The sequence below is a fragment of the Lipophrys pholis genome (genome assembly GCF_963383615.2).
Source record: "Lipophrys pholis genome assembly, chromosome: 7".
NCBI classification, from domain to species: domain Eukaryota; kingdom Metazoa; phylum Chordata; class Actinopteri; order Blenniiformes; family Blenniidae; genus Lipophrys; species Lipophrys pholis.
Window position 1 is genome coordinate 960,685 of NC_137638.1, and position 60,948 is coordinate 1,021,632.

General features: G+C 47.0%; 5 protein-coding genes across 39 annotated transcripts in view; all 5 read right to left on the bottom strand.

Annotated features, from left to right (window-relative positions):
- ypel1 (yippee-like 1) overlaps positions 1 to 1,987 on the bottom strand; it is a gene marked incomplete at both ends in the record, with an annotated part of 8,867 nt that extends 6,880 nt beyond the window's left edge. Inside the window, one exon of the mRNA XM_080467602.1 lies at positions 1,871 to 1,987. Coding sequence (XP_080323728.1) covers positions 1,871 to 1,987 — 117 coding nt within the window. The remainder of the gene's footprint in view (positions 1 to 1,870) is intronic.
- Positions 1,988 to 17,188: 15,201 nt separating this feature from the next.
- Positions 17,189 to 25,336, bottom strand: stambpb (STAM binding protein b). Of its 29 annotated transcripts, none has more exons than XM_080468192.1 (12): positions 25,175 to 25,336; positions 24,106 to 24,178; positions 23,802 to 23,997; positions 21,788 to 22,012; positions 21,600 to 21,675; positions 21,422 to 21,517; positions 20,484 to 20,856; positions 20,216 to 20,340; positions 19,403 to 19,540; positions 18,365 to 18,477; positions 18,195 to 18,294; positions 17,189 to 17,422 (listed from the first exon to the last, which is right to left on the bottom strand). In XM_080468192.1, the coding sequence occupies exons 4-12, from the start codon at positions 21,988 to 21,990 to the stop codon at positions 17,366 to 17,368; spliced, it is 1,281 nt and encodes a 426-aa protein (XP_080324318.1). In that variant the 5' UTR covers positions 21,991 to 22,012; positions 23,802 to 23,997; positions 24,106 to 24,178; positions 25,175 to 25,336; the 3' UTR covers positions 17,189 to 17,365. The 29 variants fall into 29 exon arrangements, with proteins under 29 accessions (XP_080324318.1, XP_080324322.1, XP_080324316.1 ...); XM_080468196.1 differs by having other exon boundaries at positions 23,833 to 23,966; positions 24,106 to 24,327; positions 25,175 to 25,319; XM_080468190.1 differs by having other exon boundaries at positions 23,802 to 23,952; positions 25,175 to 25,316.
- A 928-nt stretch (positions 25,337 to 26,264) lies between these two features.
- On the bottom strand, positions 26,265 to 38,646 carry vamp5 (vesicle-associated membrane protein 5). 3 transcript variants are annotated; one of them, XR_013935496.1, is made up of 4 exons: positions 37,010 to 37,210; positions 33,752 to 33,895; positions 26,971 to 27,278; positions 26,265 to 26,878 (listed from the first exon to the last, which is right to left on the bottom strand). XR_013935496.1 is itself a non-coding variant. In XM_080468209.1 (4 exons), exons 2-4 carry the CDS (start codon positions 37,010 to 37,012, stop codon positions 27,132 to 27,134), a joined length of 294 nt encoding a protein of 97 aa, XP_080324335.1. In that variant the 5' UTR covers positions 37,013 to 37,924; positions 38,144 to 38,639; the 3' UTR covers positions 26,265 to 27,131. The 3 variants fall into 3 exon arrangements, 2 of the variants coding, with proteins under 2 accessions (XP_080324335.1, XP_080324334.1); XM_080468209.1 differs by adding an exon at positions 38,144 to 38,639 and having other exon boundaries at positions 26,265 to 27,278; positions 37,010 to 37,924; XM_080468208.1 differs by having other exon boundaries at positions 26,265 to 27,278; positions 37,010 to 38,646.
- A 4,656-nt stretch (positions 38,647 to 43,302) lies between these two features.
- ckap2l (cytoskeleton associated protein 2-like) lies at positions 43,303 to 55,401 on the bottom strand. 2 transcript variants are annotated; one of them, XM_080467963.1, is made up of 9 exons: positions 55,237 to 55,401; positions 54,600 to 54,666; positions 54,469 to 54,523; positions 52,650 to 53,998; positions 51,872 to 52,067; positions 51,633 to 51,791; positions 51,309 to 51,369; positions 49,997 to 50,135; positions 43,303 to 43,765 (listed from the first exon to the last, which is right to left on the bottom strand). In XM_080467963.1, the coding sequence occupies exons 1-9, from the start codon at positions 55,277 to 55,279 to the stop codon at positions 43,462 to 43,464; spliced, it is 2,373 nt and encodes a 790-aa protein (XP_080324089.1). In that variant the 5' UTR covers positions 55,280 to 55,401; the 3' UTR covers positions 43,303 to 43,461. The 2 variants fall into 2 exon arrangements, with proteins under 2 accessions (XP_080324089.1, XP_080324090.1); XM_080467964.1 differs by having other exon boundaries at positions 43,321 to 43,765; positions 49,997 to 50,132; positions 55,237 to 55,366.
- Positions 55,402 to 56,096: 695 nt separating this feature from the next.
- il1b (interleukin 1, beta) lies at positions 56,097 to 60,007 on the bottom strand. Of its 4 annotated transcripts, none has more exons than XM_080468422.1 (5): positions 59,956 to 60,007; positions 59,332 to 59,555; positions 58,556 to 58,720; positions 56,674 to 56,810; positions 56,097 to 56,592 (listed from the first exon to the last, which is right to left on the bottom strand). In XM_080468422.1, the coding sequence occupies exons 2-5, from the start codon at positions 59,543 to 59,545 to the stop codon at positions 56,371 to 56,373; spliced, it is 738 nt and encodes a 245-aa protein (XP_080324548.1). In that variant the 5' UTR covers positions 59,546 to 59,555; positions 59,956 to 60,007; the 3' UTR covers positions 56,097 to 56,370. The 4 variants fall into 4 exon arrangements, with proteins under 4 accessions (XP_080324548.1, XP_080324545.1, XP_080324547.1 ...); XM_080468419.1 differs by having other exon boundaries at positions 59,332 to 59,617; positions 59,956 to 60,003; XM_080468421.1 differs by having other exon boundaries at positions 59,332 to 59,611; positions 59,956 to 60,001.
- Positions 60,008 to 60,948: the final 941 nt, after the last annotated feature.

Here is a 60,948-nt window from a genome sequence, read left to right on the forward strand (position 1 = left end):
CCAGCATTCCTGCACCTTGGTAAACAATGTGGCGCCGCGCCAAAAAACAAACACAAACATCTGTAGGATTTGCAGCTGGAAGATGCTTTTCTGCTCATTCGTTCTGACTTGAGCTGTGAAACACGTCCAGCAGCCAAACGTTGTCATGAGTTTCAGCCTCTGTGTAGGAAGACCTGAAAGAAGGGCTGCACCGATACCGATACCGATACCAGGATACCTATAGGGTGATACTGCACAGAGTACTTATGAAAGCTCCCCAACACAACCTGGCGAGTTTGAAGTGACGTCATGCGTCAACAAGGTCAGACGCAGGAAGACGAGAGGACGAGTGATTATATGATATTATATAATCATATCAATGAGAACCACAAACTGTAAATTATGTCAAAATATCAAGAGGAGAAAGAAGATAGTTCGTACAACAAATGGTAAATGGACCATTTAGCTAACAGCCGCCCCAAAGCGCTTTACATGGTTCATCTCACACACACACACACACACACACACACACACGAGAGGCTGCTGTTTGGGGTTCAGTGTCTTGCTCAAGGACACTTTGGCATGTAGGCAAGCAGAGATGGCACAGATGGGAATTGAACCTGAAACCTTCCGATTGGGAGACGACCGCTCTACCAACCGAGCTATGCCGCTATGCTATATTAATAAAACAATGGCAACTTCATCACCAACAGCGTGAGCCTGATGGGGCTTAGCAGCTTAAGAGTTTCGGCTCACACACCAGTGATGCTACATGCTACATGCTAAACATGATTAACATGATTGGAGCCGTGGTTCTAGAGCTGCAGAGCTCCTCCTGTCAGTCAGCTGGTGGATCTAGAACCTAGAACCAGTTCTTTTCAGGCTTTTCATGATGACATCATTGTGACTAACTTCCCCTCCAGGTCTTGTTTGGCGTTCTGACCGCAGGCTGAGGTCTGAGCAGCAGGGGGCGCTCCGCTATGAGACGCTCTACAGAACTTCTTTCTAATGAAGCCAGACTTCTGGTTCCTCAGGAACTACTAAACAAACTACAAACTACTGGAAATGAAAGTTGGAGTTTTTAGAGCTAAAATGAGCCTTTTAATGTCTTCATGTGAAAGAGAACTTTAATCAGAGTGTTTACCTAGGTTACCATGGAAACGGCTGGAGAGCAGCGTTCTATCATTCTACACATTATTATTATTGTTATTGTCTCTATGTCCACTCCGGGTCTCTGGACTAAAACAAGACGGAGGTGAACAAACAGCACCAGAGCGACGAGGAGACTCTTCATGAGGTTCAGGTCAGACTAGATGGAGCGACCCGGAACCAAACCACTGGTACAGTCCGTCTCCTGGTTCCTGGATCCTGCCGGCGCTTCGTTGGTGGAACCAGGGAACCAGGGAGAACCAGGTCATCACGTCACTGACAATGGAAACACACCCGCTACTTTGGATCTGCTCATTAAGAACTCAGCCTGGTTCTGTTTGCTGGAAAAGCTCTGCTGTTTGACTGAAGTGAAGTCAAACTGAAGCTTAAGTCAACCAACCCCACCTCAACATTAATATCAGAGACCACAACCACCGAGTATTCAGATATTCTGGTCCAGCCGGAGGATTCTGGCCGTTTTAGTGTCGCTCAGCTTGAGCTTTGCCAGGAAGAAGTGTTCTGTTGTCTGCGTCCGTCAGGTCGTCTCTCATTAAGGTGGGTTAGCAGTTAAATCCTCTCAGGGGTTCTACTGTATTTACTACGGCCGTGTGGCCACTAGGTGTCACTGCACCACAACAGAAAGCTGCTACAGCCACAGAAAAGGTGCTAAAAGGAGACGCGACTAGAAAATGTCCGTGGAACAGAAGGAGGAAGAGGAGGAAGAGGAGGAAGAGGAGGAAACCTTTGAGATGAGCTCGTCGTGGTTGGCCAGATGCGCCCGGCAGTGGATGCAGCTGTAGGTGCGGTGGCAGGACGGCAGGTAGGCCTGGAAGGTCTTGGACTTGGTCATCTTCACCATGTCAGAGGGGCGGGGCTCCTCGCTGGCGTCAGGGCTGGCACTGGAAGAGTTGCAGCTCTGCTGGACTTGCTGACAGAAGAAACACTGGAAGATGCAGGCAAAAGCCGTCGTTGTAGTGGAGGGGGTGTGTGGCACGCTCCACACAGACGCCACGGGAGAAAATCAGGCCTGGGGGGCGGAGAAACAGACGCCACGGGTTAGAACGGCGGTCTGGAGAACGTCTTCCAGCCAAAGAGACGTTTTCACAAAGTTCCCATCAGATTCGTCTGGAGCCACAAAACATGGAAATTCAACGAAGTGATCAGAGTAATCAGAGTAAAAAGAGTAAACAGAGTAACCAGAGTAAAAAGAGTAAACAGAGTAAAAAGAGTAATCAGAGTAATCAGAGTAACCAGAGTAATCAGAGTAAAAAGAGTAACCAGAGTAAAAAGAGTAATCAGAGTAAACAGAGTAAAAAGAGTAATCAGAGTAATCAGAGTAAACAGAGTAACCAGAGTAACCAGAGTAAAAAGAGTAAACAGAGTAACCAGAGTAAAAAGAGTAATCAGAGTAATCAGAGTAAAAAGAGTAACCAGAGTAATCAGAGTAAAAAGAGTAACCAGAGTAAAAAGAGTAATCAGAGTAAACAGAGTAAAAAGAGTAATCAGAGTAAACAGAGTAAAAAGAGTAAACAGAGTAACCAGAGTAACCAGAGTAAAAAGAGTAAACAGAGTAACCAGAGTAACCAGAGTAAAAAGAGTAAACAGAGTAACCAGAGTAAAAAGAGTAATCAGAGTAAAAAGAGTAACCAGAGTAATCAGAGTAAAAAGAGTAATCAGAGTAACCAGAGTAACCAGAGTAAAAAGAGTAATCAGAGTAAAAAGAGTAACCAGAGTAATCAGAGTAAAAAGAGTAATCAGAGTAACCAGAGTAAAAAGAGTAAAAAGAGTACCAGAGTAACCAGAGTAAACAGAGTGAAAAGAGTAAACAGAGTAACCAGAGTAACCAGAGTAACCAGAGTAAAAGAGTAACAGAGTAAACAGAGTAAACAGAGTAAAAAGAGTAAACAGAGTAACCAGAGTAAAAAGAGTAACAGAGTAAAAAGAGTAACAGAGTAAACAGAGTAACCAGAGTAAAAAGAGTACCAGAGTAAACAGAGTGAAAAGAGTAAAAAGAGTAAAAAGAGTAACAGAGTAACCAGAGTAAAAAGAGTAACAGAGTAAAAAGAGTAACAGAGTAACAGAGTAACCAGAGTAACAGAGTAACCAGAGTAACAGAGTAACCAGAGCGCTGCTTTACAACCAGGAGACGAGGCTCATTAACTAAAGTTAAAACGTGGCGGCCGGCGGGCTCTTTAGCAGTTAGCCGCCGCGGCTCGTTTCAGTGACGGGAGTTTAAACTGAAGGAGGCAAACAACAGGCAGGTGGAGGTTACTGACCACAGGGTGGCGCTGTGGTTATTCAGGTGGAGGTTACTGACCACAGGGTGGCGCTGTGGTTATTCAGGTGGGGGTTACTGACCACAGGGTGGCGCTGTGGTTATTCAGGTGGAGGTTACTGACCACAGGGTGGCGCTGTGGTTATTCAGGTGGAGGTTACTGACCACAGGGTGGCGCTGTGGTTATTCAGGTGGAGGTTACTGACCACAGGGTAGCGCTGTGGTTATTCAGGTGGGGGTTACTGACCACAGGGTGGCGCTGTGGTTATTCAGGTGGAGGTTACTGACCACAGGGTGGCGCTGTGGTTATTCAGGTGGAGGTTACTGACACAGGGTGGCGCTGTGGTTATTCAGGTGGAGGTTACTGACCACAGGGTGGCGCTGTGGTTATTCAGGTGGAGGTTACTGACCACAGGGTGGCGCTGTGGTTATTCAGGTGGAGGTTACTGACCACAGGGTGGCGCTGTGGTTATTCAGGTGGGGGTTACTGACCACAGGGTGGCGCTGTGGTTATTCAGGTTTCCTGTCCTGGGGAGAGAAGTTGTTAATGATTGTCGGGCTCGGTGATTCAGACCAAAACACTTTATTGTGTTTTATCTCAACGCTTTGCTGCTGTGATCGTCCTCGGAGTTAAAATCCAGATTAATAATCCCAAAATAAAAAGTAAACGAGGATCAATCATTAAATTAATTCAGGCTTTAACCAATTTTAAGCTAAAGTGCAACAGCAACTATGGAAAACCCACAAGGACCGGTAGAACGGAACGAGAAAAACAAACAAACTAGAATTTACTAAATAAAAAGTTTGGCCCGAACCAGAACCAGAACCAGAACCAGAACCCGAACCCGAACACCCTTTTAGCTACAAATTTTGATAAATTGATGAAATGGATGTTTTGCCCTGAATGCTTGACTCACTGGAACAACCAGCCTCGGTATTTTAACTGTGGACATAAAGCGTGAGAAGTAATAATCTGTGTTTATAATGCAAGAAGTTTTATTCTGAAATATTCTAAAGTGCCTGTTTAAGCTGCAAAGTCATCATGATGGAAATCAGACATTTATGATCAATATTTGCGTAATTGTGAGTTTAATTGAGTTTAATTGAGTTTAATTGAGTTTAATTGAGCCTGATCATGAGAAAAGTCCAGTCTGTGGGCTCATTTTGGCGGCCATCTTGGATTTTTGTCGGATCTAATTTAAGACCATGTCCCAAAGAACAACGGTGCCGAGTTCGATGCTCGTGTCACCAAACGCACCTTTTTCCATCTTTTCCATCTTCCTCTCTTTTTTCTTCTTTTCCCTCAAACTCAAAATTCTACCATTTTTAAAAAGTCCGTATTGAAAGCAGATAAAATAAAAATGAAAGGTGGAGGAACTCAGCAAACGGTCCCCGAGCACCGAGGGTTAGCGTTAGCATTTAGCTTTAGGAGGCTACCATAAGAGTCTGTAACCTTTACGACCGAAAGAGACAATTTCTGCTCCTTTTTCACTGATTTAAAATCTTTTAAACTTTAAAAAACACAAAGCGGCACTGACGACACTTTTATAAGTATAAGAGGACAAATGTTTAGCGACTTGTTGATATCGAGTCCGCGGCTTTTGCGAATGATGTGCGAATGCTCCGTGTCGACGCTACGTCGCCTCCACTCGCCTCACAGGCTACATTAGCATAGCATAGCATCTCTCCGCTCTGCGCTATGCTAATGTGGCCTGTAGACCGAGCTGCTGGGAATGAGAGGATCACTTTATTCATGTTTAGCATGTAGCATCGCTGCGGTGTGAGCCTGAAGGTCTTTAGCATGTAGCATGTAGCATGTAGCACGGCTCGGAGTCACGTCCTGAGCGGTTAAACTACTGAGCAACGTCAGGCTAACTGCTGGTCCAAATGTCTGCTGAGGTTGCTGGTGATGAAGTTGCTGGTGATGAAGTTGCCGGTGATAAAGTTGCTGGTGATAAAGTTGCTGGTGATAAAGTTGCCGGTGATGAAGTTGCCGGTGATGAAGTTGCCGGTGATTCATGAACTATCGGTACTCGGTATCAACACGTAGCTAAAGGTTGGTACTCGTACTATAAAAAGTGGCACGTTACTGATTCTCATCAAGTTGTCAGCTAAAGCGTCTGTTCCTTTATTTTCAGGCTCACTGAACACGTCTGCATGGAAAACACCTCGTCTGGTGTGACAAAGGTTCTGTTGGTAAACAAAAAAGACAACAACAACAACGACAACGACAAAGCCGGTTGAGAGTTTAGAAAACAGAACCAGGTTCTGCAGCCAGACGAGTTTCCAGTTGCTCAACAGGAAGAGCAGCCAGACGAGAAAACAAAGGAGCTTCCGCCACACACACACACACACACACACACACACACACACACACACACACACACACACACACACACACACACACACACACACACACACACACACACACACACACACACACACACACACACACACACACACAATAATCTGCACAGGTGCCTCACTCATAATCCCTCCATGCAAAAGACCAAATCCCCTTCCTGAATTAGCCTCGTTCAACCCGGCGGCACCAGGGAAAGGTAAACACACACACACACACACACACACACACACACACACACACACACACACACACACACACACACACACACACACACACACAGAGTATATAGTACTTTAATAGTTTATAAAAGTTTGGCTTAGAATTAAAAACTGGCCATTTGATTAAACTCTTAACTATTTAGCGACTTGACAATATTAGCAACATTAGCTCTCGTAGCGACTTTAGATGTTTCACCAGTTATTAGCAACATTAGCAACATTAGCAACATTAGCTATTGGATCTAAATAACAACTTCTTAAAATTTAGAACATTTTTGATGTTTGAACCTTTGTTTTAGTCGATTATTAAAACGTTTCAGTGGCTATTAAAAGTGTTTCCTTTATGTTAAAATCTTTTAGCGGCTTTAGGTTCTGTCATTTTAGGCATCTAGTCCGTTCTCCGCGGGTTCGGGGTTCTAGAGCGTCTCTTCCCCGGTTCCCCACCACGTCTCATCAGTTGGAGACCAACCGGAAGTAGGGACCAGCTGATCTCCACAATGGAAACAAAGACAATGTGCGTCCCCGCAGCAGCGACCAGGAAGAAAAGAACAATAAGTGACGAACCCGCAGCTTCTCACGCACAGTCCCGCAGCTCGCAGGAGAACCTGGTTCCACCACCACGTGCTGCAGGAAAACAGAATTCCGACTTTTCCCTGTTAGTTTGTTTTTCCGGGCTGAAAGAAGCACGACGCGGCTCGACTCGACTTGTTTCGGCTCGACTCGGATCAGCTGCGCCGCCTGGCTCGGTTCGGCTCGGTTCGGTTCGGTTTGAATCCGCCGTTTGTGAGAAAAGAGTCTTTATTGGTGTCAGTTTGGTCCTGAACTCACCGCCGGACGAGACGAGCTGCTTTGGTGGCGCCTCGGAGGTAAAGTGGTTGTTGTTGTTGTTGTTTGTTGTTGTTTTTGGAGTTAAATCAGTGATTGTCGTCGAGCCCGGCTCGGGTCCATGTGTGCTGCCGCCAGACGGGGACTAGTTTCGGGCTCGTGCGGCCGCTGACGGCGCTCATTTCTCCCCGCACGGGCTTTGTTGTGCCTTTTGTGTGCGTGATGGACTGGCTGCTTACTTTGCCACGAGACGTCACAACGTGGGAGGGAGCGCGCGCTGTGACGGACAGCTCGGCCGGCCAATCAGAGGCCGCGGTGCCTTCACGGTCCCGTAGGAAAACTTACATTTCACTCGAATCCATTTAACAAACAAGAACCTAACGTAAGGCTTTTTTTTTTTTAAGTATTTCTAATCTCTGGAAATAACATGAATCTAATGTTTTATTCTACAAACAACTACTAATGAAGGATCACTGCATTTGCTTTTAATTTGTATTGATTTGTTTCTTAACATATATTAAACATAAAACTACTTTTTGTTTCTTTTAGTATTGTGAGACGCTGTTTAAGTGTATGTGTGTACTTCTTTCTATGTCGTCATTGTAAATAAGAACTGGTTCTCAATTCACCCAGATGACAGAAATGATCCTCCCTTTGATGCAATTGTTTCTTTTTTTCCATCTTAATGTTGAAAACTTTACCCACAATATAGTAAAACTCCAAATCTCTTCTCTTACTTACATCTATAGATCAATAAAGCATATCTTTATAGACATGAGGTTTCCAAAACAAGTCTCAGTCTTTAGTTAGTCAAGCAAATTCTCTTCTTTGGAGTTTAAAAAAGTCCTCAGAACATATTTGAAATAAATCACACGGAGTCAAAATGACCCAAACACACAATCAGGAACCTGAATTTCTAAACCAAGAGTCTGAAACCTTTGTGACCAAATTCAGTTTAACTGGAGCCGCAAAACCCGTTTAACATTTTAAGACGAGGCGGACCGCTTCTAAAGGTTTTATCTCCTTTTAATACCGAAACTGTTTCTTATGTTACATCCAGGAAGTTTAAATTACAATTCTAGATGGAGAACATTTCATTACATTTCACCTGTTTTTGTACCTGAATTTATAAAATTCACTTTTACAGTATTTTTATTTTTTTTTGTAGACATTTTGTACATTTTAGCTGTTAAACGTTAAGAGTCTTTATGAAAATCACCCTGGTGTGTAAATGTGATTCCAAAAAAATAAGTTAAATGATTATTATGTATAATTTGGAGTAAAGCTTCATGCAGCTCTGGAGCCACAATGTGGCTCCAGAGCTGCAGGTTGCAGACCTCTGTGTCTAAACTATGATCAAACCCAGAAACACTTCTTTCCAAACACAAACACTGAAGCCAAGAGAACAAAGGAGCAAAAAAAAAGAAAAAAAGTGTTATTGCTTCCTGCGTATATTTCCCAGGCGACGTGAACGCCTCACAGAAGGGAGGAGGGAGCGCGCAGGTACCCGGATGTGTAAATAAATACAAGATGAGAATATGAATTGCACCTTTATATCACCAATCGTCGGTATTTGCATCTTCAAATATCAACAGATGATCAATACGTTTTTTTCTAATAATCCGATCGTGACAAATAATCTGGAATTTAAAATCTGCAGATTCTGATGTGTTTTGGTCAAACAGTCCAACCTCACCTCGGACTTATCTCACGACAGGAAGGCCAGAAAGGTCGATTTAAAGTCACCAACATGAAGCCACTTTGTGTTTGACAAACTGCTGCGTTGGATGTTTTATTTTATTTTTATCTTTATTTATTTATTTATTTTTTTTGCCACAAACAAACGCAAAATGTGCAAATATTTGCGTCAATGTTTTTTTCTTCTAATTGATTTCGTTGTTGACAAATGAAAACAAATCAAAATATGAAACATGGTGCACATGCACGCGCGTACACACGCGCGCACACACACATCAGGTCCTGCAGCTGTTTATGGATCAACACTGCATCATCACCATCACCATCATCACCATCATCACCATCACCATCATCATCATCATCATCATCATCATCACACTTCTGCAATACAGACGCATGACAACAGTCACTCGGAGGGGGGTGGGGGGGGGGGGGGGGGTACTTACCCCAGACCCTGAGGCGCGCGGCTGCCCTCGTCTTACCCTTGCTGTCCTGACGTCGAGGACGCGCCTGGTTACCGCTGCCGCAGTAACTCATGGACTCTCCCGCTGCACAACATAGTTCATCGCCGTCAGAATGTGGAACAAAGTGACGCTGGAGTCCCGCCGCGCTGCGCCGCGTTACGCACCAAGGTGTAAACACAACATCGCGCACTGACCGCAGCTTCCTCCATCCATCCGGCCCAGGCTGCACGCGCGCGCGCCTCCGCGTTATGAAATCCGTCCTCTCCTCTCGCTGTGTTTTTGTCGCCTGTTCACGTGGCGTCAAAAGCCACCCCCACCGGCGGCACCGACACCGCCACCGACGCCGTCCGTCGTCCAGACGCCGACCGAGATCCGCGCGCAAGCGGAGCGCGAGAAGAGGAGCGGGACACGCGCTTTGGTTGGAACTTGAAGGGAACTCGGCTGGAACCCTAAAGCCTGGATGTTGTCATCTTATGATTAAAGAGCTGTGGGCGTCTCAGTACATAAATACATAGAAAATACACAACTCATTTACTTCCAGGCTTTTGTTGTGAGGATTGTGTCGATGTTTTGAAGTAACCATGAATAAAGGGATAAAAAGAGAAACCACAAATCCTCTGGTTCAGCTGAAACAAACACAGCAGGCTGCAGGAGACGGGCGATGTACGAAAGTCTGCAGACTCCTTCAGGATCTTCACACCTGATACCGATACCTGGTGCTGGTATCATGCCGATACCAGCACCAGGTATCGGTATGATACTGCACATTATTTGTAGGTGGAATAAGGTCCCAGATGACTTCGCATATAGTTTGAGTCTGGAGTATAAATGAGACTTTATGGCATTTAATAAGTACTTATTTCAGTACTCGGTATCAGCAGGTCCATCCTGCAGCAGGTCACTAGTCCGCACCCGCCCAGAGACACACTCCTGTCTGTAGGAGCGTCTGTAGGAGCGTCTGTAGTAGTGTCTGTAGGAGCGTCTGTAGTAGTGTCTGTAGGAGCATCTGTAGTAGCGTCTGTAGTAGTGTCTGTAGTAGTGTCTGTAGGAGCGTCTGTAGTAGTGTCTGTAGTAGCGTCTGTAGTAGCATCTGTAGTAGTGTCTGTAGGAGCATCTGTAGTAGTGTCTGTAGGAGCGTCTGTAGTAGTGTCTGTAGTAGCGTCTGTAGGAGTGTCTGTAGGAGTGTCTGTAGGAGCGTCTGTAGTAGTGTCTGTAGGAGTGTCTGTAGGAGCGTCTGTAGCAATGTCTGTAGGAGCGTCTGTAGTAGTGTCTGTGGTAGTGTCTGTAGGAGTGTCTGTAGGAGCGTCTGTAGGAGCGTCTGTAGGAGCGTCTGTAGTAGTCTGTAGTAGTGTCTGTAGTAGTGTCTGTAGGAGCGTCTGTAGTAGTGTCTGTAGTAGTGTCTGTAGTAGTGTCTGTAGGAGCGTCTGTAGGAGCGTCTGTAGTAGTGTCTGTAGGAGTGTCTGTAGTAGTGTCTGTAGGAGCGTCTGTAGTAGTGTCTGTAGTAGTGTCTGTAGGAGTGTCTGTAGGAGCGTCTGTAGTAGTGTCTGTAGGAGCGTCTGTAGTAGTGTCTGTAGGAGTGTCTGTAGTAGTGTCTGTGGTAGTGTCTGTAGGAGCGTCTGTAGCAGTGTCTGTAGGAGCGTCTGTAGTAGTGTCTGTAGTAGTGTCTGTGGTAGTGTCTGTAGGAGTGTCTGTAGGAGCGTCTGTAGGAGCGTCTGTAGGAGCGTCTGTAGGAGCGTCTGTGGTAGTGTCTGTAGGAGCGTCTGTAGTAGTGTCTGTAGGAGCGTCTGTGGTAGCGTCTGTAGTAGCGTCTGTAGGAGCGTCTGTAGCAGTGTCTGTAGGAGCGTCTGTGGTAGCGTCTGTAGTAGTGTCTGTAGTAGTGTCTGTAGTAGTGTCTGTAGGAGCGTCTGTAGGAGCGTCTGTAGTAGTGTCTGTAGGAGTGTCTGTAGTAGTGTCTGTAGGAGCGTCTGTAGTAGTGTCTGTAGTAGTGTCTGTAGGAGTGTCTGTAGGAGCGTCTGTAGTAGTGTCTGTAGGAGTGTCTGTAGTAGTGTCTGTGGTAGTGTCTGTAGGAGCGTCTGTAGCAGTGTCTGTAGGAGCGTCTGTAGTAGTGTCTGTAGTAGTGTCTGTGGTAGTGTCTGTAGGAGTGTCTGTAGTAGTGTCTGTAGGAGCGTCTGTAGGAGCGTCTGTAGGAGCGTCTGTAGGAGCGTCTGTGGTAGTGTCTGTAGGAGCGTCTGTAGTAGTGTCTGTAGTAGCGTCTGTAGGAGTGTCTGTAGGAGTGTCTGTAGGAGCGTCTGTAGTAGTGTCTGTAGGAGTGTCTGTAGGAGCGTCTGTAGCAATGTCTGTAGGAGCGTCTGTAGTAGTGTCTGTGGTAGTGTCTGTAGGAGTGTCTGTAGGAGCGTCTGTAGGAGCGTCTGTAGGAGCGTCTGTAGTAGTGTCTGTAGTAGTGTCTGTGGTAGTGTCTGTAGGAGTGTCTGTAGTAGTGTCTGTAGGAGCGTCTGTAGGAGCGTCTGTAGGAGCGTCTGTAGGAGCGTCTGTGGTAGTGTCTGTAGGAGCGTCTGTAGTAGTGTCTGTAGGAGCGTCTGTGGTAGCGTCTGTAGTAGCGTCTGTAGGAGCGTCTGTAGCAGTGTCTGTAGGAGCGTCTGTGGTAGCGTCTGTAGTAGTGTCTGTAGGAGCGTCTGTAGTAGTGTCTGTAGGAGCGTCTGTGGTAGCGTCTGTAGGAGCGTCTGTAGGAGTGTCTGTAGGAGCGTCTGTGGGAGTGTCTGTAGTAGTGTCTGTAGTAGTGTCTGTAGGAGTGTCTGTAGTAGTGTCTGTAGGAGTGTCTGTAGTAGCGTCTGTAGTAGTGTCTGTAGGAGCGTCTGTAGGAGCGTCTGTAGTAGTGTCTGTAGGAGCGTCTGTAGGAGCGTCTGTGGGAGTGTCTGTAGTAGTGTCTGTAGTAGTGTCTGTGGTAGTGTCTGTAGGAGCGTCTGTGGTAGCGTCTGTAGGAGTGTCTGTAGTAGTGTCTGTAGTAGTGTCTGTAGGAGTGTCTGTAGGAGCGTCTGTGGTAGCGTCTGTAGGAGCGTCTGTAGTAGTGTCTGTAGTAGTGTCTGTAGGAGCGTCTGTGGTAGTGTCTGTAGTAGTGTCTGTAGGAGCGTCTGTGGTAGTGTCTGTAGTAGTGTCTGTAGTAGTGTCTGTAGTAGTGTCTGTAGGAGCGTCTGTAGTAGTGTCTGTAGGAGCGTCTGTGGTAGCGTCTGTAGGAGCGTCTGTAGGAGTGTCTGTAGTAGCGTCTGTAGGAGTGTCTGTAGTAGTGTCTGTAGTAGTGTCTGTAGGAGCGTCTGTGGTAGCGTCTGTAGGAGCGTCTGTAGGAGTGTCTGTAGTAGCGTCTGTAGTAGTGTCTGTAGTAGTGTCTGTAGTAGTGTCTGTAGGAGCGTCTGTAGTAGTGTCTGTAGTAGTGTCTGTAGGAGCGTCTGTGGTAGCGTCTGTAGTAGTGTCTGTAGTAGTGTCTGTAGGAGCGTCTGTAGGAGTGTCTGTAGTAGTGTCTGTAGGAGCGTCTGTAGGAGCGTCTCCAGAGGCACTGTGAGCTTCTGGAGCAGCAGAACTTGAGGGGAAAGAGCGACGCTCCATGTTGCGGTGCTGCGTTCAGGTCCTGCGGGTCCAGATGTGTAAACCTCCAAAACACTGAGAACCGCAGAGGAAGAAACACGTCCCAACACGCCTGCAGCGCTTCTGATCATCTGATCTTCTGATCATCTGATCTTCTGATCTTCTGATCTTCTGATCATCTGATCATCTGATCATCTGATCTTCTGATCATCTGATCATCTGATCATCTGATCTTCTGATCATCTGATCATCTGATCATTGTTTACAGTGGAAACACGTCGTTTTGGGTTTCTGCTTCAGAAATGCTCAAAAGTCCTTTGTTTTAAAAAACATGTGCACCTTAAGTTCAACGATCTCATAATGTTCAAATCTGCTTCATCTTTGGTTTTTCCTTTAAATATTAGAGCCGAGAACTCTCACAGGTTCATATGGGAAAAGCAAATCAAATAAACACGGACGATTAAAAGACAATCTAAAGCTTTAAAAACATGAATGGACCGTTTGTCATCTTAGGTTGATTTAAAAAGAATCTTTTCACCTTCTTAATTCCATCTACTTGATGAATGTGACTTCTAAAATAGTTCCAAACTATAATGTGATAAATGAAGATGTGATTGAAATAAACCATCTATTTCCAGAAAACACTGGTGTCTGTTAAAGCAACAAAATCAGCCTAATATCACTTTAAAAACACATTAATGCAGTTTGTTTAAGATGGGAGTGGTCAAATTACCTTTTTTTCAGTTGATAACCAATTTAAACTTAACAGTATTGCAGTATTATTTTTAGGTCCTTAAAGCATTGACTGTCTGTGAACTTTAAACTTTAAACAATCTGCCACGTGCTGCTCTTTTCAATTCTGTGAAATCAGAGCAACAATAACAATCGTCTTTGATCCGACGGTCTGGGAGAGTCCGTGAACGCAGCAGCAGCATAGCTACACAACCTGTTCTACAAATAGCGTCCAATCAGCGCGCAGACAGGATTCTGTGTCACCATTCAGCGTCCCGGGTGGGCGGGGACAAGCGGCCACAGGCCAATCAGCTGGACGCCAGTCTGTTGACAAGCGCGGCCGCGTGGCCGACGCTTGTTTTTGGCTGCGCGCGCCCCCGGCGAAGCACTGCTGACCTCGTGTGCGCATGCGCGGCTGCATTGCGAACACGTGCTCAGGCATAGCAGGTAAACAAACGGTCCTAAATCCTCAGCTGTGGTTTTATCTCCTTTATTTACGTTTCAAATCAATTTCACCGGTAGATTTGCCTGAATACAAACTTTTGTTTTCAGTTTTTTTCTTTTTGATGTATAATATTTTATTTTGTAGGAACGCCATTAAATCCGGTAAATGCAGCATAACGGTTTCAGATGAACACATTAAAAATCAGTAAATTAAATTATGTATTATTCAGAATAAGGACAGAGAATTTCCCAAAACTGAAATTACTCATACATGATGTTGAAAATCAAGTTTTTTTTTGTGTTATAGTTGATGAGAGAAAACCTCATCTATTGATTTATCAGAAGAGAATCTGATTCGGTGGTACGAGTGAAACAGAAAATGAAGTGTTTGTGAGCAGCTCCTCCTCTGAAACAAGAAGTCCTCCCATCAGAGGCGCCAGTTGATCTCTTGACCTTTGGATTTTCTCTTGTGTTGCTTCCAGTTGTTCTTCCCTCCTTGTTGATTCTTCTTCTCGAGTGTCTCAGCTGCACAGAGAGCAGAGGAACGCTGAGGAGAACCTGCACAGGAAGGTTCTGTGGTGGGATTCAGGTTTTGAGGTCCAACGTCATGGTCCAGGTTGACGTCACTCTGCTGTGTGGCTCGTCCAATGAGGGAGTTTGTCCTCCAGACAACCACACCTTCACTTCAGACCGCTGATTCATCCTGTCATTTTAAATCCACCATCATGAGCTGCTTCAGCTTCTTTACATGATCCCGTTCTGGACTTTGAACAGTTTTTAATTAACATTAACAAGCCTTTTTTCCTTTTCATATTCCTTAACAACAGCGCCATCTTGTGGCGGACCGAAGGACTTCGGTCCAATATTGGTTCATCTTTCCTGAAATTAGATTTGATCAAACTGTTTTTTGTTAACTTTGTTTTTTAATCTCTTCAGATGAAATGGTTAAAACTGTTGAAAACATGTAGGTTCAATATGCTGAAATAGTTAATCTGCAATCAGAAGAAAAAAAAGGAAAATAAAATTTGTAAAATGGCTCGAAACTATAACTAGAATCTTTTCTGAGATTTTTCCTTTTTCTCATGTGTTTGAATGAGAGGAGGGAGGCGGGGGGAGGTGGGGGGGGCGGGGGAGGCGGCGGGGGAGGCGGGGGGAGGCGGGGGGAGGCGGCGGGATTGGGCCTTCGGAACTTTGCCGTTTAATAAAATGACTTTTTGACTCGACGAGTCAAAAAGTTGAACTGAATCGTCGAGCAGGAGCGACTCTGTCGTTTGATAGTGTGTTGGAGCCGATACCATGTCCTCCCTCAGAGCAGATCGCTTTGTGTGAAGGCCTTCTGTGGGAGAAAACCTTTTTCTTTGAAAGGCCAATTGCAGACTTCCTGTTGGATTTAGGTCGGAGGTGTCGGCACGAGAGTTTTAGGTTTTGATGAGACGAACAATTGAGTTTTGGTTTCGTCTCTCTGCGACGTTCCTACGGGCCCTGGTGGCCGTTTTAGGGTTCCTAGGTGGCGCTAGAGAGCACATTTTGGCACTCTGGGGGTTAATTTTTATATTGCCTTATATTTTACACCAGTCTTGATGAGCGTGCCAAATTTGGTGAGCATGTGAGCGTGTGTAGGGGGTCACATGGAGGCTCGATGAGGCGGAGGAATAATAAGAGGAAACAGGGCAGACGGAGCAGGGTCCTGCCCTCCAGGCCAGCTGACGGAGGCTCACTTCATAAACTACACCTGTTTTCTTACAACCTCCACCCAGAACACCGTCGTATTCCCAAACATCAACGCTCTATGAAACTTCGGATTCTAAAATGAGGAAGAATCACTTGATGTCTTCCCTCTGAGGCCGTTTGTAGTTTATAGAACTGCTTCCCTGTTTCTTCCTTCTTCTTCACCTTTATATTATTATAGGAACGTTTATTGACGGTGACTTCATTTATTCTTTCTCTCCTGCAGTTTTGTTTCTTCTTGCATTTCTCTTTTATACTTCCTATTTTGTGAAAAGAAGAAAAAGAAAGTCGTTAAAAGAAGCGGAGGCCACAGAGCAGCGTCAGACCACTTTATTTATCTTGGTTTGACTGGAAGGTTCTGCTGATCGGATCCAACAACAGAGGGAAGGAACCCAGATCAGGTGGTTAGTGGCAGGAGGAAGAGGAGGAGGAGGGGAGGGGAGGAGGAAGAGGAAGAGAGGAGGAAGGGAGGAGGAAGAGGAAGGGAGAAGGAGGGGAGGAGGAAGAGGAGGAGGAAGGGAGGGGAGGAGGAAGAGGAAGGGAGAAGGAGGGGAGGGGAGGAGAGGAGGAAGAGGAGGGGGAAGAGGAAGGGAGAAGGAGGGGAGGAGAGGAGGAAGAGGAAGAGAGGAGGAAGAAGGAGGGGAGGAGGAAGAGGAAGGGAGGAGAGGAGGAAGAGAGGAGGAAGGGGAGGAGGAAGAGGAAGAGGAAGGGAGAAGGAGGAAGAAGAGGAGGAGGAGGGAGGAGGAAGAGGAAGGGAGGAGGAAGAGGAAGGGAGGAGAGGAGGAAGAGAGGAGGAAGGGGAGGAGGAAGAGGAGGAGGGGAGGAGGAAGAGGAAGGGAGGAGGAAGAGGAAGGGAGAAGGAGGGGAGGAGGAAGAGGAGGAGGAAGGGAGGAGAGGAGGAAGAGAGGAGGAAGAGGAGGAGCAGGTGGGCACACTGGAGCCCCGTTCACGCGACCATTTCAAGTTCAAACGCAAAACTTCTGTTGCATTCTGGGTATCTGTTTCCACGACAACGGAGCTCGACGCCACTGGAAACACGGTAGCCGAGTGGTTAGCGTGTCTGCGAAGGTCGTGCGTTCGATCCCTGGCCTTTCCACTGCGCCATGTCCTTGAGCAAGGCACTTTTCCCGACTTTGCTGTACGGCAGAACCTGCAATGGGCCAGTGTCGCCTCCAGGGGGAGTTATAAGCACTGAGCACTATGGAAACCGGAGATAAACACCAGCCCAATAAACCCTTGTGTCTTAGTTTTTAGTTTCCACGACAACGGCGCTTGAAGCCATTGAAAATACAACTTTCTGAAAATGTTCCAACTGCGTCTCCGTGGAAACGTGTTTCTGAAATGCTGCTTCACGACAGTAAACAGCCGTTTCAGCGTTTTCTTCTGTTTCCGTGCAAACGTGAAACTTAAAACAAAAACGAAGCGTGACGACTTGGAAAGTTGCCGTGGAAACGGGGCCTCGTGGACGGACGCGCACACGACAGTACCGCAGAGCTCCTGTGGTTCTACACGGGAATCGAACCGAGAACTCGAGAGGGAAGAACGCAGCGCGGCGAGCCGCTCAGCTACCTGAGTCACACACACACACACACACACACACACACACACACACACACACACACACACACACACACACACACACACACACACACACACACACACACACACACACACACACACACACACACACACACACACACACACACACACACTTCTGTTTTCTTTTGTTTATTTTGGTAAGAGGAAAAATAAACAAACAAACAAAGGATGTTTTGGTCTTTGAGTCCATAGAAACGTTAAACTGGAGGAAATAAAAAGCTGCGCGACGTCTTTCAGTGAAACACCGGCGCTCTGATCAAACAGTCTGTGAGTGTTCTGGTGAGGAAGAGGAGGGAGAGGAGGAAGAGGAGAATCACCGCAGGTCCATCATGGACACCGAGTCGTCTGTGATGGTCACGTGACCTGCGTGCTGCGACACAAACACACAGGAAGTAAACAGAGGCACAAGGGCTACGTCACCGTGTGTGTGTGTGTGTGTGTGTGTGTGTGTGTGTGTGTGTGTGTGGTCATAGACATGTGGGCTCAGTTTGACTTCATCTGGTGGTGTCGGTGCGCCCCCTACTGGCAGCTGAATTCCAATCACATATTAAAAAATAATTCTTTTGTTTTTAAAAAACACCAAACAAAGCAGAGAGGAAGTGATCTTATTTAAACAATATAGTCCAACTCAACAGAACAGCAGGAAGAAGATAAACAATAATGGAAATAGTAGAGCTAAGACAATATTTTTAAACACAGAGAGATTAAGTTAAAAACCAAAATCTAGATTAATAAAAGTAGATTGAGTGAAGAAAGAATAAAAATAAAAACCAGAACCTGTAGTTTGTCTCCTGTCATGAGTAAAGAGCGACTCCATCACATCTTTAGTTCAACACGTCTGGAGGAGGTCAGATGTATTTAATCCCACCTCTTCATCCAGATTATTACTTCATCTGATCTTTTAGCTCCTTTGTCTCGTCTTTTCTTTCACTTGCAGGTTATTTTGCATTAATTCATTATTTTTCATTGTTAATCATTAAAATGTTCAGATGATGTTTGTGTCTGCTGGACTTTAACTCCAACATGGAATACATTGTTATATTTAGATATCAGTGATTCAATGAGAAGGCAGTAGTACTGCATGCAGTATCATTCCTCCTCCTCTTGTAGATATTCTCCAGTAACAGTTCCGTTTGACTCACCGTGAAGAGAGGCGGGTCTTTGCTGTGTGGATGGAACCCTTTCTGTTTACACGAGGAGATCTCGTACGTCCCTCGATCCGTCAGCCTGAAGTACCCGATCCTGACAAACGGGGACAGGCAGTCAGCGGGGGAGGGGGAACCGTGACGGGGCGGCGAGGTCTGGGACTCACTCGTTGAATTTGGGCGAGCAGACGATGGCGATGGCTTCAGGCAGCATGATCTGGTAGGAGCAGTGAGTGTGCAGGTCGACGCTGGACAGGAAGGCCGTCTGGGTCGGGTGAGTCTGGAGACGGACACAAGGTGATCTGGACGGCGTCCTCGACACAGAACCGTCCGGACGGCGTCGTCTGACGGAATCTCGATGCAGGATTTCTTTCGTTGATGCTGCGTTCTTATAATTAGGCCTCATGTCTGCTTTCACTGCTGCTTTATGACCTCTCAGTGAAACAGTGCGACCCCCAGTGGATGAAGTAGGAACAACAGGTGATCGCCTTCGCCAAAGAAAGTTGGGGCGAAGGTTGTTTTTAGCCACAAGTATTCACTTATCGGTTTGTATGGATGGACGGATGGACTTTAACTCTTAAATTATATGAAGTTTTCAGAAATGATTTCTCATCATCCAAGGATCAATATTTTACATTTTCAGAGCGATTGGGTCAAAGGTCAAGGTCACAAAAAGGTCAAAAACGGATTTTCCTCATAGCGTGGTCAGTTTTAAATCCATTGATGTCAAACCAACATCCATGCTCCGTTTTTATTCCCTGTCCTCTGATTTGCCACCTGATGCAGTGATGTCATTACCCCGGTGAGCAGTTGTTGGGGTCAAAGGTCAGGAGGGGAAAGTGCATAATGTCAATCAAGCGACCAGGACAGATGATGGATCAAATAATCTTGTATTCTTTTGGTTTCCATGGCGAAGAATGTGGCGATGGCGAATCTCTGCGCTCTACCGAGTGTAGCTCTAGTTTTATTTTAAAACTCTACTTGTCTTTATTTGCATTGTTTGTGACGCCAGACATAAACCCTCATGCAGACTGGTTGTCAACCTGTTTCCACGGCAACAATCCCGAGTGAAAACACAAAACTTTTCTGGAACTAAAGATGCAAAAACACAAACGGAGCCTCAGTGAAGTGGCGGCTGCTCGTCGCCTGTTGCTCTTTGAAGAAGAAGAAGACGACGACAGTCGGACGGCGGACGGCGGACTCACGTGTATCCAGCCCAGCGTGATGAGGTCGTACTGGTCCTGGATGAGGAAGAGTTCCTCCTCGTTCTCCGTGTCGCAGTAGTCCGGCCCGCCGCTCTGCTTCGGTACGATGACGTGGGTCACGGTGAAGGCGTTCCTGGTCTGGGAAGAAGACAGAGTCACTCCCAACGTGGGAATAGTCCCGAAAGGAGAACCGACAACCATCAACCAGGAAAGAAACTAGAACACAAACGCTGGTTCTGCAGGATTCTTCCTGTTCTGTTCCACCGTCCTGCTGAGCCCATTGGGTTGTTTTGGTAACTAGTCTTAACTTAGAAAGTTTCTGAACTGCGTCACGTTCACACGTTCACACACCAGTGAGGCTGCCGCCACGCGCGGCGCCGTCTCTCCAATGGGAGCGATCAGGGGTTCAGCGTCTTGCTCAAGAACACTCGACAGGTGGAGATGGGAATCGAACTTGCAACATACCAATTGGGAGACCAACCTAGCCATGCCGCCAGTGCCACATGAATGAAACTGAAGCTGCGGGGATCTAATTTTGCTAAATCAATTTTTACCACAAGGTGGTGTTGTGAGTCACTCTGGCATGTCGGCTGACTTCAGAACAAAGGTCAAAGGTCAAAGGTCAAAGGTCAAAACGTTAAATGTTAAAGAAACAGCGCAGCTACCAATTGTGTTAAATCTGCTCAATGAAACATTTTCCTGGATCTTCTCCGTTTGGTTTCCAGAGGTTGTTCCGTTCTGACGGGCCGGCCCGGTTCCTCCCGGTTCCTCCCGGTTCCTCCCGGTTCCTCCCGGTTCCTCCCGGTATCTTACCAGCTTGCCACACAGGATGCCGCAGGTCTCCACGGCGCGGCTGGTGTTGGCCTCGGCCAGCCTCAGGAAGCTGCGGCACAGCTCGGCGGGGACGGCGAGCTGTCGCAGGGCGTCCACCATGGTCGCTGTGGAGGAGGGAGCAGAGGTTGGATTCTCGTCAGGTTCTGAAGCAAGGCATTGAGCAGAAGTTGGTCAGAGGGGAAAGAAATCCGCTGGAGAGAAAGATGGCCGCCGTGGCTTGAATCAGCCTGAGGAGAAACCAACTCACTGTTGTTCCCGGGGCTGACCAGCGAGCCGGGCTTCAGCGAGCGGTCGAAGCTGGGCGGTCCGCCACCGTCACCACCGCCGGGGGGGAGGTTGTTGCTGGCGGACGGGTCCCCCGGGCTCTGGGGGGAGATGAGCGGCGGGCCATGGATGCCCGGGATGAGGGGCGTGTCCGGGGTGGGGGCGGATGGTGTGGCGAACTCCAGCAGCACCTGCTGGCGCTCCTTCTCCAGCTCCTGGCGGCGGATCATCTCCTCGAAGGCGCTGAACTGCTCCTGCTCCCGCTGCCGCCGCTGCATCTCCGCCACGCGCTCCCGCTCCACGTCCAACGCTCGCTGCTTTGACTGCTCCCGTGCCAACGCCTCGTCCTCCACCTTCTGAAAGGTGCACGACACGCCCGGCGTTAGCCCGGCCTGGACGGGCACTTCCTGTTTACCGAGGCTCCGTTTACACTCCAACGGTTTCAACCGAGAACTCGCCGTTTTATTTCAGAAAAGGTTTTCACGCTTACATGGCAAAGTTCTGAAAACAACGTCCGTTTCCACGGCAACACTAGAAACAGTGAAAATGATGTAGTTTTCATGTCGGGCCACTGGGTGGTGCACTGGGAGAACAGAACTTAGTGGACAGACCAAGTTAGATTGTTATTACGGTGACTGTCAAAATAAAACCACCAAGTTGGATTGTTATTACGGTGACTGTCAAAATAAAACCACCAAGTTGGATTGTTATTACGGTGACTGTCAAAATAAAACTACCAAGTTGGATTGTTATTACGGTGACTGTCAAAATAAAACCACCAAGTTGGATCGTTATTACGGTGACTGTCAAAATAAAACCACCAAGTTGGATTGTTATTACGGTGACTGTCAAAATAAAACCACCAAGTCCTAGGAGAAACCTGTGATTCATGAAGAGAAAAAGTAAAAGAGTTGCTTTTACCTTTTTGACCAGGTACTGATCATGTTCCTGTTCAAATCTTCTCAGAAGAGCTTTCTTTAGAACCTCTGCTTGTGGAAATGCGACGTCCTTCAGTTTCTGTCGACGATCCAGAGAGGAGGAGATGTTAGAGTCCGTGTTTCACGAAGATCGCACAAAGATAAGAACAGTGGGTGAGCACCTTCAGTGTGTCCTTCTTCTCGGGGATATTCGCCGTCTTGTAATCCCGATGTTTGGGAAGTTTTTCTATAAAGAGCCTGAAAGAAAAAGAAGAAAGGTTTTACTAACAGAGGAGCTGGAAACGCTAAACTTTGGTAGCACTTTGGTGTCTGTTTCCGTGACGACGGTGCCCGTGCATGGCGTGCTTACGTGATGTATTTATTGTAGAGGACGAAGGCGTGCTCGATGTTCCCCTCTTCCGTGTAGACGTGAGCCATGCGGATCATCTCCATGCCGGAGCGGAAGTACCGGCGCGGGGGAACGTCTTCGTTCACCTCCACCGAGCTGCCCTTCTTGGTCAGAGCGCGGACTCGCTCCTCCGGCTGCAGGCTGACGTCGGTGTGGTCCGCCATGGCGGCGGCTGGACCTGGTAGACTGGAGCACAAGGCTGCAGGTTCAACATGGCCGCTCTGGAATCCTGCACACTCGCTCACCGACATTCCCAGAAGAACTAAACTAGAGGAGACGGCGCACGGCTTCTCGAGGCTGCTTCACTTTTCACTTTTCACTTTTTCAGTCCAGTGATTAAATGTGTTTAAATATTTAGGAGACGCAACGACACGCTTTTTTTAAAGGACAAGCAAGTACAAATAGTACTGACACTTTTCCACTACGTGTGGAGGTACCAGGTATTAAGAAGTAGTGGTACCACGTACTTTTCTAGTACCACGTACTTTTCTAGTACCTGCTACCAGGTATGTCCCTGGTTCCTCCTCCCGGTTCCCAGAGAGCTGAGGCCAGGAGACGACGTGACGTCAGCAGACGTCAGCTGCTGATTGGCCGATGCGTCACGACACAGACGAGTCAGAGAGCGTCTCGTTCAGCCGCCATTTTTAAACCCGATCAGAACCAGAGAGACGCTCAGAAACCAACCAGTGGAGCAGCTGAGATGTTTCTTCGTCTGGGGGCGACCAGAGGATTCAGGAGGTTCTCCCAGCCACGACACCACCGGTGTTTCGGATTAACTGGTTCCCCTGTTAACTGGTGACCTTCTTCCTCTAGGTCTCCTTTTCACAGCAGATGTTAAAAACCCGACCAGAACCGGCAGCTGTCCTGGAGAACGTCGTTTAACCACATCTCCATTAAAGTTTAAAGTATCGTAGCGTTTGTTTCTCTTATTTTAAAATCAGCTGCGGCGAAAGGCTGCTGGCAGAAGTCACCAGTTAACTGGGGCACCAATGAAACCAAAGCACCGGAGAGTGAAGCATCATCGTAACAATCCACATTCTGTAATATCATTATTAAATATATTCTATTTAATTTGTTATTTGAGCTCATATCAAATGGATGTTTCCTCCGCATCATATCGGGGTGATCGCCTGTGAACGACGGGAAAAGCAGTGATGACTCCGCCCACGTCGTGGAGGAACTGTATTGTAATGGAAAACGACAGAGGCTGAGTCGAGTAAGTCGAGTAGGAACTAGTGGAAAAGCACCATATCTTTTAGCTACTTACTAATGTAAAGTACTTATTACATTACATAAAGCCTAATTCATACTCCATTCACAAACAATAGGTGAAGGCGAGGAGTCACTGTGAACAACCTCCAAACAGCTTCTGTGTCGACGCCACGTCACTTCCAACCATGGAGGACCCTGACGGTAAACATTAGAGACGATGGAGGACCTGAGGGGAATATTGTGGACGGCTCGGCGGGATGAGGGGATGTTACTCTGCCGTGGTTTGTTCCGTCTCACAACGTGCGCGGCGTATTTCGGAGTCATGTTAACTATGAGTCCGGCAGGGTGAAGTCTTTCCCCACGGGTGAAGCTTTAGCCTAAGAAAAGCTGAATTGTGCAGGATTACATTTTTCTTCTGTGGAAACTGATGGAAAGGAGAAAGAACATGTTGCTACGCTGTTTGTTTATATGCAAGTTATCTGTTTCTGAAAAGCAGGAGAAGCTGGAGGAGCAGGAGGAGCTGGAGGAGCTGGAGGAGCAGGAGGAGCTGGAGGAGCTGGAGGAGCAGGAGGAGCAGGAGGAGCAGGAGGAGCTGGAGGAGCTGGAGGAGCAGGAGGAGCTGGAGGAGCAGGAGGAGCAGGAGGAGCAGGAGGAGCTGGAGGAGCAGGAGGAGCAGGAGGAGCTGGAGGAGCGTCTCCATAACAAGGCCTCTTTCAGAGAAAATATGCAGATTGTTCTACTGACGTACAAAGATCGACTCAACTACACCCTCAGTGCTGCCAAGCTCAGCTCACAGGAAGTCTCCTCCTCTGAGTCTGGTCCTGCAGGAAGTCTCCTCCTCTGAGTCTGGTCCTGCAGGAAGTCTCCTCCTCTGAGTCTGGTCCTGCAGGAAGTCTCCTCCTCTGAGTCTGGTCCTGCAGGAAGTCTCCTCCTCTGAGTCTGGTCCTGCAGGAAGTCTCCTTATTTCAGTGATTCCATTCAAAAAGGGAAACTTGATTAATTCCACACATGATGATTATGTGATGTATTTTAACCAGTTATTGTTTTAAATCTCGATGACGACTTACAACAAACTAAATTCCACAGAAACTCGTCGTGTCAAAGCGCAGCAGTTGGTCGTGCAGCTGAGAAGGCGTGGCACTGATAAAAGGAGCCGGGCGGTGGTGCCACCACGTTTGCTTTATCAATTATTACTGCAGTGTCATTCAGGAGTCTTTGTTTTATAGCTGCAGTTTGACTTCAGTCCAACAAGACGACCAGATAGTGAATATTCATGGTGGCGACTTCAACTAAAGAGGAAATTCAGCAGGAATCATAAAAACGTGTGTAAGTGAGCAGGTCGGTTGGTAGAAAGGTTGGTAAGTCTCTCAGTTAGTTGGTAGTCTGGTAGACTGGTAGTCTGGTAGTCTGGTAGTTTGGTAGACTGGTAGTCTGGTAGTCTACCCCTCAGTCTCATTCTGCAGAATTTCAGTGATTCAATTCAAGAAGGGAAACGTGATTCATTCTGCTCAGGCTGGTGAATTCAAGGCTTTTATTGTTTTAAATCTGGTCGGTTGGTAAGTCCACAGATAGATCGATAAGTTAGTTACCACACAGGTAGTTTAGCTCCAGAATCATCTGATCATTATGAAAACAACCACAGAGGAGCAAGTAGTGAACCAGACCAGTAGTGAATCGGACCAGGAGTGAATCAAGTAGTGAATCAGACCAGGAGTGAACCGGAGAAGTAGTGAATCAGACCAGGAGTGAATCAGACCAGGAGTGAACAGGAGAAGTAGTGAATCAGACCAGGAGTGAACCAGACCAGGAGTGAACAGGAGAAGTAGTGAATCAGACCAGGAGTGAATCAGACCAGGAGTGAATCAGACCAGTAGTAAACCTGACTAAAGCCAGATTCCGGGCCTTTTCTCAGCTACAGTACTCAGATTACTTCGTTAATCCAACACACCTGACACGCACTCCTCCAGTCACACAAGTGAGTCCACTCACACGCACGCAGCTCGCGCGTGCGCATCATATATCTAAACTAAACGTCTCTGTTGACGTTAGCCGCCGTGCTAACTGAGCTAACAGTCAACTGGCCGCGCAGCGGCGTTACCAAACCCTCCAGGGCGGCTCCCGGGCGGCCACACTCACCCGATAGAGCCGTATAAGGGAAGCGGCGGGACCGCTACATCCAACTGGGTAGAAAAACTCCACAAAAATGACAAAAGAAGCCAAGGAGATGACAGCCAAGCGAGCTGCTCCTGCGACTGAACACTTCCGCAATCAACGTCTCTCTGCCGCGTCATCACGCATGCGCAGCGGCGCTCCGCTCTGATCTGGTTTTACGAGTTTTTCATTTATTATATTTCATTCATCTCTTTAAATGAGCTAAAGTACATTTATTTGTAGTTTAAAACATGGAAATACACTAACTGCAGCGTAGGAGGAGGCGAAATCATCTAAAGTTTAAAGTAAATAATAATGAAGAAAGAGCCGATAATGAACCATTAGAATTACTGAGGTGATTATCTTCATTCACTCCAAGTGTGTTTTATATATATATTAAGTCAGTTTTCATATTCATCTTCCAATTCACAAGATGTCGAGTACACATGAAATACGCTGAAGTGAACTTTTGAACTGATCACACGTTTACAACCGAACGTTGATGCGGTACGTTGACCACCAGGGGTCGCTGTTTATCCTCATATCAGGCACGAGAACTTGAGCTCAGCGCCTCTCGGCAGTCCTCCAGCGATGATTCCCAACCTTTGTTTTGGGAAATCCAAATTTATAATCCAAGGTTTCCCTCGCACGTCTTCAAAACGGGGGTGCGAGGAAGGAGGTCAGTTAACCACAGTAGAATATCACAAGAAATTAAAGATGAATGATAAATACTGTAAAACTCAATCTTAAGGTCTGGAAATAATCAACTGCATGCGTTTTGATTGAAAAGCTCAATTTAATTTGCTCTTTACATTAGATGATAGAAGCTCCGACTCACTTTCGCTTTTCTTTTGTTCATTTCTCTGCTGCTCTGATTTGGTTCCCAATTATTATAAGATGCTTTATGTATTATTCCTTTACCGTTTTAATAGCCTTTTAATAACGCACCTCTTTGTTATAAATTGATTTCATGAAAAATTTCCAAAATAGTTAACCGCATTATAAATAATAATAATAATAATAATAATAATAATCTTGCATTTGAAAAAGATTAGAAATGAAACACAAAACAAAGTCAGTGATACAAAATCTTTAAAGACAATATTTACAGCAAAAATGTTAAAATTTACAATTTTATCTGAAACTCATCATCCAGGCTCTTTTACACACCAGGTTCAAGTGAAAACTGCTAAGTGGTTTCTGGGGGGGGGCGGGGGTGATGGTTTCCACAGCAACGCTGCTCGACACCACAGAGAACGGAACTTGTGGGCGACGCTCCGACTTGGAATAGAATTCTGCACTGATGGCGGCGGCGGCGGCGGCGGCGGCGGCGTGTGACCAGCAGCAACGTCCCGCTGACTCACGGTGCCACGCCGTCACGACGACGGACGATGAAACGGTAACGGAACCAACAGGTAGAACCACGGTAAACCTAATGTTTTAGGAACGTCGTCGTGTGAACGTGAATTCCTACCCGAGACCCCAAAAAACGCAGAAACAAGGCGTTTCCTGAATAGTTGCCGTGGAAACGAGGCCTGATGTAAACAGCTGCTGGAGCAGAGGCCGCCTCCGAATGAAGATTCCGGCAAACAAACTGATGTTTTGTAGTTTTGACCGAAGACGCAGTGCGTCCGACTGAGAACCGTTGCGTCCTTTGTCCTTCCAATGTGGGCCGAGCGGAGACATGACCTTACAGAGTAATTAAAAACAGAGTGAGCGAGAGAGAGAGAGAGAGAGAGAGAGAGAGAGAGAGAGAGGAAGCAGCCGAGCGAGTACTGTACCATATCAACTGAAGGTTAAGTGAAGAGTGGGAATCATTCTCTCTTAAATATCTCAAAACACAAAAACATTAGAGGCCGAGCAGTTGAAGCAGGAGTCCCACAGCTTCTCCTCCAGCGCCGTTCTAACTGGATTCCTGTTGCTCCCCGTCACGTCTCGCTCCTCATTTGTTTACAGAAGCATGAATTATAACTGCCAGAATAATGACGAAGACGACGACTCCAATGGAAATAAGAATGATTTTCATCTTTTTGCTCTCCCACATCTTCTTTTGCTTGATCCGGTCGGCCTTCTTCTCGAACGTTTTGCTCTGTGGAAGAAGAAAGCAACAAAACAAAACAATGATTAAAAACGTGTTGCGTCACTTAAGAGCTGTTTAAACGTGTGAAGGCCTGTGAGGAGCTGCAGCGAGCGAGAAGAGGATGTTCCTCACTTTATTCTAAAAAATAACCATAATTACCTTCGCCAATGAAAGTCGGGGCGGACGTAATGTCTTCGTCTGCGTGTATTTATCTATTGGTCTGTATGTATTTTAACAATTGTTCTAAAAACTATCAACCCAAATTCTGGGAAATCTTCATCATCAAGGACGTTAACGACTAAACGTTTCTGAATTAATCTCAAACTGTGAAAAACTTCCCATAGAAAATGGCTGAGAGGCTCCTGATGGAGGAGATCAAAGGAGATCAGCCTCTGTTGCCATGGAGACGCTCAGTGTTTCACAGTGATGTCGCTACCTGACAGGCTAGTTAGCATTAACATGAGCAAACGGCTATCATGCTAGCAATGTTAACTCGAAGGCTGGTGGAGGTGACGTAGCGTCGATAGAGGCTGGTGGAGGTGACGGAGCGTCGATAGAGGCCGGTGGAGGTGACGTAGCGTCGATAGAGGCTGGTGGAGGTGACGGAGCGTCGATAGAGGCTGGTGGAGGTGACGGAGCGTCGATAGAGGCCGGTGGAGGTGACGGAGCGTCGATAGAGGCTGGTAGAGGTGACGTAGCGTCGATAGAGGCCGGTGGAGGTGACGGAGCGTCGATAGAGGCTGGTAGAGGTGACGTAGCGTCGATAGAGGCTGGTGGAGGTGACGGAGCGTCGATAGAGGCTGGTGGAGGTGACGGAGCGTCGATAGAGGCTGGTGGGGGTGACGTAGCGTCGATAGAGGCCGGTGTAGGTGACGTAGCGTCGATAGAGGCTGGTGGGGGTGACGTAGCGAAGCAAAACCTTCACGTATTATTTGAATATTATATAATTTGCAGCCTCTGTCGACGCTTTGTCATTTAAAAAGTTCTCATATCGGTACTCGGTATCAGCAGTGGCTACAGGTCAGTACTCCTTTGTTAAAGTGGTATCGGTACTCGGTATCAGCAGTAGCTACAGGTTAGTACTTGTTCGTTAAAGTGGTATTGGTACTCGGTATCAGCAGTGGCTACAGGTCAGTACTCCTTTGTTAAAGTGGTATCGGTACTCGGTATCAGCAGTAGCTACAGGTTAGTACTTGTTCGTTAAAGTGGTATTGGTACTCGGTATCAGCAGTGGCTACAGGTCAGTACTCCTTTGTTAAAGTGGTATTGGTACTCGGTATCAGCAGTAGCTACAGGTTAGTACTTGTTCGTTAAAGTGGTATTGGTACTCGGTATCAGCAGTGGCTACAGGTCAGTACTCCTTTGTTAAAGTGGTATCGGTACTCGGTATCAGCAGTAGCTACAGGTTAGTACTTGTTTGTTAAAGTGGTATTGGTACTCGGTATCAGCAGTAGCTACAGGTTAGTACTTGTTCGTTAAAGTGGTATCGGTACTCAGTATCAGCAGTGGCTACAGGTCAGTACTCCTTTGTTAAAGTGGTATCGGTACTCGGTATCAGCGGTAGGTACAGGTTAGTACTCCTTCGTTAAAGTGGTATCGGTACTCGGTATCAGCAGTAGCTACAGGTTAGTACTTGTTTGTTAAAGTGGTATCGGTATCAGCGGTAGCTATAGGTTAGTACTCCTTCGTTAAAGTGGTATCGGTACTCGGTATCAGCCGTAGGTACAGGTCAGTACTCCTTCGTTAAAGTGGTGTCGGTACTCGGTATCAGCAGTGGCTACAGGTTAGTACTCCTTCGTTAAAGTGGTATCGGTACTCGGTATCAGCGGTAGCTATAGGTAAGTATTCGTTCGTTAAAGTGGTATCGGTACTCGGTATCAGCGGTAGCTACAGGTTAGTACTCCTTCGTTTAAGTGGTATCAGTACTCAGTATCAGCGGTAGCTATAGGTTAGTACTTGTTCATTAAAGTGGTATCGGTACTCGGTATCAGCGGTACCTACAGGTTAGTATTCGTTCGTTAAAGTGGTATCGGTACTCTGTATCAGCGGTAGGTACAGGTTAGTACTCCTTCGTTAAAGTGGTATCGGTACTCGGTATCAGCGGTAGCTACAGGTTAGTACTCCTTCGTTTAAGTGGTATCAGTACTCAGTATCAGCGGTAGCTATAGGTTAGTACTTGTTCATTAAAGTGGTATCGGTACTCGGTATCAGCGGTAGCTATAGGTTAGTACTTGTTCATTAAAGTGGTATCGGTACTCGGTATCAGCGGTAGCTATAGGTTAGTACTTGTTCGTTAAAGTGGTATCGGTACTCGGTATCAGCGGTACCTACAGGTTAGTATTCGTTCGTTAAAGTGGTATCGGTACTCTGTATCAGCGGTAGGTACAGGTTAGTACTCCTTCGTTAAAGTGGTATCGGTACTCGGTATCAGCGGTAGCTACAGGTTAGTACTCCTTCGTTTAAGTGGTATCGGTACTCGGTATCAGCGGTAGCTATAGGTTAGTACTTGTTCATTAAAGTGGTATCGGTACTCGGTATCAGCGGTAGCTATAGGTTAGTACTTGTTCATTAAAGTGGTATCGGTACTCGGTATCAGCGGTAGCTATAGGTTAGTACTTGTTCGTTAAAGTGGTATTGGTACTCAGTATCAGCGGTACCTACAGGTTAGTATTCGTTCATTAAAGTGGTATCGGTACTCTGTATCAGCAGTAGCTACAGGTTAGTATTCGTTCGTTAAAGTGGTATTGGTACTCGGTATCAGCGGTACCAACCGGTTAGTATTCGTTCGTTAAAGTGGTATCGGTACTCGGTATCAGCGGTAGCTACAGGTTAGTATTCGTTCGTTAAAGTGGTATCGGTACTCGGTATCAGCAGTAGCTACAGGTTAGTACTTGTTCGTTAAAGTGGTATTGGTACTCGGTATCAGCGGTACCTACAGGTTAGTATTAGTTCGTTAAAGTGGTATCGGTACTCGGTATCAGCGGTAGCTACAGGTTAGTATTCGTTCGTTAAAGTGGTATCGGTACTCGGTATCAGCAGTAGCTACAGGTTAGTATTCGTTCGTTAAAGTGGTATTGGTACTCTGTATCAGCAGTACCTACAGGTTAGTATTCATTCGTTACTCGGTATCAGTGGTAGCTACAAGTTAGTATTCATTCGTTACTCGGTCTCAGCAGTAGCTACAGGTTAGTACTCCTTCGTTTAAGTGGTATCAGTACTCAGTATCAGCGGTAGCTATAGGTTAGTACTCCTTCGTTAAAGTGGTATCGGTACTCGGTATCAGCGGTAGGTACAGGTTAGTACTTGTTCATTAAAGTGGTATCGGTACTCGGTATCAGCGGTAGCTATAGGTTAGTACTTGTTCGTTAAAGTGGTATCGGTACTCGGTATCAGCGGTAGCTATAGGTTAGTACTCCTTCGTTAAAGTGGTATCGGTACTCGGTATCAGCGGTAGGTACAGGTTAGTATTCGTTCGTTAAAGTGGTATTGGTACTCGGTATCAGCGGTACCTACAGATTAGTATTCATTCGTTACTCAGTATCAGCGGTAGCTACAGGTTAGTATTCGTTCGTTAAAGTGGTATTGGTACTCGGTACCAGCAGTAGCTACAGGTTAGTACTTGTACTAATAAAGTCAGATGATGCGTCTCTACGTGAGGTGATCTACTGGGCGTCATGGCGGCTCTGGAGAGAAGTGGATCACTTGATTCCCACAGTTCTTGTTTTCAGCGAGAGAGAAAAGCCCAGAGGCCGATGAGCAGGATTTAAATTCAAGAAGCGAACACGTTAGTATCGGAGGTATTTGGTAAACAGGAAGGCAGAAGCTGCACGATACGGCTCATTTAAAGCTCCACAAGAGGGGCTTGTTCTCAGCTTCATGGTGACGAATACACACATTTACCAGCAAACACAACTCTTCAGCACAGAGAGAATAACGGTCATCTGAAGTACATCTGAAGTACATATCAACTGAAGACACTGCAAAATACTGGATTGATGACTTTAGTTTGAAAGGAAACAAATTGCTAATGCACGTACGGTGATTAAAACTAAGATGTAATTATATACATACACTTGACCTTTGGCGAAGCCCCGCCCCCAAATGCAAGCGAACCAATAGCAATCAACCAGCAGCTTCTGGGACTCAGACAAACATTCTCCGCTCCATAAAGAAGCTCTGGTTGATTTCTGGGTTATTTAGGTTATTTAAGACGCATAAAGGTTCTAAAGTGGTTCCTGGAGCTGGACAGCAGAGATACGAGGAGTCGGGATGAACAACGGGATCATTTGATCACAACTCCAGAAACAAAACACACAGAAATGTGTATTCAAATAATAACCTCACATTGTGCAGTAACCTCATAGGACTCATATTCTACAGGTTTGTTTTGTTCTTTTTAGAATCCCACTTCGTGGTTATTAGTCCAACGACTCAGGGAGGAGACCAGTGTTGCCAGGTTGGGCGGGGTTCTGTATACTGGTCTTCTTGAGGAGCCTGTTTGTGTTTGATTTAGTGCAGTGGTGTGTTTACCACGCTTTCTTTAGTACTCCTACGGTAGTGTTCTGCTTTTTAACATGAGTTTGTCCCGAGGTTGAGATCTGGGCTGGTTCTCATTGAGGTGGGAGGGTTCACGTCGTGTTTGTGCTGGAACAGCGAGTCAGATCTGGCAACCCTGGAAGAGGCGGGGCTCTCCGGTACCGTGTGCTGATGTTCACGGTGGATTTATCGCCGTGGCTCGAGGGAACGCCGTTTTAACCACAATATGAGCCGGGAGGAGGAGGAGCTCGGCAGGAAGTGGAGACTCTGCGGCGGCAGCAGGACGTTTCAGAAGGTTAGCATGTCGCTACCGCTACTAGCAAGTTGCTAACGCTAGGTCCTGCTCACTGTTACCATCTTTCATATCGTACTGAGTTGATTCACTTTATCAGTAATGTTTGTAAGTTTTTGACTCCCCGTGGGAAAGTGAGTTTCACTATCAGAGGGAGGGGCTACTTCCCCTCGTGATGTCATCAAGGGAAAATATCCAAATCTGCTGTTTGAGCCCACATTCACTCCAAAGTGGAGCAGGTGAGGGAGGTGAGCCTCATGCAGCTGCAGGGACACAGATTACTGCTCCTGAACCACCAGAGAAAACTACTTTTCATAAAATAGGAACTTTAAAGTCGATATTCTGCCCGTTTGGTCTTTTTCTTCTCTGGCGCCCTGCTGGACAGTGGCGTCGCAGCGGCCGGCGGGGCAATGTGGGAACACGGTGACCCGCTGGCCGACCCCCGGACGGACACTGGCCTCGTGGCATGTCCTGGACTCACTCCTCGTACCCAGGGAGACCAGCTCACTTCATTCATCTTAGGAAACAATAGGAAATACCTTTCTAAATATAGCCCCATAAAACACAATCAGGATGTAAATTTGTACATTTGTTTTCCTCTCCAGCTCCACCTCGGGCGTATTTAAAGACCTCAATATGACATTTCCTAGTTTTAATCCCCAGGCGGCCGTAGAGAGCAGCTTTAGTTGTTCCAGTCATCCCTCCCTTCACAAACAAACCAAAGACAAACAACCACCAGCGGGAAAAAAGATATACATGTAGGAGTCTGTTTGGTATTTATACATTGTCATAGATAAACTCTCAAACTTTTACTTTATTTACTCAGGAGAACCACATTGAGGTTAATAATCTCTTTTACCAGTGTGTCCTGGCAGCAGTACACAAAAAAAACTTCTTAAATGTGCCTCATGTTGTGAATTTCTTGTCACTATATATATATATATAGTATATATATAGAGAGAGAGAGAGAGAGAGAGAGAGAGAGAGAGAGAGAGAGAGAGAGAGAGAGAGAGAGAGAGAGAGAGAGAGAGAGAGAGAGAGAGAGAGAGAGAGAGAGAGAGAGAGAGAGAGAGAGAGAGAGAGAGAGAGAGAGAGACGTTCACACTGGACTTTTGTTGTTGTTGTGGCTAAATAAAGTTAAAATAACTCCCTACATCATTCTGAGACAATAACTGCAGTAACATGAAGTTTCTTCCAGTGAAGGTTTCAGCTTCTGTAGTATCCTGTAAGTATATTGGCAATACAGCGATAGTGATGCAAGTATAATCATGGGAAAGTATCGGTATCAGCCGATACGCAAACCTGAAGAAACTGAATTAGTTGACAATTATTCTAATAATCGATGTTAAAGTTCTTCTGCCAGAATAAAATCATCAGAGGAAAAATAAAAGCTGTAGATCCAGTTCTAGTTGTTGACGTTCATCTATTATAAAAGTTCCTGGGGTTAATGAATTACTGTAGTTTATAAGCTGCTACGTTTGACTACTTTGAACCACTTTCTTCTTTTCCTCTTTTTAAAGTTTATATTCGGGGCGCACCCAATAGTCCAGAGATTACGGTAGTGGCTTCAGCCGTAGGGTGGCGGTTATCAGGTTTGTCCACTCATACATTTCCCACCACTCCGGTTCTCACCGGTTCCTCACCGGTTCCTCACCTTGGCCAGCAGCTCTTCAGCCCTGTTGTCCAGGTCGCTCAGTTTGTCGCCTCGCTCGTCGGCCTTGTTGATGTTGTCCGCCATGATGATGGTCACCTCCTCCACCTCGTCCTGGACCCGCTGCATGCGGCTCTTCCCGTCCTCCTGTTGGTTCAACACAGCCGGGGTCGGATTGGAAACGCTGAAGCTTTTTATGTTTTGGGACAAACAGAGGATCTCAGTTCTGTGTGAGGAGTTCGTCTGACGGGTCACCATGACGACGGTCACATGGAATCCGCCATGGCACACACGACGGTGCTCAGAACCACTGAAAACACAGAAACGCCACTGCTGGTCCTGGTCGCCACGGTGGTAGTCACTAGTTCTGCACATGCTCAGTAGAGCCAATCAGAACAAAGTTTCCTCTGTGGTGTCACGACTCCCAGTCCATATTCTCCTGGACGTGGTACTTTTATTTTGACAGTCACGCGCAATAACAATCCAAATTGGTACTTTTATTTTGACAGTCACCGTAATAACAATCCAAATTGGTACTTTTATTTTGACAGTCACCGTAATAACAATCCAAATTGGTACTTTTATTTTGACAGTCACGCGCAATAACAATCCAAATTGGTACTTTTATTTTGACAGTCACCGTAATAACAATCCAAATTGGTACTTTTATTTTGACAGTCACCGTAATAACAATCCAAATTGGTACTTTTATTTTGACAGTCACCGTAATAACAATCCAAATTGGTACTTTTATTTTGACAGTCACCGTAATAACAATCCAAATTGGTACTTTTATTTTGACAGTCACCGTAATAACAATCCAAATTGGTACTTTTATTTTGACAGTCACGCGCAATAACAATCCAAATTGGTACTTTTATTTTGACAGTCACCGTAATAACAATCCAAATTGGTACTTTTATTTTGACAGTCACCGCAATAACAATTCAAATTGGTACTTTTATTTTGACAGTCACCGTAATAACAATCCAAATTGGTACTTTTATTTTGACAGTCACCGTAATAACAATCCAAATTGGTACTTTTATTTTGACAGTCACCGTAATAAGAATCAAACTTGGTACTTGTATATTTTCTACTCTGTTCAGAAACGTGGTTCCCCGTCCTGTTGCGTCTCACCCGACACGCAGGCGAACAGAATGATGAATTCAATTTGAATGAACTTTATTCATAAAGCAGCAAAGACACCAGTCGTTTCTCGGTACAGAGAGAAACTCGACAGATCAGCAGGTGAAGAAGTGAAAACCGTCAGCAGCCCGACGCAGGATGTTTCACCACACAGTCGTTTGCATCCTGACAGTTTTCTCCTCCGAGCCGCGACAGGAAACCAAACTGACAGCAACAGGAAACCAACAGAGCACAACAAGCCCCGACGTTCACGTCTGTCTTCTTCATTGATTTCGGGTCTAAACTGAACTCATCATTCTTTATTGATCTTCTTAGGATAATTCCTTTTCCCCACACTGACCGTGACCAGTTGTGGGGAAGGTAGTGGTTTTTTTCTGCGTGTATTTATTGGTTTGTATGTATTTTAACAACATTTTGCAGAAACTGCTAACCTGAATTACATGAAATCTTCAGGGATCCAGTAGATTCTGGGACGTTAACGAGGAATTGTTTCTGAATAAATCCCCCCAAAACTGAAGAAATGGACCATGGGAGGCATAAGATCGGCGTCTGTCGCCATGGAGACACACTGGATGGCTGCAGCTGCCGTTAGCCGTCTGCTAGCACACTGCTAACTCCGCCCACCTTCTCCACTCTCAGCCAATCACAGGCCGACTCACTCTAAGCTTGGGAACCAACAGAACGGCGTTTAACCTGAAGGTCATTCTACCCAGTGCCCGTTGTACTTCCTAGGATGTGGAGCAGTGGTCACATTACAGCGCTCCAGGAGCCGATGGGGGTCGGGGGTCAAGGGTCAAGGGTCAAGGCCCCGCCGTGGTGAAACGTCAGTGGTGGGATTTGAACCTGCGAACACCTGATCGGTTCCTGGAGCGTCCACTGTCCAGGCCAGAGGAGCTCAGTCCCTCCACTGCGAGCAGTTTGAGGTTCAGCATCTTGCTTAAGGACACTTCGACATGAGGACAGGGGTAGACGGGGAATCAAGCCGGCAACCTTCCAGTTGGGAGCCGTCCACTGTACCAACGGGGCCACACGGCTGCTCCGAGGTCCTGCGCTGGGCAGCATGGGAACAATAGTGAGTTTAAGATTCAGCCGGCGGTGGTTCAACACAGGAAGTGCTGCCCACTGCAGCTCCCCTCCCTCCCGACTTCCTCCCTCCCTAAGTACCTGCGGTTTCCATGGGAACGCACGCCCACATCGTGTCACGGCACGCTCACGCCAAACAGAAAGCAGTCGGCTCGTTTCCCCGAAGCAGCATTAAATCAAACATGTCAAACCAACACGGCGGAGCTCAATAACTTTAACCCCAAATCCTCATTTGAATCCAGTTGGTGGAAAACGCAGTACTAGTATGTGAAGTTCACTGATACAATTTAAGTAAAAATACTGTTAATATTATGATTAATGACTCGGTGACCAGTTTGTTTTAGTTGAATTTATCTTAAAGAGCAGATCCATCATATCATCAGTGTGTCGGCTTATTTAATCCACCAGAAACAAATATTACTATACTTTGTTTTTCATCTTATTAATCTTCTTCTGACAGATTTGAAGTACATCCACTGATACTTTAATAACCCTTTTTTACTTTTACTGGTACTTTTTAATTATTACTGGTACTTTTTTTTTTTTACTTCAAAAAGAATATTTAAATAAATAACTATAAATAAAATACAATGTATCGAAAACTAATACATTAGAATGAATCAAACAATTTCAGAACTTTAATTGTTCACATAAAATACTAGAAAGAAAGCTTAGTAATGATCTATAAAGTGAGTCAGACATGAAGTACTCCTGTTCAGTTCCAACACGCAGAATGTTGAAAATATGAGACAAAACGAACAATATTTCATTTTCTATTCATTTCGCTTCTGTTGTCCTGGTTTGTTGGAGCAGAACGTGATTCTTCCTACAGATAACAACTCAACACTCCATGATTGTGGTAGTTAGAGAATAAAAACGTTCAGTAGTTGGAGAATAAAAGAAAAGAGTATTTATCCTCCTGCCAGGAGGAGCTGGCGGTGGTGCGTTCAGGGACTCTGCCCTCCGGTCATGTTTGACTTTGAAAGGCTGAAGTTGGTTCCAGTTTGGAGCCGCTCGAGGTGAACTTACCATGTTTCTCTCTTCCGGGCCGAACGTCAGCGGAGCCGCATGTAAAGGACGGAACCGGGACACGTGGAAGCTCCGGTCGGACAGACGTTCAGCTCTCTGCCGGCGGCGCTTCGTCTTCTCTCCTTCTTCCTCCTCCAACTCTCACTTTCACTTCGGCTGCTGCGGCCGTCCTTCCCCGGACTCTGCGAGGCGTTCACGCTCTCCGCGGAAACTTTACGATTGAGCAAACGTGCGTCGCCCCCGCTACGAGGCCCCGCCCAACAGGCACGAAGCCACGCCCCCCCCCCCCCGGTAAATCCTGGACTTTCCCTCTGGAGTTCGATGGCATACAGATACTCAGTACTCAGTACTCATTAGGGCCATGGAGGAAACAAATGAATAAAAAAAATAAGTAATGAATCACCAATTAAACCAAACAAATCCAGTTACGTCACTGTCAAAATGATGAATATTGACAGATTCTATGTCAGATATTAACACAAAACAGCAACACAGAATAAATAACATAATAAAAACACAACATGTATTATATCACAGTATAACACGAAGTAGCACGGTAGAATACGGAGCTGAACGCGAGGTAACAAGAACAGAATGTGACAAGACTTAAACATTTAAACACAAAACAACACAATAGAACATAGAACGTGGTATACAAGTATAGTATTGTACAATATGGTGCAGTATAATACAATATAGTGTAGTACAGTGCAGCACAGGAAACTATAGTGTAATACAGTATAATAAAGTGCAGTATAGTAATACTGTACTGTGAAAGTTTCTTGTAGCAGCCAGGATCTCAGATCTTATTTAGAATATTAATAAATCCATTAAACTGGACAATAGCAGAACATGAATCCAATTCAATTCAACTTAAATTTAAAAAGCACCAAATACAACAGTCACTTCTCGGAGCTGTTAACAGAAGAGAAACCAACGAATCCACGTGAGCAGCAGATTGTAGAGAAGAAAAACTCCCTCTAACAGGAAGAAACCTTTAAATCCAGCTGAAACTTTAAACTGTCCAGATACTTTAGAAAATACTTTAACCGCAAACAGGTGAAGTGAAACCAGTGGACAGATTGAAAGAGTTTGATGAATGTGAACTATATGTGGAATGTGTACACGTCTTACCAGCCTGGTTTGTTTGGAACGAGTTCACGGCTTCACGCAGCAGAGAAACTGAAATGTTGCACAACAAGATGCAACGCGAAGCGGGACTGAGCTGCTCCAACACTCCAGGGTGTTTCCTACTTCAGATGATTTGAAACCGGCGATCCGCTCATGAAAACACCTCCTCTGGGACTTTCTAACGTCCTCTGGAATCTCAACATTCTTCTGTCGTTTGGTTTTTCTGCTGGAGGGAAACAAAGACGCCTCTGTGATGCAGTCTGGGAGGAGAACTGATCCCTGCTGCCATGAGGACAGTTTACACCACAGGGGAAGGGCATCCGTTTCCATGACAACGCTGCCCAGAGCCACTCGGAACGCAACTTTTTGAAAACGCCGGAGGCTCCGCCCTGGGGGGGGGACGGCAGGAGCACTGCTATCGGTCCTGCGCCTCACGGCCACAGTAAATAATCCTCCTGCACACGAGACACTGCAGAGACAATCACCAACATGGCGGCCTGCGGAGCGTCGCCGCTCCCACGTCATATTCTACTTTTAGGGTTGAGAGTCTACGGTGGCCTGGAAGTGCAAAACACCACAAACTACAGAAAACATTACAAAATAAAAAACAACAAAAACAAAAAAACACTACAAAATGTCCAAAACACCACAAACTACAGAAAACACTACAAAATAAAATAAAAAAACACCACAAAATGTCCAAAACACTACAAAATCTAAAAAACCCACTCCAGAATATAAAACAAAATCAAGAAAACAGTACAAAAAAAAAAAAAAAACAACCCACTCCAAAATGTCCAAAACACTACAAAATCTAACACTCCAAAAAAAAAAAACAAAATCAAGAAAACACTACAAAAAAAAAAAAAAAAAAACACTACAAAATGTCCAAAACACTCCAAAATCTAAAAAACGCACTCCAAAATAAAAAACAAAATCAAGAAAACACTACAAAATAATGACAAAAACACAACAAAATAAAAAACCACGACAAACTTCAGGAAACAAGAGAAATGTTTGGTACCAGCTGCTGTCTGGACCAGCTGCCTGTCCGCTGGTGTTTTCTGAAGTTTGCAGTGTTTTTCACTTCAAGTAAGCTTCACCTCTAATAGAACCCAGTTCATCATCCGTCCATACCAAGGTCCGGGAGCAAAAGAAATACAGAACAAAATATCCTATATACATTTTTTTACCCAAAACACAAAGAAAGTTTGTCATTTTTTGTTGCCAAGGAAACAAGGTCAATGTTTGATCTTTCTTCACTGCCGCACATCAAGTCAACAAGTTTCTATAAGTTGACCTGAAGAAGTGAAAAGAGGAAGTTGTTAAAGAAGGACTGGAACAGGAAGTTGTTTCTTCCCCAACCTCAAACATCAAAAGGATGAATTATCTTCTGCACAGAAATGATGAAATCCATCTGAAGTGTGAGCAGAAAGGTTGAGAACCGTGAGAACCGTGAGAGAACCGTGAGAGAACCGTGAGAGAACCGTGAGAAGAGACCGACAGGAAGTGGAACGGTCAGATTGGTTCAGTCGTTACATGAAGGTGGAACTTTTGAGAAATTCTGTCGGTTTTCTGTTAAATTCACAGGCTGGACTGAAAGAATCAGGGTGACACGATGAAATGGTCAATAAACTAGTTATTAATGTATTCGAGTGTCGATTGAACCCGTTAAGAATATTTCTGTAGTTTCGGACCATAAAGTCAGTGACCAGATGCACCATGAAATGTTTCATGAAATCACACATGTTCCACCGTCCCTACTTTAAAGTCTCTACATGGGCTGTCCTGGAAGCTGAGGCTCCTGAGGTGTTCCACCTGAAGCCTCACCTGGAGCCTCACCTGGAGCCTCACCAGGCTCCTGAGGCGTTCCACCTGGAGCCTCACCGGGCTGCTGAGGCGTTCCGCCTGGAGCCTCACCGGGCTCCTGAGGCATTCCGCCTTGAGCCTCACTGGGCTCCTGAGGCGTTCCGCCTGGAGCCTCACCGGGCTCCTGAGGCGTTCCGCCTGGAGCCTCACCGGGCTCCTGAGGCGTTCCGCCTGGAGCCTCACCGGGCTCCTGAGGCGTTCCGCCTGGAGCCTCACCGGGCTCCTGAGGGGTTCCGCCTGGAGCCTCACCGGGCTCCTGAGGCGTTCCGCCTGGAGCCTCACCGGGCTCCTGAGGCATTCCACCTGGAGCCTCACCGGGCTCCTGAGGCGTTCCACCTGGAGCCTCACCGGGCTCCTGAGGCGTTCCACCTGGAGCCTCACCGGGCTCCTCGGGTCAGGAAGCATTAGAAACTCACAGCTGCTATAAATAGTTAAAATAGCTAAAGAGGCTAAAATAACCGCCTGTAAATGTAATAAAGATGTAATAATGATGTAATAATAATGTAATAATGATGTAATAATGTGTTGCTAATGAATCCTGCTGATATTTAGTGTAGGTTCAGAGTCTCGGGGCGTCGGAGCCGACAGAAGGCTTGTTCTGGGAAACGCTGCACAAAAGCTCACATTCAGCGTGGTGACCCCCCCCCCCCCCCCCCCCCCCCCCCTCCCCCCGGTACTCTCTGGATCTGGTGGGTCGGTAGCAGACTCACATCCACATGACCAGCGGTCGGAGCTCGGCCTGGTTTCCCATCAGCCAGACATTCAGCTACAAACAGGCTTTGTGTGGAGCTCAGATGATGAATCCTCACGTCAGCCGGCTGATGAGACTCAGGCTGAGAGGTCAAACTGTGAAATGGAGGCGGTCGAGGTACTGAGGAAAAGTAAAAATGCTTTGTTTTGTATTGACTTCAAGTTTCAGGAAGAAAGAAGCTGGAGGCTAAAAGCAGATATGATTGATTGACGGACAAACGGCTGCGTGAAGAAGTTCTGGAACAAAGTCTCACCAGCTGCTGCTGAAGACTGCTGACTCAGCTTTCATTCACTTTAACATACAGATTGTACTAGTGGTTTACCCAGAACACTTTTTAAAGGTAGAGTAACAGCACTAACCTTCAGCTACTGATAGAGTACCGATACCAGCACTAACCTTTAGCTACTGATACAGAGTACCGATACCAGCACTAACCTTTAGCTACTGATACAGAGTACCGATACCAGCACTAACCTTTAGCTACTGATACAGAGTACCGATACCAGCACTAACCTTTAGCTACTGATACAGAGTACCGATACCAGCACTAACCTTTAGCTACTGATACCGAGTACCGATACCAGCACTAACCTTTAGCTACTGATACCGAGTACCGATACCAGCACTAACCTTTAGCTACTGATACAGAGTACCGATACCAGCACTAACCTTTAGCTACTGATACCGAGTACCGATACCAGCACTAACCTTTAGCTACTGATACAGAGTACCGATACCAGCACTAACCTTTAGCTACTGATACAGAGTACCGATACCAGCACTAACCTTTAGCTACTGATACCGAGTACCGATACCAGCACTAACCTTTAGCTACTGATACCGAGTACCGATACCAGCACTAACCTTTAGCTACTGATACAGAGTACCGATACCAGCACTAACCTTTAGCTACTGATACAGAGTACCGATACCAGCACTAACCTTTAGCTACTGATACAGAGTACCGATACCAGCACTAACCTTTAGCTACTGATACAGAGTACCGATACCAGTACTGACCTTTAGCTACCGATACAAAATGTTTTCCAGTTTTTGCTCACGTAGGATTCTGATGTTTCTGTATCGGATCAATGACTAACTGGTTGCTTCTACTCATGGTTGGATTGAGGTTTAGAGTTGAATGCAGTTCTTGAGAACTTTATTCTTCCAGGACTCATCAGATTTCTGTGTATCCAGGTAGTCGTCATCATAATAGACGTGACCAGTTCAGTACAGAGTACAGGGGCAGCAGCTCTTTCAAAATGTGAAGTTGCATTTTATGAAAAACTGCAGAGTAATCAGGAAATACCCGTCTGACGTTCCAGTTGGGTTGTTTTCAGCCGCTTACATAACCGCCACACTCCCAGAGGTAACTCCTCCTGTCCTCCTGTCTGAGCAGAAATGGGCCTGAAAGTAAAAGTGTGGAGGAAACGTGCCACAACAGCCTCAAGGTTCTGCTGAGAGCCAATGAGAAGCACCACAGGAGTGTGAGGGGAATCCTCGCTGATACTTCAGCTCAGTCGCCATCGTGTGGACGAATGACGAACTGCAACAAAATACAATGTGTCACTGATAAATGAAACTCAGTTTATATTTTACTTTAACTTTGATCAATATTCATATACACCTCCTCCTCCTCCTGGTCTCCTGCTCCTCCTGTTCTCCTCCTCCTCCTGTTCTCCTCCTCCTGTTCTCCTCCTCCTCCTCCTGTTCTCCTCCTCCTCCTGGTCTGGTCGGTCCAGAAACCTGCAGTATTCTAAGTTTCTAGCTCCTCCTTGATTTTCCTCATTTGAATATTGGATCATAGGAGCTGCATTCAGAATCTGCTGTGTCTGTGTGAGCTGGACTGGCTCCGCCCACACATGCCCATCTTGGGAAGAGGAGGAAGTACTTCCTCTCGTGGTGCCATGTGCCAGAGCAGAGCTGCCTAATTGTGGGAGGAGTCAAAGGGAGGGCCTACCTTGATTGTGATTGGCTAAACCCCCGATGACACTATATAGGGTTTGATTTCTGATTGGCTGCTTGGAGCAACACACTTTTTAAAACCTGAAACAAGCCAGGGACAGAGAGGACAGACTGTCTTCACTTCTGGGACGTCAGTCCAGGTATGGGGACGAGTAGTACTGCTGGAGAACCTTTAGGAAGTCAATTTTACATCATATGACTTGTTGCTCGTCTGCTATTATCGCTGCTGCCACTGATCAGATGTCACCATGTGATGCATCGACCAATACTAATGAAGGCATTTACATAATCAATTACGTTAATTTGTTACCCGAGTTTAAAAACTATAATCAGTCAATATATCTGTTATTAGAATTCATTATTTCCTAATATCCAAATAGCCTGAAAGCATCTCTGTGGGTCAGACCCTGGATCGTGTGGAGGTCTTCTTGTTCTCTGCATTCTGTGGTTGTGTATCATGTTCTGTCATATTATTCATTATTATTATTATTATATTTGCAGTTTCGTCCCACTCGTTGGATAATTATATAAGTATATTTATATTTCGGGGGGATTCAGAAAAAAAGGAAATTATTATAGTTCATATAATTTTCTTGCATATTCACGTACATATTTATTCACCAATAAGAACAAAACAGAATAGAAAATATCTAAAAACAATGCGTTTCCACAACTATGTACAAGTGCATTATTTAAACATTCCACATTAAAATACCAGACCGGAGGAGGCGGAGTCTCACGGCGAGTCGTCGTAGACCAGCCGGACGAGCACCTTGTCGCCCAGAGCTTGGTTCTCTCGGTAAACGTACACGGTGCCATCGCCGCTCTCCTCGCTCGGCTCTGTGACTCGGCCGGCCGGCGGCTCCTCCTCCTCGGAGAAGAGGTCGTCGTACGAGGTGACGCAGGGGTCGTGGTCCTGCAGGGCTGCCGGGTACTTCCTCCACGACCTCTCGATGCGCCGCGAGCGCCGGACCGGGGTGAAGAAACGCACCTCCTGACCTCCGACCCTGGCCGACGGTCGCTTCTGACTCGGGGGGCCGCTGCAGGAGGACGACAGGAGAGCGGCGCCACTGAGACGCTTCAACGGCAAAAACCAACGAAAGAGCCTCTCCGTGGCCCCAACTACTGTGTTTTCAGTGTTTCTGCCGTTTCCGTGGAAACGGACCGTCCCCTTGTGACGCAATAGGCCAGATCTTACAAAACGGCTCCTCCATCCGCAATTCACACGCTCACTAAAGAAATAGAATTATTATTTTACCATAGTCTTTAATTTAAAGGAAAAAATGTCACCTCATTTTCACGCTTAAGTAAATTACAAACTGGAGCTACACTCAGTAGATAAACTAGAGCTACGCTCGGTAGATAAACTAGAGCTACGCTCAGTAGATAAACTAGAGCTACACTCAGTAGATAAACTAGAGATGCACTCAGTAGATAAACTAGAGCTACGCTTAGTAGATAAACTAGAGATACGCTCGGTAGAGCGCAGACCTTCGCCAACGAATTGGAATTGCTAGCATGATAGCTGTTAGCTCTATCGATGCTAACTAGCCTGTCAGGTCGTGTGGCGTCACCAGAGGCTGTGTGGTGGAAGGGAGGTACATTCCCTTCCACAGAGAACCAGTAAAGGGCAAAATGGCGGCTAAAGGGGACTACAGCACCCAGAAGGCATTGCAGCCACACTGGAGGCTGTCAGGTGCCCATGATTGGGGTTGAGTGAAGAGGGAGTGTGGGAAGGAAGAAGAGGGAGAGCTGGGCTGGAGCTGAGAGAAGCAAGATCTCTGGACAACCAAGGAAGACGTTTTGGAAAGGACTATTTATGTTGGAGGCAAAGAAAGGACGCTGGAGTTTGAAAGCCTGGATTTGAGTTAAGATCTTTCTGTTTTTCTTTTGGATTAACTGGCCGGTACGGGAAGAAATAAAGCCCGAATTGTTTGTTTGAAAACCAGAACTGTCTCGGTGTCGTTGGTCTCACGTCCCTGTCATCTGCAGCTAGAGACGTCCCCTGGTGACGCTACATATGGTGGAGGATGCGGGCATTTGCAGATGAGTAAGGGAGACGTGCTGGAAGAATTGACTCGACGGTTTGCCGGACTACAAACCCACAACAGCATCATGGAGGACCTCCTGAGGGTATTGGTAAACGCTCAGCAAGCCCAAACTGAAAGCAACCGCGCCCTGCTACAGCAGCAAATCAGGGCCAACCAGCTGAAGGAGGAAGAGATGAAACACTCAGCCGAGGCCAACCCACCGGTGGGGGATTACCTTTCTAAGTTGGGGCCCGGGGATGACATAGAAGCCTATCTGCATGCTTTGGAAAGTACAGCTACAAGGGAGGGGTGGCTCAAAAACAAGTGGGTTGGACTCCTGGCTCCCTTTCTGTCTGGTGAGGCTTTGCAAGCATTCAAGGATGTTGGAGACAGTATAAACAGTGACTACGACAAGCTGAAAGCAGAAGTTTTACGCCGCTATGGCCTTACCACAGCGGGTCATGCACAACGTTATCACAGTTGGAAGTTTTTGAAAGAGGTGTCCTCACGTGTTCAGATACACGAGTTGGCACGAGTGGCAAGAAGATGGTTAGAGCCAGACAAGAGCACTGCGGCAGCAATCGTGGAAAACGTGGTGGTGGATAAATACTTACGATCCCTCCCCTATGAAATGAAAAAGGTCATCAGCCTCCAAAAATTGAAATCAGCTGCCGAATTGTTGGAAGCTGTCGAACAGTACCAAGCCGCCACCGAAATGCTAAGCTCCTCCCGGAGGGCAGTCCCAGGTCCCAGCTATCCCCGGGCCGGCCCCACAAAGCCGCTAGAACCCAGGGTGGTAGGACCTTGGTACAGGAGGCTATTCTAGGGGCCCACTTCCAAGGCCAGGAGGAAATGATACCAGTGATATGTGTGCATGGAGAAACTCGCCAATATCCCTCCACGGTGGTCACCCTGAAGACAACCAAGGGGGTGTTTCGGGCCAAAGTAGGAGTGGTGAAAGCTCTGCCTGTACCGGTGCTGATAGGCCGAGACTGCACAGTATTTTCTTTGCTGTGGAAGGAGAGCCACGGACGGCCGCTGCGAGAATCCAAGAAAAGTAAGTGGAAGCTCGGCAAGCCGCCGCCCCCAACAGCTCAGGGTTCTGAACGGTTGTCACCACCCCCTTTTGTAGCTGTTGCCGGGGTAGACGACGCAAGTGATGAAGCCTCTGCGCCAGAGGCTGCTGGGCTGCCCCTTAACCCCTTTGAGGACTCTGATGGAGCAGAAGGAGTGGACCGCCCTCCCCTTGAAGGTCAGTTTGGGGCGGCACAGTTGCAGGACCCAGTATTAGCCAATGCCTTAAGAAGTGTCCAAGTAATTGAGGGAAGACTAGAGGGATCCAGAACGAGGCCCTCCTACCCCCATTTTGCCATAAAAAACGGCCTGTTATATCAAGTGCAACAGCAGAATGGGGATGACGTGGAGCAGTTGTTAGTGCCCCGACCTTATCGTGCAACAGTCCTACAGTTGGCCCATGCCCATGTGCTGGGAGCCCATCTTGGGGTCGCTAAAACTAAGGAGAGGGTACTACAGCGATTCTTTTGGCCCGGGGTACACAAAGAAATAGAAAATTACTGCCGCAGCTGCCCTGACTGCCAAATGACGGCTCCAAGGCCGCACTACAAAAACCCCTTAATTCCTCTTCCAATCATTGAAACCCCATTTGAAAGAGTTGGAATGGATATTGTGGGGCCCCTCCCAAGAAGTTCGAAGGGCTACCAATACATTCTGGTTATAGTGGATTATGCTACCCGCTACCCGGAGGCTATTCCTTTAAGGCGAGCCACCGCTAAAGCCATAGCCAAGGAGCTGTTCCTTGTGTTTACTCGGGTGGGTCTAGCCAAGGAAATTCTGACGGATCAAGGAAGCCCCTTTATGTCAAGAGTGATGAAAGACCTGTGTACCCTCCTAAAGGTCAAACAAATAAGGACCTCTGTTTACCATCCACAAACAGATGGCGTGGTAGAGAGGTTCAACAAAACTCTCAAATCGCTACTCAAAAAGGCGATTGGCCAAGATGGAAGACACTGGGATCAGTTGCTACCATACTTGATGTTCGCCGTGAGGGAAGTACCCCAAGCATCCACAGGGTTTTCACCTTTTGAGCTCTTGTACTCACACAAACCCAGGGGGCTACTAGACATCGCAAAAGAGGTCTGGGAACAACAGCCCTGCCCTTATAGGACAGTGATCGAGCACGTGGGAGAAATGCAGGAACGGATGAGAGCAGTGATGCCCGTGGTGAGGGAGTTTATGGAGAAGGCTCAAAAAGAACAGAGTGCGTTATATAATCGCCATGCGCACCCGAGGCAGTTCAAACCAGGGGATAGAGTGTTGGTGTTGATACCAACGGTGGAATGCAAATTCCTCGCGACATGGCAAGGGCCGTTTGAGATCATCGACAAGGTGGGGGAGGCGAATTACAAAGTCCGCCAGCCAGGGAAGCGCAAGGGGGAGCAAATATACCATGTGAACCTGTTAAAAAAATGGCATGACCGAGAAGCAATGTTCGCGTCGCAAACCAGAACCGAACCAGCAGAGGGGGTCCGGGAGGAAGTTCCATTGGGCCCTGACCTGTCACCCCACCAGCTTCAGCAAGTCAGGGAGTTGGTAGACAGGAACCAAGATGTCTTCTCGTCCCTGCCCGGTGAAACCCACCTGGTGGAACATGACATCCGAACCGTACCTAGAAAGGTGGTACACCAAAGACCCTACAGAGTGCCAGAGGCCCACAGAAAGATAATAGATGAGGAGGTCGAGAAAATGCTGAAACTGGACATCATTGAAGAATCAAAAAGTGCCTGGTCCAGTCCTATTGTTTTAGTCAGCAAGCCGGATGGGTCCGTCCGGTTTTGCAATGATTTCAGAAAACTCAATGAGGTGTCTGAGTTTGATGCTTACCCCATGCCCAGAGTAGACGAACTCATTGAAGGCCTTGGGAATGCTCGTTTTATAACTACCTTAGACCTCACCAAGGGCTACTGGCAGGTACCAATGTCTGGAAAAGCGAAGGAAAAAACGGCATTTGCAGCCTGTGGACGGTTATGGCAGTACAAAAAACTCCCCTTTGGACTCTGTGGAGCCCCGGCCACATTCCAACGCTTAATGGACCTGGTTCTGAGGCCTCATAGGCAATATGCTGCAGCCTATTTAGACGATGTGGTCATCCAAAGTGAGACGTGGGAAGATCACCTACCGAGGGTACAAATGGTACTTGATGCATTAAGGCAAGCTGGACTGACCGCTAACCCAAAAAAATGCAAATTAGCCTTCAATGAAACCAACTATTTGGGATACACCATTGGAAGAGGTCTGGTCAAACCACAGGACGCCAAGCTCAAGGCCATCCAGGAGTGGCCAAAACCGGTCACGAAGAAACAGGTGAGATCCTTCCTTGGCCTTGCCAACTACTACCGAAGATTTATTCCACACTTTTCGGCCATAGCCTCTCCCCTCACTGACCTGACTTCCAAGAAACAATCCACAATGGTGCGGTGGAACCCAGCTGCCAACGAAGCATTTGTGAAGTTAAAGCAGGCACTCTGTTCCCATCCAGTCCTAACTGCCCCGAACTTTAACAGAGACTTTGTGGTCCAGGCAGATGCCTCTGAGGTGGGTCTCGGAGCCGTGTTGTCCCAAGTCCATACGGGTGAGGAACATCCAGTCATGTACTTGAGTAGGAAGTTGTTGCCCAGAGAGAAGAACTACTCAACAGTGGAGAAGGAAGGTTTGGCGATAAAGTGGGCATTGGACACACTAAAATACTATCTGTTGGGACGAAAGTTCACCCTTGTGACGGACCACTCGCCCCTGCAATGGATGGCTAAAAATAAGGAAACAAATAGCCGGGTTGCTAGATGGTTCTTGACTCTCCAACCTTATCAGTTTTCTCTTCTCCATAGGCCTGGACGAAGCCATGGGAATGCAGACGCCTTATCTCGACGAGATGCCTTCTGCTCATGGGGCCCCCTGCCGAGGGCGTCAGTGCCGAGAGGGAGGATGTGTGGTGTCACCAGAGGCTGTGTGGTGGAAGGGAGGTACATTCCCTTCCATAGAGAACCAGTAAAGGGCAAAATGGCGGCTAAAGGGGACTACAGCACCCAGAAGGCATTGCAGCCACACTGGAGGCTGTCAGGTGCCCATGATTGGGGTTGAGTGAAGAGGGAGTGTGGGAAGGAAGAAGAGGGAGAGCTGGGCTGGAGCTGAGAGAAGCAAGATCTCTGGACAACCAAGGAAGACGTTTTGGAAAGGACTATTTATGTTGGAGGCAAAGAAAGGACGCTGGAGTTTGAAAGCCTGGATTTGAGTTAAGATCTTTCTGTTTTTCTTTTGGATTAACTGGCCGGTACGGGAAGATATAAAGCCCGAATTGTTTGTTTGAAAACCAGAACTGTCTCGGTGTCGTTGGTCTCACGTCCCTGTCATCTGCAGCTAGAGACGTCCCCTGGTGACGCTACAGTCGCTACATCACTGTGAAGCGCTGAGCAGGGAGCGTCTCCATGGCAACAGACGCTGATCTCCTTTGATCTCCTCCATGAGGAGCCTCTCTCATCCACTCTGCACGGGACATCAGTTTTTGGGGATTTATTCTGAAAGGGTTCGGTGTTAACGTCCCAAAATATTATCAATTGGTCCTTGAATGATGATAAATCATCCCTGAAAATGTCATGCAATGCGGGAGAGTAGTTTTTGCGAAAAGCTGGTAAGATATGTAAATACGGACGAATAAATAAATAAATAAATAAATACATAAACATAACCTTCTCAGCCAACTTTGGTTGGTCACTCAACTTTTTTTGGCGAAGGTAATAAATACAAAAAACCCTGAAATACTAAATAAATACCACAAAATAAAAATTCTGGAAATAAGTGAATAAACACTAATAATAGTAATAAATTCTAAATACAACAATCAACATCAATGGACTTAAATAACAACAGTTATTACAATAACTGGATAATCTACGTTTACACTTTGCAAAAACTAGATAAATATAAACTAAATAAAACAAGTGCCGACAAAAAGACTTAGTTGTTCGTATCATTTGAAGAGATTTCAATTTTTCATCACTTTATATGTGAATCAACGTGGGCTTTTCCATTTCATAGTTAATAGTAATAATTAATTTTAGTACTTCTGTTAAAGGTGAATATTGTTTCCTGGTTCTGTGGCGCCTCCTGGAGGCCGGCTCGGGAAACGGACGTGGTTTTCAGAGTGTTGTGAAGGAGCCGCTCACGTACCCCGGCGTGGCCGTGATCTTGTACTTGACGACGGACGAGTCTCCGCTCTGACCCCAGATGAGAGCTCGGACGGGGTTCGGAGTCGCTGTGGGGTCCGGTCCGGCCCGCCCTGCATCGCTCTCGTTCTCCTCAGAAGCTGCTGGAAGAAACCAGAGACAGACGAGTCGGGTTAAAGACGAGGACTCCAGCAGGACAGATAATGTCTGAGGTCTCTTCAAACAAACGCTGTTGCTAAAGTACCGAGTGGATTTATTCTAACGAATCAAATCCAGTTCAACGAGCTCTGGCTGGTGCTGACTCCGTAGATCAGGCAATTACATTTCTCAGAGGGCCACTTGACATACGAGCACTACTCCACCCGAGACAGAAGTTGACTTGAATTTTGCTCAATAAGAATTATGTCTTGATGAAAAACAATTCTTATGCATGACTGTTGCTCTGCGTCACTTTTTCTTTCACAATCTTAGTCAGGAAATCCAGATTTTTCTCAATTTCAAGTTCAGTAAATAAAAATAAGAATAGTTTTTTTTTCATTAGCCGTCTTTTCCAGCCGGTGTGAAACGATAATATAGTGACGGAACAATTCCTAGACACAACCAATAATGTAATAATGACCGATAATGTGAAAAATGTCATTAATCCAATACAACGCATCTGATAGTCATTCTAATTTAAAAAGACCCGAGTTCTTCCTGTGGGGCCGGGCCAAGCAGAACCAGAGGACGTCATGATGTTCAGCTGCTGGAGACAACGTGATCGTCTCTGCTGGGGTGAAGGCAAAAGTTTCCTCCTGGAGAGGATCAGGGAATTACGCTCATTATTCCAGCCGTGGTGCGCAGGACCAGCAGGACCAGCACCAGCAGCAGCAGCAGGACCAGCACCAGCAGCAGCAGCAGGACCAGCACCAGCAGCAGCAGGACCAGCAGCAGCAGGAGGACGGCAGCAGCCTGAGCATTTCCAGAAAGTCTCATTTTCTCCCGTTTCCATGGCGACGGTTTCCAAAAGTTCCACCTCGAAAGTGGTTTCTAAAGAGTTGTGTTTTCAGCGCCTCCGGGCGCCGCTGTCGCGTGAACAAACCCCTAAAAACGCAACGAGAGCTTCGGGTTTGCACTTGAACTTGTTGCCGTGGAAATCGGGCCCCGGGATGAACTTGGGTACGAGATGTTCAGAGGACAACACGATGTGTGAGCAAAGCGTCTTCCGAAGGTTTCACTTTGTTTATTTGTAAATAGCGGCTCTCGGGCCGGAGGACGAAGAGGAGACGCCACGGCTGTGAGGGAACAGTGAGGGAACAGTGAGCGACGGCGGCTACCTTGGATTTCATCCTTCCTCTTCAGGATTTCAAACACGACCGTGCGCAGCTCATCCACAGGCTGCAGTCGAAGGGAAAAGAGAAAATCAGTGAACGTGCAGAACGAGTCTTTTATTCAACTTTACAACTGATTTAGTATATACAGTATATAATAAACTATTACCAGGGAAACCAGTACAAACAGTCGTACTTCATCTTATAATGTCGAATACTCGCCACCCACTGAGGTTCCTCCGTCTCAGATAAAGACCATGTTCAGAGAACCATGTTGAGGTTTTCGGTCTCGGCTCTATATCTTTACTCTGAGTACAGATTACTAGTTACCTCCACCACGACGCGGACGGCCTCTTCAAACAAGGGCAGGACATCCAGGTCGCCTTCCCGCTCCATCAGCCGGGCGCGGCAGATCCAGTACCGGGTGAACTTCTGCGACACCGGCGGCAGTCGTGACAGAACTCCGCCCACCTGGTCTGGAGGACAGCCCTGAGGGGGATAGGGGACAGGGGTCACAGGTCAGCGTCCTGACGGAGGAGGGCGGCTCACGAGGCCCGGAGGACCCGTACCTCCTCCAGCAGCTGGATGCAGTCTGCCAGTGAGCGGTCCACAGCGCAGATCAGCGAGTGGGCGTCGTCCTCCTTCTTCATGGACTCCCAGAAAGGCCGGGACAACGAGGCGGGTCGCCGGGCCGTGGACGGCGCGGGCATCGACGGGCGCTTGTAGGAAATCCCTTTGGCCTGCCGCCATTCCTGCAGCTTCCTCCTGCAGAGGCAACCAGAACCTTCAGAACTGAGCTAAAACCAAAAGGTCCCAGACGAGACGGAGAAACATCAAGTCTGTCTCAGAGAAGCGTGGCGGTACTGAACCGTCAGGACAGTGGACGAGCTGCAGCACAGAGACAAACTCTAGAAGGTCCAACAGATTTAATGGAGCAGCAGACATCAGCTGGAGCCTCTCAGGAGGGAAATTAGATGTTTGCGTTGCACTTCCTGTATTTTAGGGACTTTTCTGGACACAGTATGAAAGAACGTTTGCAGAACAAACGTTCTTTTCACCATAAATAATTCTGATTGTTCTGAAAACAGGAGAAAAGGACTAATTATGTGTTTCTATATCGAACACTTGATATTTTCTACCTCGAAATAAACTTTCAGTTCATAACCACTACACAGCTTCAAGATGGTCATGTGACCTTTGCTAAGGAAATCAGTACTTCAGTAATATTTGGCCTCGTGGTTGCAGGAGCCACATGTGACCTGCAGACCAGCAGGTACCGGTACCGGTACCGGTGTCGGATCACTTGAGCATTAGTCAACAGGCAGATAATAAACGATTCTTGCTTACATTCGCTCCTCCTGGGCGGCGGTCACCTTCTTCCCCTCGGTCTCGGGGACGGGCCGGACCGTGACCTTCTTGGTGGTGTTTGTGGCGTGACCCGTGAGTCTGATGGTTCTGAGCGGCTGTGGCGCCGTCTGTGGTGCTGCTAGTTTGACCTTTGCCGACCAATTCGGCTCCTTGCGGTTAGTGTTTGGTTTCCTCTGCAGCTTGGCAGCGGCGGCAGGCAGCGAGGCTCTGGAGCAGCTCCGGGCTGCCGGGTCGGAGGTCGTCTGACCGCCAGCGGGCGGCGAGGCTCTGGAGCACCTCCGGGCCGCCGGGTCGGAGGTCGTCTGACCGCCAGCGGGCCGCGAGGCCCTGGAGCAGCTCCGGGCCGCCGGGTCGGAGGTCGTCTGACCGCCAGCGGGCCGCGGGGCCTTGGAGCAGCTCCGGGCCGCTGGGTCGGAGGTCGTCTGACCGCCAGCGGGCCACGGGGCCTTGGAGCAGGTCCGGGCCGCCGGGTCGGAGGTCGTCTGACCGCCAGCGGGCGGCGAGGCTCTGGAGCACCTCCGGGCCGCCGTGTCGGAGGTCGTCTGGGCAGCAGCTCTCCCCCCTTCAGCTGCAGAACTCAGCTTCGTGGTGCCGCCTGCAGGCTGGAGGGCGGGTCGAGCAGACGTCGGTTTGAATCCCTTCGTTGGTCGGTTGTTGCTCGACAGCTGAGGACATTTTCCCGGCTGCGGTTTACAGTTTGGCTGCGTTTCCCTCTGACCTTTAACCTCGGCTCTTCTTGCAGCAGCAGAATGTGACAGGAACCCGGGTAACGTGCGTCTGGGTGGCGCCTTCCTGGCTGGAACCGTGGCGCCTGCTGTGGCAGACGGGTGCGCTCCGTTTGGTTTGGTGACCCGGGGCTGGGGCACGGCGGGAGTGAGTCCAGTCCTGGTTCTGACTAAAGGCCCCAGACTGACTCTGGAGCCGGTCAGACCCGACGGGGCGACTTTGGAGCCGAGGTGGATTCTGGTGCTGGGTTTCACGGCGAGCGTTCGCGGCGCGTTGGGAGGAGGTCTGATGGAAGGTTGAGCTCCTGCGTCCGGCTGAGTTTTGGCGCCGGCGGCTGGACGCAGGCCGGACTTGGAGGCCGCCGTGGTGTCGGTTCTGGTGAGGTTCCGATGACCTCTGAGCCGTACCAGGCTGCTGGTTGAAACTGGATGAGAAGTCTTCTTCTGTGAAGGCGCTACGCCACCTTGAATATTAACTTTGTTAGAGACACTCAGAACCTTTGTGACGGGGTTGGTTCTGGACGGTGCCACCGCAGCTCCACCTTTTAATCCAAGGCTGCCGACTCTGTTCTGTGGAGCTTTATTCTCTTTAACATCAACAACCTGGGAAGCAGAAATTAAAAAAACTGAGTTAACTGAAATCAGTGGCATGAAGCTGAACTGCTCCCGTCATGGAAACAAGTCAGACTCAGTTTAGTTCAGATGTTTGGTTCCGAGTGAGTCTCACCACTAATATTTAATTATTATGCTGGTTTAAAAAAGTCTGGTATAATTATGGGCTTTGTAATAAATAAATAGCTCTGATCTGTATGCTGGGAACTGAATCCACTTTCAAAGGTGCAGTGAGACACGGTGCAAAATTCCTTGATACAAAGAGTCTCTTTTTTTTTTTTAAAACGAATTAATTAAGATTAACAAAAGACATTTAAATACGGATGACCTGTGAGCCTGATCTAAGATCCGTGTTTGTTACGTCATTCACGTTGTGCTCCTGTTCACAGGTTGTTTTCATGTATGGAGTGTTCTGCTTGTTCCCTCGCTCAGACCATGCGATGCAGAAACTGTTGCCGTACCCGAGGAGCTGAAGTGACGGGCTGCTTGCTGGGGCAGTTCTGACAGAGGTACAGCCTGAGGGGGCAAAGCTTCTGTTAACCTTCAGCGTTGGATCAAACACACGGCGACTCTGCGACGTCTGGTACCTCACCTGGGGTTGGGCACCTTGAGCCTCCCTTTAGCAGCCAGGTACTCCGCCAGCTTCAGCTTACGCAGCTCTGCGATGGACAACAGAGCAGAGATGCAGTCAGGAACATGGTGTTTTACTAATGTCGCTACGTTACAAATCCAGTAGAGGGCGCTATCACTCCTCTCATGTCAGGCTCCAGTCACTCTCACTACAGAGTGACGATGGTTGAACCCAGAGGTTTGCCTCAATGGGAGGAGTGATACACCTGCAGGAAAAACATCGATGAGACCATCACTCTCAGTAATAAATGGGTAATACTCAGTTATAAGTGCTTATATTCAGCATTCTAAACAAAACTAAGATCCATATGAAACACTGAGCATCTCACGCCCTAAAATCTAATTTTATTGAGACTTAAACTCACAGAAGCAGAAAAACGAGTCTTCATGTCCTCACCAAACAGTTAAGATATGCCACAAACATCCTTATTATTAGCATGAAACAAAAAGCATAAAGTTATAACACATTAAAACCTCCAGATCACCGTTTCATTTCACTGTGAAACAACATAACAGACCGCTAACTAGTATTAGCATTAGCATTAGCATGCTACACGGAGGAATTCACAGCTTTAATAAAACGTAAACAACTCGCTAACCTTTCCTGGACAGCGCCGACATTGCCTCTTCTTCTTCTGCCATCTCTACTTTCTCTCTTTCCCTCGACTCGGTGCTGTTTTGTGGATAAAAGTCTCCAGTTCGCAGTAAAAAGTCCGTTAAACTGACTCCATGACGGCAACTGGCTTTGTTTGAATGCGCCGCGGGGACACGCCCCCTCCTGTCTCATTGGACCGTTTAAAAAGCTCAGGAAGTGATTCTATTGGCTGAAGAGCCGCGCTCATCTGAGCGCTGATTGGAGGAGAGAATGTCAACAATGCAACGTAGAAGTAGTAGCAGTAGTAGTAGTAGTAATAATACTAATACTAATACTAATACTAATACTAATATCAATATCAATATCAATACCAATACTATAACTAATACCAATATCAATACCAATACTAATACTATAACTAATACTAATATTAATACTAATATCAATACCAATACTAATACTAATACTAATACTATAACTAATACTAATATTAATACTAATACTAATATTAATACTAATACTAATATCAATACCAATACTAATACTGTAACTAATACTAATATTGATACTAATACTAATATCAATACCAATACTATAACTAATACTAATATCAATACTAATACTAATACTAATATTGATACTAATACTAATATCAATACCAATACTATAACTAATACTAATATTAATACTAATACTAATATCAATACTAATACTAATACTAATACTAATACTAATACTAATACTACATATTTTTATAAAATGTTTGTCATGCTTTGATTGAATGTTTAACAGTTTTAAAATGAACATCCCCTGTTTGGGTTCATTTCTCTATTAAGCCTTTAAAGGGCAAAGAAAACCACGATTCCCATTATTTCTGAGGATTTATTCAAAACGAACAGCACAATCATTGTACATCTCAGGAATCAGCAAATAAATAAACATGTTGCATAAATAGATAAATACATAGATAAGAGCTTGAGCGAACACAGGTTAGAGAGGAGACGGCACGACGCTGCCATCGAGGGATAAACATTGACACTGTCAATACATGAAGCTTCCACTTTGTGTACTTGGTACATACAGTTAATAAACACTCTGTAATACTTCAGAAGTCTGGTTGGCAGACTGCGGCAGGCCTTCAGATCTGACGCTGGATGTTGAAGGTCTGGTGGCACTGCGACGCCTCCTGGCTCATGGTGACCGGCAGGTTGTCCTGCGGCGCCGTGCTGATGAACCAGCCGGGGAAGCGGGCCGAGGCCAGCGTGCTGACGTTCACGCCGGAGTCCTGCTTGTAGAAGAGGAAGCGCAGCAGGTCGCTGTCTGCCCCGATCCTCTGCAGGGTGGCTTTGTCCTCCACCGCCTGAGGAGAAACAGAGTCCAGGTCAGAGGGTCTCTCCTCGTCCGGACGTGACATGGAGAGTCAGCCCCGTCGGGGTTTTACCTCCAGGTGCAGGGCGGGCTCCTCGCCGGCGTCCTTGTGGCACGACAGGTAGAGGTTGGTGTCCTTGATGCCCAGAGCGACGGGTCTGGCGTGCGTGCTGGGGACTGGGTGCACGTAGGTGGACATGTTGAGGTGGACTGGGGAGAGAAGGGAGGCTGGGTTCAATGTGTGAAGGGACACGGTGTTCTGGCGATCAGCACCAGGTTCAGATGAAAGCAGAACTCCTCTGGACCTTCCTGTGCGGCGGTCCGCCGAACCTTAACCCCGAGAGGTTCCTCACGTGGAAACCGACACAAAGATCATTCTGCTGATGTCTTATAAAGATCCGTGGTTCGTTCTATTGAAGATGAAACTGGTCAAAGCGACGCAGAGCCGCGGTGATGGACTCAACAACCATCTCGTTCTAAGATATTCAACTTTCACCTCCAGGACTAATGGTTCTATTTCCTGAAGCAAGGTGTGGTTCCTCCTGGTTCCACGTTGAGCTCAAGTGTCAGAATCTAGGAACTATAAAGTTCCAGAAAAAGTTCAAATTCGATCATTAAAGTAGCAGTGAAAGTTTAGAAGTATCAAAGTGTCAGTTAAAGTTATAAAGTATTAATACATTTGCAGAAATATTGAAAAAAAATATCAATAAAGTTCAAGTAAAAGTGATAATAGATCAATAATGTAGCATCGAAAATTAAAAAGTATCAATAGAGTTCCAGTAAAAGTTATAAAGTGTAAATAAAGTTGCAGAAATATTAAAAAAGTATCAATAAAGCTCTCGTAGAAGTATAAATCTATCAATACAGCAGTAAAAACTAAAAAGTATCAATAAAGCTCTCGTAGAAGTATAAATCTATCAATACAGCAGTAAAAACTAAAAAGTATCGATAAAGTTCCAGTAAAAATGTAAAAATATCTATAGAGTTTCAGTAAAAGTCAAAAAGTATCAATAAAATTGTAGTAACCCTCCTAGACGTGCTTCATATCAGCAACCTGCCGACAAACTGCCGAATCCAAAGTTCTGCTGAGTTCTGGTTCCAGGGAGAGGAGGACTACTGGGACCTTCACCCCCCTGGAACCTCACCTCATTCAGGAACCCAGAATCCATGATTCCCTCTCCTTTCAGCCTCACGTTGATTCAATTAATAAAGACACTTTTTACTCACGGTTCCGACGGTCCGTACGGAACCGGAACCATGTGTTCTGCTCCGTACTCATGGAATGTTTGCCAGAACCACCTTAAACTCCCAGAGCTGCTCTCACTGGAGAGTTTAGAACCTTTTCCTGCTCCTGGAAACTAAAACTTCTCCTTGTTCTTCTTTCTGTTTGAACTATTTGGTGGTTTTATCTTTCATATGTTCTGACTCTGTGACTGTTCCTTTTATTGTTTTTCATGGACTTGTCTTCTCTGCTATTTGTTTTAAGAACCTTTAAGTATCATTTCATAGTAAACTTCTTTGACGTACTGCTGCCAGGACACTTGTAAAAGAGATTATTAATCTCAGAGTGGCTCTCCTGACTAGATAAAGGCGACTGACATGAACATTCAATAAAGCAGCTGGAGCAGCAGACCAGCTGCTTCACTGGGACCCGTCCTCATCAGATCACTGGGCTCCTGCAAACACCGACCGTGTTCCAGGTGTTTCTGGTGTTTCTGGTGTTTCTAGTATTTCTGGTGTTCCAGGTGTTCCAGGTGTTCCAGGTGTTTCTGGTGTTTCTAGTGTTTCAGGTGTTCCAGGTGTTTCTGGTGTTTCTAGTGTTTCAGGTGTTCCAGGTGTTCCTGGTGTTTCTGGTGTTCCAGGTGTTCCAGGTGTTTCTGGTGTTTCTAGTGTTTCAGGTGTTCCAGGTGTTCCAGGTGTTCCAGGTGTTCCAGGTGTGCCGTGCGGCTGCTCACCTCTGCGGTTGGTGCTGCCGCCCTGCAGCATGACGGCGTGCAGCTCCATGCTGCTCCGGACCAGAACCAGGCTCCTCTTCTGGGTGTCGGTGACGGTGCACTGGTGCTGCTCCGTCCGGCTGAAGTGAGGCGGCGGGGCGGCGCTCCTCTCCAGCACCACTTGTTCTGAGCCAGGAAACAGAAGGACGGTCAGTGACGGGTCCCGGTCAGTGTGAGGTCCGGGTCAGTCCCGGTCAGTGTGGGGTCCCGGTCAGTCCCGGTCAGTGTGAGGTCCCAGTCAGTGTGAGGTCCCGGTCAGTCCCGGTCAGTGTGAGGGCCCGGTCAGTGTGAGGTCCTGGTCAGTGTGAGGTCCTGGTCAGTGTGGGGTCCTGGTCAGTGTGGGGTCCCGGTCAGTGTGAGGTCCCGTTCAGTCCCGGTCAGTGTGAGATCCTGGTCAGTCCCGGTCAGTGTGGGGTCCCGGTCAGTGTGAGGTCCCGGTCGGTGTGAGGTCCTGGTCAGTCCCGGTCAGTGTGAGGTCCTGGTCAGTCCCAGTTAGTGTGAGATCCCGGTCAGTCCCGGTCAGTCCCGGTCAGTCCCGGTCAGTGTGAGGTCCTGGTCAGTCCCGGTCAGTGTGGCGTCCCGGTCAGTGTGAGGTCCTGGTCAGTCCCGGTCAGTGTGAGGTCCTGGTCAGTCCCGGTTAGTGTGAGATCCCGGTCAGTCCCGGTCAGTCCCGGTCAGTCCCGGTCAGTGTGAGGTCCTGGTCAGTCCCGGTCAGTGTGGCATCCCGGTCAGCTTACCTTCCACGATGCTGTCCAGCATGATGCTCAGCAGGTTCTCGTCCCTGAAGTCGGTGCTGAGGACGGACTGGTGCTGGTGAACCCGCAGCCTCTCCAGGGCCACGATGAGGTTGACCACACGCTTCATGGTGAGGGGATGGTGGGAAACCTGCAGGTCCAGGCCCTCGGGCAGCTTCAGGCTCCACAAGTCTCTCATGTTCATCTGGGCCTCCATCGTGTTCTGGCTGCGGCGAGTCGGAATGCAAATCAAGATACGGTCGCACTTCTTCTTCTTCTTCTTCTTCTTCTTCCAATAAGAACAAGAACAAACAGATTAGAACAGTTTTTACTCCACAAACTAATATGTAATATCGCTCCCAGACGGGCTGGTACTTCTTACAATGACAACAAAGATTCTATTCTATTCAGTCAATATAGTCAAATACTTCATTTCATTATTACTACTGCTTCGAAATGTGTTCATCTATCTGTGTGTGTGTGTGTGTGTGTGTGTGTGTGTGTGTGTGTGTGTGTGTGTGTGTGTGTGTGTGTGTGTGTGTGTGTGTGTGTGTGTGTGTGTGTGTGTGTGTGTGTGTGTGTGTGTGTGTGTGTGTGTGTGTGTGTGTGGTGTAGAGGTTTGTTTACCTGTGGGATGCTGGAGATCACGAGTCGTGTGGAGAGTGTCTCAGGTGTGTGTGTTCCTGTGCCGACCTGCAGCCTGTTTATAGGTTGAGGGTTCCCCGCCCTCTGGGCCGCCCTGCGTCTGCGTCACACACAGGAAGTGTGATGAAGAAATCCTGGACTTCCTCGCCGTCGCCGCCGACACGCTGACACGCCGACACGCCGACACGCCGACCACATTGTGTTAATAACGGTGTTGCATCACGTTGAGGAATGTGAGATCAGAGATGAGATTACAGGGAATGTACACACTGAGGTGCAGCAGCCCAGGTGAATCACTGTAATACATCACAGTAATACATCACTGTAATACCCTCTGACTGCAGAGAGTCAAATATTCAGGATACTTTAGTGGGTTCAATGGAAACAGGTTAATACCAGAAGTATTTGTTTGTTTGTTTATTAATTAATTAATTAATTAATCGATTGTATTTTTAAATACATTTATTTTTTAATCTTTTGATTTATTTCATTTGTAATTTCCACTATAATACAACATGATTAGACGCAGTACACAGTGAGACAGGATAGGACGGATTATGTTGTGATGTCATGCAGTAGGGGGCAGCGAGGTCTACGTACTGAATACGTACGTCTCAGTACGTCACAGTACGTCTCAGTACGTCTCAGTACGTCACAGTACGTCTCAGTACGTCTCAGTACGTCTCAATACATCTCAGTACGTCTCAGTACGGTCACAGTACGTCTCAGTACGTCTCAGTACGTCTCAGTACGGTCACAGTACGTCTCAGTACGTCTCAGTACGTCTCAGTACGTCTCAGTACGTCTCAATACGTCTCAGTACGGTCACAGTACGTCTCAGTACGTCTCAGTACGTCTCAATACATCTCAGTACGTCTCAGTACGTCTCAGTACGTCTCAGTACATCTCAGTACGTCACAGTACGTCACAGTACGTCTCAGTACATCACAGTACGTCTCAGTACGTCACAGTAAT

What these genes read in the sequence shown, in the direction of transcription:
- stambpb (XM_080468197.1), bottom strand. Translation starts at nt 25,055, where the DNA reads ATGATGCGCACGCGCGAGCTGCGTGCGTGTGAGTGGACTCACTTGTGT. An exon ending in CTCTACAATAAATACATCAC is followed by an intron (nt 21,676 to 21,787) that starts GTAAGCACGCCA and finishes TTTTTCTTTCAG; the next exon opens with GCTCTTTATAGAAAAACTTC. An exon ending in GGTCAGCCCCGGGAACAACA is followed by an intron (nt 20,341 to 20,483) that starts GTGAGTTGGTTT and finishes CCTCCTCCACAG; the next exon opens with CGACCATGGTGGACGCCCTG.
- vamp5 (XM_080468208.1), bottom strand. An exon ending in CTGAAGAGCTGCTGGCCAAG is followed by an intron (nt 27,279 to 33,751) that starts GTGAGGAACCGG and finishes CTTCTTCCACAG; the next exon opens with AGCAAAACGTTCGAGAAGAA.
- ckap2l (XM_080467963.1), bottom strand. Translation starts at nt 55,279, where the DNA reads ATGGCAGAAGAAGAAGAGGCAATGTCGGCGCTGTCCAGGAAAG. An exon ending in CTCAAGGTGCCCAACCCCAG is followed by an intron (nt 54,524 to 54,599) that starts GTGAGGTACCAG and finishes TTGCCCCCTCAG; the next exon opens with GCTGTACCTCTGTCAGAACT. An exon ending in CCGTCCGCGTCGTGGTGGAG is followed by an intron (nt 51,370 to 51,632) that starts GTAACTAGTAAT and finishes CTTCGACTGCAG; the next exon opens with CCTGTGGATGAGCTGCGCAC.
- il1b (XM_080468422.1), bottom strand. Translation starts at nt 59,545, where the DNA reads ATGGAGGCCCAGATGAACATGAGAGACTTGTGGAGCCTGAAGCTGCCC. An exon ending in GCTGGACAGCATCGTGGAAG is followed by an intron (nt 58,721 to 59,331) that starts GTAAGCTGACCG and finishes TTCCTGGCTCAG; the next exon opens with AACAAGTGGTGCTGGAGAGG. An exon ending in AGCCCGCCCTGCACCTGGAG is followed by an intron (nt 56,593 to 56,673) that starts GTAAAACCCCGA and finishes GTTTCTCCTCAG; the next exon opens with GCGGTGGAGGACAAAGCCAC.